The 72,089-nt window shown below is 47.9% G+C and overlaps 1 protein-coding gene across 2 annotated transcripts; it reads right to left on the bottom strand.

Annotated features, from left to right (window-relative positions):
- Positions 1-44,536: 44,536 nt before the first annotated feature.
- On the bottom strand, positions 44,537-46,475 carry LOC125556443. 2 transcript variants are annotated; one of them, XR_007305096.1, is made up of 2 exons: positions 45,598-46,090; positions 44,537-45,495 (listed from the first exon to the last, which is right to left on the bottom strand). XR_007305096.1 is itself a non-coding variant. In XM_048719175.1 (2 exons), exons 1-2 carry the CDS (start codon positions 46,435-46,437, stop codon positions 45,355-45,357), a joined length of 324 nt encoding a protein of 107 aa, XP_048575132.1. In that variant the 5' UTR covers positions 46,438-46,475; the 3' UTR covers positions 44,537-45,354. The 2 variants fall into 2 exon arrangements, 1 of the variants encoding a protein (XP_048575132.1); XM_048719175.1 differs by lacking the exon at positions 45,598-46,090 and adding an exon at positions 46,255-46,475.
- Between the last annotated feature and the right edge of the window lie 25,614 nt (positions 46,476-72,089).

Below are 72,089 nucleotides of genomic sequence, written 5' to 3'. Positions count from 1 at the left end.
AATTATCTTAGGATCAATAGAGAATTCATAATCCTTATCAGTAACAAAGATAGGTGAAATAGCATAAGCAGGATCATATTTCATTCTAGCATTTAGAGATTTTTGTTTCAGCTTAACTAATAATTTCTTAAGATCACTTCTATCATTGCAAGCAAGAAAGTATCTAGCAGTTTCTTCATCCATAACATAGCCCTCAGGCACAACAGGCAATTCACATTTATTAGGGGGAGAGCCTTCATCATCACTATCTTCAAAATTATCAGTTTCAATAATTTCATTCTCTCTAGCCCTAGCAAGTTGTTCATCAAGAAATTCACCAAGTGGCACAGTAGTATCAGGCATGAAGTAGTTTCATCATAAGTATCATGCATAGCAGAAGTGGCATCATCAATAACATGCGACATATCAGAATTAATAGCAGAAGCAGGTTTAGGTGTCGCAAGCTTACTCAAAACAGAAGGAGAATCAAGTGCAGAGCTAGATGGCAGTTCCTTACCTCCCCTCGTAATTGAGGGATAAATTTTTGTTTTCTCATCTTTCAAGTTCTTCATAGTGACCAGCAGATATAAATCCCAAGTGACTCAACGAATAGAGCTATGCTCCCCGGCAACGACGCCAGAAAATAGTCTTGATAACCCACAAGTATAGGGGATTGCAACAGTTTTTGAGGGTAGAGTATTCAACCCAAATTTATTGATTCGACACAAGGGGAGCCAAAGAATATTCTCAAGTATTAGCAGCTGAGTTTTCAATTCAACCACACCTGGAAACTTAATATCTGCAGCAAAGTGTTTAGTAGCAAAGTAATATGATAGTAGTGGTAACAGTAGCAAAAATAATATTTTTGGGTTTTGTAGTGATTGTAACAGTAGCAATGGAAAAGTAAATAAGCAGAGAACAATATGTGAAAAGCTCGTAGGCATTGGATCGGTGATGGAGAATTATGTCGGATGTGGTTCATCATGCAACAGTTATAACATAGGGTGACACAGAACTAGCTCCAATTCATCAATGTAATGTAGGCATGTATTCCGAATATAGTCATACGTGCTTATGGAAAAGAACTTGCATGACATCTTTTGTCCCACCCTCCCGTGGCAGCGGGGTCCTATCGGAAACTAAGGGATATTAAGGCCTCCTTTTAATAGAGTACCGGACCAAAGCATTAACACATAGTGAATACATGAAGTCCTCAAACTACGGTCATCACCGGGAGTGGTCCCGATTATTGTCACTTTGGGGTTGCCGGATCATAACACATAGTAGGTGACTATAGACTTGCAAGATAGGATCAAGAACTCACATATATTCATGAAAACATAATAGGTTCAGATCTGAAATCATGGCACTCGGGCCCTAGTGACAAGCATTAAGCATAGCAAAGTCATAGCAACATCAATCTCAGAACATAGTGGATACTAGGGATCAAACCCTAACAAAACTAACTCGATTACATGGTAAATCTCATCCAATCCATCACCGTCCAGCAAGCTTACGATGGAATGACTCACGCACGGCGGTGAGCATCATGAAATTGGTGATGGAGGATGGTTGATGATGACGACGGCGATGGATTCCCCTCTCCGGAGCCCTGAACGGACTCCAGATCAGCCCTCCCGAGAGAGTTTAGGGTTTGGCGGCGGCTCCATGTCGTAAAACGCGATGAATCCTTCTCTCTGATTTTTTTCTCCCCGAACACGAATATATGGAGTTGGAGTTGAGGTCGGTGGAGCACCAGGGGGCCCACGAGGCAGGGGGCACGCCCAGGGGGGCAGGCGCGCCTCCCACCCTTGTGGACAGGGTGTGGGCCCCCTGGCCTTGATTCTTTTGCCAGTATTTTTCATATTTTCCAAAAATAAGCTCCATGGAGTTTCAGGTCATTCCGAGAACGTTTGTTTCTGCACATATATAACACCATGGCAATTCTGCTGAAAACAACGTCAGTCCGGGTTAGTTCCATTCAAATCATGCAAGTTAGAGTCCAAAACAAGGGCAGAAGTGTTTGGAAAAGTAGATACGACGGAGACGTATCAAACCACAAGTGCATTTGTGTGCTAATTCCCAACAGAGTGGCATCAGAGCCTTGGTTGCTTAGAAGGTTGCAAATCCTAGTTGCTTGATTGTTGCTGGAAGTGCTGCTCACAGTGGCTTTGGAAGAAAGCGCTACTACAAGTGGCATGATAAAACTTGATTATTCCAATTACTCATTATGAAAGCCCATGATGGAAGACATCCTCTATTGCAAGGATTTGTATGAGCCAATTGTGAAAGACAAGATACCCACCGGTGTCACGGAAGAAGAATGGAGAGTGTTGCACAGAAAGGCAGTAGGTATGATTTGGTTGTACATCAACCACAATATTTTCCACCATGTTGCAAGTGACACAAATGCTTATGAGATGTGGCAGAAGTTGGAGTCTATGTATGAGAGGAAGACATCAATGAACAAGGCTCAGTGATCAAAAGACTTGCAAAGCTTGAGTACCGAGATGGAACAAGTATGATTGAGCACTTAAATGTCTTCCAATGCCATATAAATCAACTTTCAGCCATGAAGATCAACTTTTAGGATGAGGTGCAAGCATTGTTGCTGGTGAGTTCCATGCCTGATAGTTGGAACACGCTTGTTGTATCACTTAGCAATTCAGCTCCTGATGGGAAGCTGACCTTGGAGATGGTGAAGAATAGTATGTTGAATGAAGAAGCCAAAAAGAAGGTAAAGGGTGATGCCTCTTCTTCTGATGCGTATGTGGCTGAAACCCATGGGAAGAATGAGAACCGTGGACGCAGCAATACAAGATTTCAGCAAGGCAAAAGCAAATCCAGGGGGAGATCAAAGTCAAAACAGAGAAAAGATATTACTTGCTTTCATTATGGTAATCCGGGACACATAAAGAGCGAGTGTAGGAAGTACAAAAGAGAGCTTGCAGAGGGAAAACTCACAAAGAAAATCGAGCAAAAGGCTGAGAGCAGTTCAGCCATGACCGCAACAGATGAGGACTATCTAGTCATTGAAGATGAAGATTGCTATAGTGTTCGTGATGATGCCATGAGTTGGGTTGTGGATTCAGGTGCGTCCTTCCACATCACATCACACAAGGAGTATTTCACATCTTACACTAGTGGTGTTACAGGCCAAGTGAGGACGGGAAATAGTGGTTCGTCAGCAATTATTGGCAAGGGCTCTATATGCATTGAAACAAACACATGTTGCATATTGGTGCTCGATGATGTGAGGCATATTCCTGACATAAGGCTGAATTTGTTGTCAGTGGGTAAGCTTGATGATATCAAACATCCTAGTTATTTTGGTGAAGGAAAATGGAAGCTCACCAAAGGCTCTTCGATTGTGGCTCGAGGAAGGAAGCAAGGTAATCTCTATGTGACTAAAACCAAGTTGTGCAATGAGGTGTTGAACGTTGCTGAAAAAGACACTTCGGTTGAATTGTGGCACAAGGGGCTTGGGCATATGAGTGAGAAGGGCATGCATGCTCTTGCTCGCATGGAGTACCTCCCTGAGTTGAAAGATATATCCTTGAAACCCTGTGCACATTATTTTGCTGGCAAACAACATAGGGCTGCATTTCGTACACTCCCTCCACATCGTGCAGCAAATGTTCTTGATATTGTGCACACTGATGTTTGCTCCATGACTGAAAAATCTCATGGTGGAGCATTATACTTTGTGACTTTTATTGATGACCATTCCAGAAAGGTTTTTGTGTATGTGCTGAAACACAAATGCCAGATGCTTGAAGCCTTCAAGGAGTTCCATGCCAAGGTTGAAAGAGAAACTGACAGGAAAATGAAGTGCGTGAGATCAGACAATGGTGGTGAATACCAAGGTCCTTTTGAAAGGTATTGCGGAAAGTTTGGCATCAGGCTTGAGAAGAGTCCACCAAAGACACCTCAGCTCAATGGTCTTGCAGAGAGGATGAATAGGACACTCACAGAGAGGGTCACAGCTATGCTCTCTCATGCTCATTTACCTAATTCATTTGGGCTAAAGCATTGATGAATTCTATGTATGTTGTTAACCTATCTCCCTCAGTTCCTCTTGCAGGTGATATTCCTCAGAGAGTTTGGTCAGGGAAGGAGGTATCATACAAGCACTTGAAGGTCTTTGGTTGCACGGCATTTGTACATGTTCCAAGGGACGAGAGATCCAAGCTTGATAGCAAGACAAAGCAGTGCATCTACCTCAGCCAACCAAGTGAAGAGTTTGGCTACAGGTTGTGGGATCCAGCAAATAGGAAGATTGTGAGAAGCCGAGATGTGGTGTTCATTGAAGATGAAATAATAAAAGATATTGGGAAACCAGAGAATCCAATGACCAACACACCTCAGGTTGACATGGATCCAATCCGTCCTCCTCTTGTGCATGACAATCATGGGGAAGATGATGACACTGAAGACAGTGGAGATGCAACTGATCAAGGCAGTACAAGTCAAAGTGGCGAGAAACCATCAAGTGATGATGATGATGAAGTTGGTAATGATGATGCCAACAAAAATCCACCTGATTCACCAGCAGTGCAGCAGCAAAGAAGAAGTGAAAGAGTTCATATTCCTTCTTCTAAATATTGACCACATCAATATGTGTTGATGACAGATGCAGGTGAGCCCTCATGCTATGAGGAGGCAATGTCTGATGAGAACAAAGAAGAATGGTCAGAAGCCATGCAAGATGAGATGAATTCCCTGTATGAGAATGATACTTTTGAGTTGGTGAATCTGCCAAAAGGCAAGAAATCACTCAAGAACAAGTGGGTGTATAGAGTAAAGACTGAAGAAAACACCTCACATCCAAGGTACAAGGCCAGATTGGTTGTGAAAGGATTTAGTCAGAAAAAGGGCATTGATTATGATGAGATATTCTCTCCGGTGGTCAAGATGTCTTCGACCTGAGTTGTGCTTGTCATGGCTGCCACCATGGACTTGGAAATTGAACAAATTGATGTGAAGACTGCATTCTTACATGGTGACCTAGAGGAGGAGATATACATGGAGCAGCCAGAGGGATTCATGGTTGCAGGCAAGGAGCACTTAGTTTGCAAATTGAAGAAGAGCTCGTATGGCTTGAAGCAAGCTCCTCGGCGGTGGTACAAGAAGTTTGAGTCTTTTATGACTGGGCTTGGTTACCATAAAGCACAACCTGATCATTGTGTCTTTATGAAGAGGTATGCCGAGGGTGACTTCATTATCCTCTTGTCGTATGTTGATGATATGCTGATTGTTGGAAATGGCACAAAGATGATTGCTCTCCTCAAGAAGGCATTGAGTAAATCATTTGCCATGAAGGATTTAGGACCAGCTAAGAAAATACTTGGCATGAAGATCTCCCGTGATAGATCAAAGAAGCTGCTTTGGCTCTCACAGGAAAGATACATTGAGAAGGTACTTGAAAGGTTCAATATGAAAGATGCAAAATATGTTTCTCCGCTTGTAGGCCATCACAAACTGAATTCAAAACAATGAACTACAAGCAAGAAGGAGAAAGAAGAAATGAGGAAAGTACCTTACCAATCTGCTGTGGGCAGTTTGATGTATGCCATGGTATGCACTAGGCCTGACATTGCCTATGCAGTTGGAGTTGTTAGCCGGTTCATGACAAATCCAGGTAAAACTCACTGGGAAGCAGTGAAGTGGATTCTCAAGTATCTCAAGGGTACTTCTACATCTTGTCTATGCTTTGGAAGTGGTGATCCTGTATTGCAGGGCTATATAGATGCAGATTACGCAGGTGACAAGGATCGTAGGAAGTCCACATTTGGCACTACAAAAAAAGACACATTCATGACATTTTGGGCCGAACGAATTTTTTTTCTGTCATACTTATGACACTTCTATGACGATAATTGTGACAAAACCCGGTATCATCATAGATGTGGTGGGCTCCTAGTTCTATGACAAAAAATCATGAGAGAAAATGGGCTTTTCGTCCTGGGCGGGCCGGAGACGCAGCTGCATGACATTCTTTGGGCCGTCCACGATGGAAAAACCGTGGTAGAAGCGTGGGCGTGGAAAATATCGGGGAGTTCCCGGTTACGGTGGGTGGTCGGGGGCCGAGCGATGCGCGTTTCTCTCGTACACATACACGCGTGGGTGCGAGGCGTTGTGCTCTAACTGAACCCGAGCGAGGCGTTCGCCTACTGAACCCGAGCGATTGCACTGCAGGCTACACGTTACTGAACCCGAGCGATCGATTGATCCCTTGCTGTTAACTGAACATGAGTGATTCCTTCGCTACTGCTGCTAACTGAAGTCGATCGATGCTGCCTATGGATGAACAGTGAGCATTGTTGGGGGGTTAGGATGAACAGTTCCCGGTGGGGGGTTGGATGAACAAGACCCCGTGGTAGTAGAGGCCGTTGCCGCTGGGTGAACAGTACCCTGATCGATCAAGCCGGTGGAGGGGTGGATGAACAGGACCCCGTGGAGGGCTAGATGAACAGGATGGCCCCGTGGAGGGATGGTTGAACAGTAGCCGGTGGAGGGCTGGATGAACTGTAGCCCGTGGAGGGGTGGTTGAACAGGACCCCATGGAGAGGGATGGTTGAACAGTAGCCGGTGGAGGAGCGGTGGAGGCTGGATGAACATGAGCCCGTGGATGAACAGTCGCTGGTGGAGGCTAGAGGAGGTCGACGGTGGATGAACAGTAGCCCGTGGAGGCTGGAGGAGGTCGACGGTGGAGATGAACAGTATCCCGTGGAGTCCCGTTTTGCGGTACGCCACACCCCTCCCGATGAACAGGACCCCTGTTTCGACCGTAGTGCTCCAACACAAGTCTGTTTCCTCCGTTTTGCAGTACGCCACACTCCTCCCGATCAACAGGACCCCGTTTCGACCGTAGGAGGTCCGTTTCCTCCGTTTTGCGGTACGCCAGACCCCTCCCGATGAACATGATCCCGTTTTCACCATGGCCGATTGAACACAAGGCCGTTTCCTCCGTTATGCGGTACGCCAGGCCTCGTTTCCATTGCCTGTTCCATCCAAGCCGGTTGGCTCCCGATGAACAGCACGCGTTCCGTTGCCTCCCGATGAACACGACGCATTCTGTTGCCTCCCCATGAACATGATAAGGATGATGCAGTTTCTCTGTTCCGACCCAGCCACAACCATGTACACGAGCCCTGGCCGTACGTATGTGTGAGTGGGCGTTCGAGACCCCGCCCGTATGTACGTACGTGGCCGTATTTACTTTCTTGCACCCTGGCCGCTGTACGTACGTGTACATGCTACGTGCGCGCCTCTACTACAACTCGTGCGTGCCTCTACTACCACACGTGCGTGCCTCTACATCGACCAGTATGTACGTACACGTTCGCGACCAGAATGACAACGCTACGTACGCTTCAAATGGGTGGGTCCCGACTGTCAGGCACTTTCTTGCGTGCGAAGATGTAGCTGGTGGGTCCCAACAGTCACGGGGGCAAATCATTTTTTTGCCCGTAATATAGACGCACTTCCTTGCGTGCGAATATGTAGCTGGTGGGTCCCAGCAGTCAGGGGGAAATGTTTTTTTTCGAGAAATACGGTGGCCCGTCCGGTGGGTCCCTGCTGTCAGGTGAAGGAATCATTATTTTCCGCAAAATAAGGAGGCACTTCCTTACTACGGCCGTGGACCCAGCTGCCAGCCTCTCCACGTACAGTACTCTTCCGATGGAAGTCGTTCCTTGACCACATTGACCATGCCGCGGCGAGAGCACAAGGGCGGTGGACGACGACGAGGCCTAGGAAGGGGACGACATAGAGCCGGGGAAGACGCGGCAGTGGATGCCCACGCGGAGAGGAGTACGAGGGTTCACTGGTTCAGCTGCGGTGTGAGGCTGCCGTCGCCGCAGGGCCTGGCCAGCGGTGGGAGTAGTAGGGGGCGGTGAGGCCTCCGCGGCATCACAGCCGGCCACGGGAAGCAGGAGCACGCGGCACGACCAGCGCTGGTTTGGGCGGCCGGAGCAACAAGACCAAAGGTTGAAGAAGCACTACCACCGTTGGATGGACATCGTACGATCACTGGAGCTAGAATCGTTCATATTGACTAAGTTGACAAAGCCCTCCGTCCCAGTCAACTTAGCAGGCCCACAAGTCAGCCTCCCACTATGGTGGGTCCCTACTAGCAGGGGGTATTATTTTTTGTGTGTAATAAGGAGGCACTTCCTTGCGTGCGAAGATATAGCTAGTGGGTCCGACCTGTCTGCAGGGGGAACGTTTTTTTTCGCGAAATGAGGCCCTTCCGGTGGGTCCCAGCTGTCAGGTGGAGGAACCATTATTTTGCGCGTAATAAGGAGGCATTTCCTTGCATGCGGCCGTGGACCCATCTGTCAGCCTCTCCACGCACAGTCTACTTCCGATGGATGTCGTTTGTTGACCATGTTGACTACTCCGCACTGAGCGTATCCAAGGTGGTGGATGACGGCGAGGCCCCAGACAACAACGAGCCAGAGATGGGAAGACCCGGGAGTAGAGTCACAGACGGAGAGGTGTACGAGGGTTAACTGGTTCTGGTGCGGTGTGGTTCGGCAGTCGGTGGAGAAGAACAGGAGGTGTGGAGGGGTGGAGGGATGGCATGGCCAACGGTGGGGTAGCGCTTCACAGCAAAGCATGCTAAGCAGAGCTGCTAGCAGCAGGAGCAGGTGGTCCCGACGGCGCTGGAGGAAGAAGACGAGAGGTTGAAGATGGATGGTGGTCGTTGGATGTAAATCCAACGACTAACGATGTCAAAATCATTTGTTGACTAAGTTGACAACGACTTGCGTTGGCTTCGACCTATTAGCCCACATTTCAGCCTCCAAAAATGTTGCACGTATTTAACCCATTTTTTCGAATTCACAGTCAATTTGATCTTTTTTTAGAATTACAGTCCATTTACTGGGCTGGGTGAACAAATAATGTAGCATCCATGCGGCCCATTTATTTTTCTCCTAAAAAATTACAGGCCATTTGCACTTTCTCGAAATACACGATTTCGCTGGGCTGATTCTAATTATAATGTTGGGTTGGGCGCAGCAATGTTATCAAAAAAATAAACAGGGGCTGAGCATTTTGTTATAAATATATTTAAATAATAAGTGATTTATTATTACATGGGTCCTTAAATCTTACCAAGCTTTTGTACACAATCATCAGGATTTTCATTGCCAAAAAAATCCAGTATTTTATTGTTAAGAAATTATTTTTATAAGTTAATAAGATGTGGAATATTGTTTTCTTACATATGTAAGTATCTGTTAAATATATGATGACAATAACAATAATATGTAATAACATATAAAATAATTTAAATATATATAATATAGTTAGCAGGGAAACAAAAGTTGAACGAGGCATTCCTATTCTTATATAGAAAAATAGAACAGACCTTTGCGTTTCTTAAAGAAAATACATAAATTGGGCTGCCGATGTTTCAGGAAAAATAAAACCTCAGATGGGAGGTCCATAGGCCGGTCGATACATGACGGCCCTAAAAAAAATGCAAACCAGCATGTCGTGGGCTGCGCATGTTAAAAAAGAAAGCCTAGACGGGGCAGCCCAAAACCCAGCGGATACTTGCTGCCCCAGTGATAACAAATGATACTACCCGCCAGCTCCGCAGCTTCGTTGTGAATTTATCTCCTACGTTGAAGCACCTAAAAAATGTAACTATGCTGACAAACCCGTGGGCCCCAACGTCAGTATAGCATTAGGAGAAAGTTTTTTTTGATGAGGCACTTGCTTGCGTACGGCCATAGACCTGGTGGGTCTCGACTGTCCGCCTCTCCACATACAGTCCTCTCCAGAATCCTCTCTTTTGTTCAGCATGTTCACAACGGCAGACAGCGGTGCTGCGGCGAGCGCACAAAGGTGCAGGAGGTGATCGGACCACCCAAGGCAGTGCCTTATTTCTAATGAAAGTATTGAACTAGCCGAGTGGCCAAGTGACACTACCCGACAGCTGTTCCGCCCGGGTTCGATTCCACTTGATGCAGGGAAAATATGTCCAAATTTTTTGCCTCTGCCATTATTGACATGTGGGTCCCCATTGTCATCTACGCACACCACGTCCAACACTTGCCAAAACTTCGTCCATCGTTTTCTCTGTTTTTCACACACTCGACATTGTGTGGGCATTTTGAAAATAGCATATCTTTTTGACTGTTTTATCAGTGGCACTAGGGTCGAGCAGGTGGCAAACGAGGTGTACCATGCGTCGAAAGGATGGAGGCCGGGGGTGCTTAGACTGGGATGCTGAAGCTGGCTCTTCAGTCCCTATCTTCCCCTCTGATGTTTCTGTGGTAGCATTTGGGTTGTAATCCAAACTTGATCGAGCTGGTGCTGCGTCCCCCTACCTGCCTAGCTTATGTGGCGAACTTGTCTCCTGCTAGTACTCAGTCCGTTCTAGTAGTAGTTGCATAACTGCCCGTTTACACTGAGATGTTGTCGGATAATGGTTCTCTATGGTTGGATTTCTTTAATGAAATCGGAGGAAACCTCCTCTTTTGATATATAAAAAAATCAGTGCCACTAGCGGTGCCAAAACATTGCCTCAAATTAATAGTGCCACTAGATTAAGGTGCAAAATAATAACATTACTGCTTTATCATGGCAGTGCCAAAACAGTAGCACAAGAGCAGACTCAACATGCAGGATCTTTGGCAAACGGTCAGACCAAAAAGGAACATACCTCATGATGGGAACCATGTCTGCAGTCAACGCCATCGTAGAAGGGATGACACCAGTCACCAACATGGATGATTCAATTCATGGGACCTTTTGGTGCAGTTCACCTAAAATGAAGCAATGTCCCATGAGCTAGTAGCTTCTTCTTCATTTTTTTAAGAAAAGGGCTCCAGCCCCGATTCCATTTCCATCAGAAAACGAAACCCACAGAGCTTCTTCTTCATTAGTTGCAACAAAATTGAGCAACATCAAGGTTGGTTGTGAAGCTCCTAGAATGTTCAACTATAATTTGGATATCATTTGTCCAGTTCAACTAAGATCAAGCGTGAAATGTATGTCTCTGTTTAAACAAAAAAAGTGGAAAGGAGGGTGACAAACAAGTGATGAAACATACATCAAATGAAAAGAAGCATCTTCCTTATCTAAATGGCAATCCTACAAGGACAGTAGCAATTTCTAAAGCAGCAGCATTGCTAGATATTAGTGTGGGCATTAGGATTAACTATGAGAACCGTTAAATACGACATTACTTTAATGGTGCCATTGCTTCATTTTACCAGCAACATTGGTTTAACGTGTCCTTACATTTAGCAGTGCGACTGCTATATTTTACCAGTGGCATTACATAAGAGTGGCTCGGGGCAACAAACACCAGAACAGGATATCTGGGTTGGTCCCATTTTTGTTCGGTATAGCCACCTTATACTGTGTGAGGCTAGCAAATCTAGTGCTGGACTTACTCTGTTGACTTGTCCCCCAGTCCCCACTTTCTTTCCTTTTTCAACCAATAGATCGGGTTTATATTGAGTTTGTACTGCGTTCCCCTTTATTTCCCTATTAGACCTAGAGAGCAGTTGGATAGACAGTCTCTGCTACTTTTCGCCCCCATTATTTCCTCTTTCGACCAAGTCCTAGATTCAGGTAGCAAATCTTCCCCCACCCCCACCCCCACCCCCTTTCTTCCTTTTTTGAACCAAGTAGTACTAGATTCGAGTGCATGAACTAGTTTTACCTCTTAACAGTAAAAATTTAGGTGGCTTTCAAATAGCCGATCGATCCTATCTACGAGGGGCCTGAGAAATAGTAAAAGATACAAATGCTACGACGTCAGGAGCTCGAGAAGTAGAGTAAGGACGGTTTCGAAGGAAGTTATACCTAAGGGTTGCCGGGATGTCGCTAGGTGGGTGGCAGGAGGCCGGATCTACCCACACTACGGCAGCGAGGAAGAAGGGGTCGGAGGCCCTCCCTAGCCAGCGGTGCTTGGGAGAGAATGACAAGGCACGCTGATCGGGATGCGCCGGCAGTGGGTAAGAGCCGTCACCGAGGACGACCGTGTAAACGTTGCACCTTCTCACCTTCCCCGGCGGAGAGGATCCGGCTGGATCTATGACCAGCGGTGAGTAGAGAGAGAGTGTGTGTGTGGCCACCGCTGTCGTGTTTAGATCTGGAGAGGACGAGACAGTGTGAAGAGAGCAACACTAGCAAGAAAGCACGGAGGCTCCTGCCTATATAGTGGAGTACTACTAGTTTTCTTTTGTCTACCAGAGCCAGCTTGACCTCGTCAATGACTGTCTTCATGCACGTGCCCCGGAGGCGCAGTTGTCCTCATTTTGATCTAAAGCACCAGATTATAACATATAACACGAAAAAAATGCCACATGACAGGAAACCATAACCTCACTACCCCAAGGACACAACATGAATCCCGACGGACAAACTAGACGAGGATCAAAGCTCAAATTAAAGATAAACTTGTAGAAAAGGGGTCCATCGATAGATGCCCTAATTAACATAGCCGGCTTGACATAGATGGCAGCCGAGTAGTCTTCGTGCATGTGGCCCCCATGACTAGCGCCTTGGAGGAACTCAGTTGTCGCTGTTTAACCCTCGCAGTGACCCGAAGCACATGACACCTAATTTTGCGAGATGACAAGAAACCTTTTTTTAGATTTCTCACCACAACTACAGCCCTGTACAACACAACCTGCACGATATGTAGACAATAGCCAATCCAGGCGTGTCTGTGGGAGTCTGGTCACATGCATGGACGAACTGATCTTCCGTGTCATGCAGGGATCGTCCAGGCACCAACATCTGTACAACACTTCTCTAGTACCATCGCTCGTCTCTCTCTTCTATCAACTCACCTGACTTGCGGGGCTGGGGAGTGTGCCTATGGGCGGTCCCACATGTGTGTGCAAATGCAATATGACGCGCGTTCCATTCGGAGAGCGGCGTGCTAGACCGACCGTATGGGGTGCGACGTGAACGCAACAGGCGTGCTATATACTGTACCCCGTAAATGTGTACCGCCGTTTTCTTGAGGCTTTGCTCCATGGCGCAATCCATGGATACAAAATTAGTATACTATACTATTTAAAAATTGAGGGCGGGGCTTTTCCCGCGCGGTAGTCGGGGCAGTTCCGCCTAGTTGGTTCGACAGAGATGCGAGAAGATGAGGGAGTATGCTGCTGCAAATGTAGGGCTGTGTGATTTCACAGTGAGTTACCGCTGGACAAGTGGGGCCTGGTGATTTGACTTGCCATTATCATTTTAACTGCGGCGCTACGACCGGCGTGAGTCTCCCGATTCCTGACCACCTCCATACGGGTGCCTCTCCCGATGCTCCACCATGTAGAGGCTGGCTCTTGTTTGAGAGCCCACTCCTCCACTTTTTCCTTGCGTCTTTCCCCCACATATGCAAAAATGCCATGTAAAGCGGGCTTATAGCCCACTATTGTACTTGATCCTACAGGTGCTAAGCCTGCCACATAGGCATAAAGTATGATGTGGCAAGTTAATTAAGAAGAGAGAGACTAGTTTGGTGACCCCAGGAAGAAGCGGTGCTAAGCGCGTGTACCTAGATGAAGCAAACTTAGCAATAAAAAACTAAGCACGTATGCATTGGGGACTTGAGTTGCTAAGCCATTTAATGCCCATAGCACCTCATCTAAGCACCATTTCATTGGAAGAGGTCACTCCTTGGCAAATGCAATAAATACTGCGAAGAAAGAGATAGAGAGAAGTAAACAAAAAATACTCTTATAGCCAACCTTATAGCTAACCTTGTTGTAGTATGAGTGACTAAGTGATGGCTATGTATGACATGCCAACATCAGATAGCCTAACGCACCGTGTTAAATCTCCAAGGGCGCGATCGCACGAGCGAGGCGACGGTCGTGGTAGGCGCGACCATGATACGGGCTGCTGGCAGCCCTTGGATCTGAGATCGAACGGTCGCATGCTAAGTTGCTGAAAATTTGCAGAATAACCTTCAGGATAGGATATTCACCCATAGGTCTAGAATCACGCCATGCAACCATTCGATCTTAGATCCAAGGGCTCTCGGAAGCTTCATATCACCTGTAATTTTCTCGACGCTTGACATGACATCGAAAGCCATTTAATTGGGTGTCGAGTAGACATGACATCTAATTGGGCCCCCATAGTAACGTGCATGAATCCGTTTAGCCACCAGGCAAGCCACTACCCCGCCGTTCGCACGCGCCCCCCCACTCGGCATTTTTACAATTGATAAACCGCTCCTAGTCGTCCCGTCCTTTCACATTACCGCAGTTCCACTAATCCTAACCCTCCTCCCAAATCCATGGCGTCCCAAATCTTCATGGTCGGCAGTGAGTACAAGGTTAGAACCATCACCGGGGATGAGTTCGACGTCATCTACACCCGTTCTTCCACGATGGTGAAAGGATGCCTTGATCGCTTCAGACGCATCTTCGAAAACTCAAATAATGAGTGGGTCGCTGGGCTAGATGTTTAATACACCACAGTCCTGGGAAAAGAGAAGAATCTAAAGGAGGAAGAGAGGAAGAAGCCCGCCGTGATCCAGGTTTGCGTGCATGACTTATGCTTGGTCTACCACATATGCCATGCCAACGTTGAGTACGAGGAATTTAAGAAGTTCCTCAAGGGCAGCCGAGTCAAATTCTTTACTGTAGACTTTATGAATGACATAAGAGTCCTGGAACGGATAGGCCTCATTGTAGGAAAACCCTTTGACCTCCAGAATAATGGGCTGGTGTCCCCCCGTGATAAGCCTTCAATGCTGACCTTGGCAGGAGCCATGGTTCATCCTTCGTGCGGTAAACTGAAGAAACCTCCGCACACGTTTCATCGTGCATGGGAGTGGAATGTACTAGATATAGACCACATCCACTACGTTGCAATGGATGGCTACCTTTGTTTCAATATCTATAAGGGTTGGATGAAGAGAAAGAGCCAAGTGTGCGGTTCAAGCAAAGAAGTATCGGCCAAGAGGAAGAAGGACAAGGTCAAAGTCGAGGACGTGGACGAGGACTCCGAGTAAGGTGGCAGTGTCGTTGCTCATGGTTGTAACGCCCTCGATGCGGCTATATCTCCTACGTGTCGAGGCACGACATAGAGGCATAACCGCATTGAAAGCAATGTCGCAACTTAGGCAATCTTCACAACATCCCATGTAATATCGATAATAAAAGGGGAGATACATAGTTGGCTTACACTCGCCACGTCAATCAAAGTACATAAATAGCAATACATCATTCAAACACTCATGGCCCGACTACGGCGCCAAAATAAAAGATAAACCCAACATGCGACACGGTCCCGATCGTCCCAACTGGGCACCACTACTGATCATCAGGGAAAGACACATACTAACGGCGTGAGTCCTCGTCGAACTCCCACTTGAGCTCAAGCGCGTCATCTGGAACAGAGTCATCAGGCCCTGCATCTGGTTTGGAAGTAATCTGTGAGCCACAGGGACTCAGCAATCTCGCACCCTCGCGATCAAGACTATTTAAGCTTATAGGTAAGGCAAGGTAAAGTATGTGGAGCTGCAGCAAGCGACTAGCATATATGGTGGCTAACCTGTTCGCAAAAGAGAGCGAGAAGAGGAGGCAAAGCGCGAACGAGTAACTAGAGAGCAACCTGCGGCAAGCATTACTCCAACACCGTGTTCACTTCCCGGACTCCGCCGAAAAGAGACGATCACGGTAACTCACACGGTTGATTCATTTTAATTAAGTTAAGGTTCAAGTTATCAACAACCAAACATTAACAAATTCCCATCTGCCCATAACCGCGGGCACGGCTTTCGAAAGTTCAAATCCCTGCAGGGGAGTCCCAACTTAGCCCATGACAAGCTCTCATGGTCAACGAAGAAATAGACCTTCTCCCAAGACATTCCGATCAGACTCGGTATCCCGGTTCTACAAGACACTTCGACAAGTTAAAACAAATCCAGCAACACCGCCCGAATGTGCCGACAAATCCTGATAGGAGCTGCACATATCTCGTTCTCAGGGCACACTCAGATGAACACTACGTACAACTAAAACCAACCCTCGAGCTACCCCGAGGTGGCGCTGCAAGTGGCTCTGTTTGGACCAACACTCAGAGGAGCACTGTCCCGGGGGTTTTTTAAAATAAGATGACCCTCGGGCTCCGGAAACCCAAGGGAAAAAGAGGCTAGGTGGAAAATGGTAAAACCAAGGTTGGGCATTGCTGGAAAAGCTTTATTCAAGTCGAACTATCAAGGGGTTCCCATTATAACCCAACCGCGTAAGGAACGCAAAATCCGGGAACATAACACCAATATGATGGAAACTAGGGCGGCAAGAGTGGAACAAAACACTAGGCGAGAGGCCGAGCCTTCCACCCTTTACCAAGTATATAGATGCATTAAGATAACAAGGCAATATAATGATATCCCAACAAGTAAATAATGTTCCAACAAGGAACGGTCTCCAATCTTCACCTGCAACTAGCAACGCTATAAGAGGGGCTGAGCAAAGCGGTAACATAGCCAATCAACGGTTTGCTAGGACATGGTGGGTTAGAGGTTTGACATGGCAATTTGGGAGGCATGATAAGCAAGTGGTAGGCATCGTAGCATAGGCATAGCAAAAGAGCGAGCATCTAGCAAAGCAAAGATAGTAGTGATTTCGAGGGTATGATCATCTTGCCTGCAAAGTTGTCAGAGTTGACTGGATCCTCGAAAGCAAACTCAACGGGCTCCTCGTTAGCGAACTCGTCTCCCGGCTCTACCCAAACAAGACAAACAAGCAACAAGGACACAATCAACCACGTGCAAAGCTCAAAACAATATGATGCAAACATGGTATGCTATGCGGGATGCGATGTGCGATGCATATGCAAGATTTGACAAGGAATGAATGAACCTGGCCTCAACTTGGAAATCCAAGTGTTCCACTAGAAAGGTGAGATGAAATCGCTTGAAAACGATATAAAGATCACCGGAATCGGAGTTACGGTTTGGAAATGGCAAGCAATTCAAATATGGCACCGGTCTGCGATATATAGCAAGTAGCCATCTAAATGCAACAAGATGAACATGCTACATCACTCAAACATGACAACAAAATACATGGCAGGGATCCATTCATGATTCTTAACAAAAGAGGAATACTGAGCTACGGCCAATTCATCAATTAACAGGTTCAAACAAGCATGGAAAAAATGCATTTGGCAAACAGATTTCAGACTTGGTGAAATTAACACTTGTCTGGAATTTCAGATCAGGTAGCACACTTTGGAGCATGAAAACTATATGCTACAGGACCTGAATATGGCAAAGTAAAGCATGGCATGGAGCTACTCAAAGACCTTAACAAAAGTCCCTTAGTAACCTTGAGCCAAAAGGGATCAAAAAATACATTTGCAAGCATGTGAACATGGCAAAAACATAATCAGTTCTCAGACTTAGTGAAAAACTGGAGCATGCAAATCAGATATCAAGTAGGCATGTTTACGAGCTCGATGCACTCACTACAGAGCATGTCATGACAATCTAATCATACACCCATCAAGAATACACATTATACAAGCTAGACATGGCAAGAACAATAACATAGCATGCACGGATCAACTACAACATCCTCGACAAAATCGCTAACAAGTAGACAATCTGCCAAGATTCACGAAATAGCAAAAGTAGAGCTCGATTGACTCGAGATAGGGTGCTCCATTATTGCAAACAAAGACATGGATGGATAGAGCACTACAAGATTAACAAAACATTCTTACTGATCATCCTCAAAAGAGGCACGGATCACTAGGAAACAACATGAACATATGGCATATTGAGATAAACAGGTCAAGGACTTACTGGAAATGCTAAGTCCCTGAAATCAACATTAATGAATGCACTACTTTGCAAGCTTGTGCTAGTCACCACACACATCACAAAAATACATGGGTTGCACCTCTGGATAGATGGCAAAGCATATAACAAAACACATGTAGAGCTCAGGGGCATATCATGCACATAATAATCATGGCAAAAATGACAAATATCTAATTGGAGCAGCAGGTCTGACAATTATCTCAAATAGCACTCTTCCAACAGCATTTCGGGCATCAAGATGAACTCAAATGAAAATGATGCAATGAGATGAAATGATGTGCTCTCTGAGACGAACATTTTGATATGCTATATGCCCAAAACGGATCTACGGATGCGGAGTTATCACAGGTCAAAGTATGCAAAATAATCTGGGAACTTAGTAAAAAAAGGTCAACCCCTAGGGTTTTTCAGATCTGGATCGGATCTCGCTGGAGCACGCAAAACGAGGTTCGCTGGAGGGGATTTGGAGGACACCGGAGCTCGTCGGGGAAGCGGGGGCCGGCCTTGCCGGTCTTGGGAGGCGGCACGGACGACGAGGGGCGGCGGGTGACGCGGCGCCGGTCGGGAGGCAGCGGGGCCGGTCGGGCGACCTTGCGGCCGACCGGCGTTGATGGCGGGCGGCGGCTCTGGTCGTCTCGGGCGGCCGGACACGAAGAGGACGGCGGCGGCTTGCGGGCGAGAGGAGGCGGGAGGAAGCGGGCCGCGGGGGCCCCTCTTGGGCCCGGGCGGGCCGACCGGCAGCGATGTGGGCGCGAGGGCGCGGGCGAATGGCGGAGCGCCATGTGGCGGCGGCGGGGGTGGATCCGGACGTGTCCGTCGGTGGGGGTTCTGTCCGGCGGCGCGCGATGATGAGTGGATCTAGGTTTTCGGGGGAAAGGAGAAGGAGAAATTCGGAGGGGTCTTTATATAGAGGTAGAGGGAGCTAGGAGTGTCCAAATGAGGTGCGGTTTTCGGCCACGCGATCGTGATCGAACGCTCTAGATGATGGAGAGGGTTTTGGTGGGGTTTGGGCCAAATTGGAGGGGTGTTGGGCTGCAACACACACGAGGCCTTTTCGGTCCCTCGGTTAACCGTTGGAGCATCAAACGAAGTCCAAATGGTACGAAACTTGACAGGCGGTCTACCGGTAGTAAACCAAGGCCGCTTGGCAAGTCTCGGTCCAATCCGGAAATGTTTAATCCCCACACGTGAAAGAAAGGTAGAAATGACCACCGGAGGAGAACGGAGCGCCGGAATGCAAAACGGATAACGGGGAAAATGCTCGAATGCATGAGACGAACACGTATGCAAATGCAATGCACATGATGACATGATATGAGATGCATGACAACGACAACAACACACGGAGACAAAACCCGAACCCGAGAAAATAAAACAACTCAACACCGGAAACGGCAAGAGTTGGATTACATATTGGGTAAATCATATCCGGGGTGTTACAACACTCCACCACTACGGAAGGATCTCATCCGAGATCTAGGACTGAAAGAACGCCGGGTATTCAGAACGGAGGTGATTATCGCGTTCCCAAGTAGCTTCACGGTCGGAATGGTGTGACCACTTGACTTTGAGGAATTTGATTGACTTGTTGCGAGTCTTGCGTTCAGTCTCTTCAAGAATAGCAACGGGGTGCTCACGATAAGAGAGATCTTCTTGGAGCTCAATGTCCTCGAAGTTGACGATGCGGTCAGGGGTCTTGAAGCACTTTCGAAGCTGAGAGACATGGAACATGTCATGCACATTTGCAAAGTTTGAAGGAAGCTCGAGTTGGTAACGAGATCGCCTCTCTTGCTGACGATCTTGAAAGGTCCCACGTATCTGGGGCAAGCTTCCCTTTGATACCGAAGCGGCGAGTACCTTTCATTGGAGAGACGCGAAGGTAAACATGATCTCCGATCTTGAAAGCCAAATCACGGTGCTTACTATCATAGTAGCTCTTCTGGCGGGATTGGGCTGCTTTGAGGTTATCTCGAATGACTTTACACATCTCCTCTGCCTCTGTGATTAAGTCATTACCGAGAAGTTGACGTTCACCGGTTTTAGACCAGTTGAGAGGGGTACGGCACTTCCTGCCATACAGAATTTCAAATGGGGCCTTGCCCGAACTTGCTTGAAAATTGTTGTTGTAGGAGAATTCAGCATATGGAAGACAATCCTCCCACTTCATGCCGAAGGAGATCACACAAGCCCTGAGCATATCTTCAAGAATCTGGTTGACACGCTTGACTTGACCGCTAGTTTGAGGATGGAAAGCTGTACTGAAGCGGATGTTGGTGCCCATGGCCTTCTGAAAAGAATCCCAAAACTTGGAGGTAAAGATGCTGCCACGGTCTGAAGAGATCACCTGCGGAATACCGTGCAGAGAGACAATCTGAGAGGTATAGAGTTCCACCAATTGAGCTGCAGTGATTGACTCTTTGATAGGCAGAAAGTGAGCCACTTTAGTGAGTTTGTCGATGACAACGAATATAGCATCATTGCCACGTTCGGACTTTGGAAACTGTCGGTGTACTAAAGTAGGGGTACCCTTAGTACCCCGAACTTGTGCACGGGCAGTCGCAGCGTCCTGCGGCAAGGCCTGCCAGGTCACCGCCAAGACCCTCCGTGGTCCCTTTGAAGACCATTCAAGAACAAAGTACTCAAGACAAGACCCCGGCAAGAGGAGCTTGCCGGGAAGAAGGGAAGACCTCGGCGAGAGGAGCTCGCCGGGAAGGCCATCAGAAGCGTCCCAAGGCCCCGGAAAGAGGCGCTTGCCGGGAAGGCCGCCCAAGGCATTCCAAGGAACTTGCCGCGGCGCGCTACGCGCCCCGACAAGGCCCGGTGAGCGACAAGCTCCCGGAAGCGACAAGTCGACGGCCGCGGCGAGGCGCTTGCCGCGGCAAGCCCCCACACCACGCCCGTGCTCCAGCACCTCCACCCACGTGTCGCTCCGGGGCCCCTCCCAAGCGCACGTGGCATGAGGCTGTGTAGCTAGGGGCGTGCGGTGGCACGCAGGCGCTGACAAGACAACCATCATGGCAAGACGGTGGCGTCCCTAGCGGTCCCTTTCGGTGCTGTCTAGGCGACATAGACGGGCATTTAATGCCCTTGTCCCCTGCCGTCAGGGTTAGGTATGATAACACTGTAGCCGCTAGCTGTGCCTACTACAGCACCTAGCTGTGCCTACCCACGGCACCCTTTCCACTTTTGCCCTCCGTTGCCCTATGTCGGTAACCCCTTGAGCATATAAAAGGAGGCCTGGGGCAACGGAGTGGGGGGTTCAGCAATTCCACACACTCACGCTCGGTCTCGCTCCCGAGCTAGAAATCAATACCAAACCACAAAGCAGGAGTAGGGTTTTACGCATCCGTGCGGCCCGAACCTGGGTAAATCGCTCGCGTGCTTCGCCTCGATTTACTCCTCGCACGACCAACCGCTCGCGTGCTTCGCCTCGATCTGCTCTTTGCGCAACCTCCGCCCCCCGCCGAACCAAAAGGGACCCGGTCCGCCGGTCCCATAGGTGCCCGTGGATCAGAAACCTCGGCATCTCTGGCGCGCCAGGTAGGGGGCGTCGAAGTTGTGTGAATCAGATCCGGCGTTCTTGCGAGCTAGATCTTTTTCATCTTCATCAACATCAGATCCGGCGTTCTCGCGGGCTAGATCTTCATCTTCTTCATCGATCTTCATCTTCTTCATCAACATGCGCCGAAGAAGAAAGTTTCGGAGGCAGCTGCTCTGTCCGCGCCGAGCCACCCACCGCCGGAGCAAACGGATGGTGGGGCAGGCGCCGGCGGAAGGGCACGCATCGACGAGGGAACTCATGGTGCTGCCAGGTCCCAGGGCAAGGCGGCGCTGCCCATCGGTGGCGTGGCCGGCTCCCACAACGACCGGGCGCACTCCAAGACCTCGGCGTCCGTGCATGCACCGCGCCCATCTCAGGAGGCGCGGGACCGGCAGCGTCATGGTACTCACGGTACCATGCGCTCGCTGGATCCGGATCGCGCTGTTGGATCTCGGAGCGCTCCGGACCACCATGCACGTCAACTTGCTGGCGTGAGCGAGACACGGTCGCCTGGACGGGATACTGCTCCTTCTAACGTGGTTAGGAGTCCGAGCATATCCCGCTCCTCGCACCGTTCGCTACCGCCGCCCGCCACCGCAGCAGAAGCTCTGGCGCGAGCTTAGCTGCTCCTAGACTACCCTCCAGCGGCAGACAAGATCGACGACTGGAGGGCCACTATCCAGAGTCTCATCGGCTTCGCCAACGGCAACACTCCTCGGCAGCCGAGCACGTTGTAGCCGCAGCGAGTCAGCCAGGCGCGAACCGGTGGAGACAAGACTGGTGGGGGTGCAACTACTGTGCACTCCCCACCCCGAAGGCCAAGATCACCGACTCGCCAGATCCACCTCGACAGCGACTCCACCGCGTCGTCTGATCCCCGAGCTCGTCGCGATCAGCGCCAAGTTCTTCAAGAACGACAGCGGGAAGACGCTCGTACTCGCATCGAGCGCCGGAGAGAAGCGCGACGTCAATCAGACCAGCGCGCTGGGCCCTCTATTGACATGCATGCGACAGGGGAACCAGGCGACTTGCCGTACCCGGTAGGTTGCCCTGCGTTCACTCGTGAGCTGCGGCAAGTCCAGTGGCCCAGTACGAAGAACTTCAAGCCAGATGTACCGGAGAAGTACGACAGCAAGTTGCATCCGTCGGAGTTCCTCAGCATCTACACCATCACGGTGCAGGCTGCTGGGGGACGAGACGACAAGATCCTTGCCAACTACTTCCCGTTGGTACTCAGGCCCAGCGTCAGGTCCTGGCTCATGCACTTGCCGGACAACTCCATATCCTCCTGGGCTGAGCTGTGCCGTCAGTTTGTTGGCGCCTTCACAGGCGGCCACAAACCTCATGGCCAAGAGAGCGATCTTCATCTGCTCGTCCAGAAGGAAGGAGAGCCCCTGCGCCAGTACATCCAGAGGTTCAGCCATGTACACCACAACATCCCAAATATCCACCCCGCCGCGGTAATCAGCGCGTTCCATCAGAACGTGCGTAACCGCAGGATGCGGGAGGAGTTGGCGATGTGCAAGATTCGGGACGTCGGCGAGCTTTATGCCCTGGCCGACAGGTGTGCACGCGCTGAGGAGGGGAGGAAATTCCCCGGAGAAAGCACTGGAGCAGGAGGATCGGACAGTGAGGATGCCGCCCCGGCAAAGAGAAGCCGGCGGCGCAACAACAGGAAGAAGCAGAACAACGAGGTGCTGGTCGTTGAGCAGTCCGGCAATGAAGGTGACGCCACGAAGGCTACAGTTGGTAGCTCTGGCAAGGAAGTTGCCGCGTGCACCAACTGTCAGGCTGTGGCGGTCGCCGACAAGCGGGACGGCTCCGGCAAGCAATACTGCAAGATTCACCGCACCAAGGGCCATGACCTCCAGAGCTGCAAGAAGGTCGAGCAGCTCGTCCAGCAACAGAGGGCTGAGTACGAGCGGCGCGACAGGGAGAGAGCCCAAGGAGGTGCCGTGAAACCTGGCCAGAAGCGCGTCGGCCAGGAAGGACGCCACGGCAAGGCCAAGCAGCGGCAAGGAGACAGACCTCCCCGCGGTCGCGACGACGACGAAGAAGACGATGAGGACGAAGACATAGATGACGTTGAGACCAGTGAGCAGGAGTTTCAGAAAGCCACAGAGGTCTTGTGCGTTGACGGGGGTGCTTCCCTGCATACCTCGCACCGCCAACTCAAACAGTGGGTGCGGGAAGTCAATGCAGCGGAACCACCCATCGAATCGCGCAAGCTTCTGAAGTGGTCCAGCACGCCTATCATCTTTGACATTGAGGACCACCCTGATCGCACAACCGCGGTCGGGTGTCTGCCGATGTTGGTTTCACCAACTATCCGCAACCTCAAGGTCACCAAGATGCTAGTTGACGGCGGGGCCGGCTTAAACCTGATCTCCCCCGTTGTGCTCCGAAAACTCCAGATCCCTGACAGCGAGCTCGAAGAGACCGGCACATTCCAAGGAATCAGTCCGGGAAGGAGCAAGCCGAAAGGGAAGGTCACGCTGCCGGTAACATTCGGCAGCGAGCTGAACTTCAGGACTGAGAGGGTCACGTTCGACGTTGCCGATATCCCGTTGCCTTACAACGGGATATTTGGCCGTCCAGCACTCGCCAAGTTCATGGCGGCCTCTCATCATGCATACAACATACTGAAGATACCAGGCCCGATAAGCGTCATCTCTGTCCCTGGTGACAGGAAGTATGCGCTTATCTTTGCCAACAAGATCTACCGGGAAGCAGCAGCCACGGCAGATCGCCATCCACTTGCCGCTAAAGCTCCCGGGGGCAAGAAGACCAAGTCCGGCAAGAGGTCTGATGCCCACTCCGGCAAGCGCGCCTCTTCGGAGTGCTGCGCTACCGTCGAGGACGCACCATCAAGCTCCACCGGCGAGAAGACCAAGTCCGGCAAGAGCTCTGATGCCCACTCCGGCAAGCGCGCCTCTTCGGAGTGCTGCGCTGCCGTCGAGGACGCACCATCGAGCCCCACCGGCAAGAAGACCAAGTCCGGTGAAAGCTCTGATGCCCACTCCGGCAAGCGCGCCTCTTCAGAGTGCTGCGCTGCCGTCGAGGACGCACCATCGAGCTCCACCGGCAAGCACAAGAAGACGATGGCAGCTCCGCCAGAGACGAAGAGGGTATCCGCCAAGGTGGGCGGCGCTGGTGGTACCTTCACCATCAGTGCCACGCTTGACCCTAAATAGGAAAGCGCGCTCGTTGCTTTCCTGCGGGCGAATGTCGACGTGTTTGCATGGCAACCGTCTGACATCCCCGGTGTTCCCAGGAAAGTGATTGAGCACCACCTTGCCGTTTGTCCTCATGCGCGGCCCGTCAAGCAGAAAGTCCGGAAGCAGGCGGTGGAGCGCCAAGAATTCATTGCGGAGGAAATCAAGAAACTGGAAGCAGTAGGCCTTGTCAGAGGAGTGCTCCATCCCACGTGGTTGGCCAATCCTGTAGTCGTGCGCAAGGCAAACGGGAAATGGAGGCTTTGCATCGATTTCACCGATGTTAACAAAGCTTGTCCAAAAGACCCATTTCCTTTGCTGCGCATTGACCAGATTGTTGACTCCACAGCTGGATGTGATTTGCTTCCATTTCTTGATGCCTACTCCAGGTATCATCAGATTTTCATGGCAGAGGAGGATGAAGAGAAGACCGCATTTATTACTCCATGTGGCACGTACTGCTTTGTACGGATGCCTTTCGGATTAAAAAATGCTGGTTCAACATTTGCAAGAGTAGTCCATATTGCTCTTGAGCCACAAATACACAGAAATGTGGAAGCCTACATGGATGATATAGTGGTCAAGAGCAAGGACAGAGCAACCCTGATCCAAGACTTGGACGAGACCTTCGCAAATCTGCGCAAGATCAGCATCAAGCTCAACCCAGAGAAGTGCGTGTTCGGAGTTCCCTCCGGCAAGCTTCTCGGGTTCTTCGTGTCTCAGCGGGGAATTGAAGCCAACCCCGACAAGATCAAGGCCATTGAGCAAATTGAAGCACCAAAGCGCGTCAAGGATGTACAGAGACTTGCTGGTTGCGTGGCTGCTCTCAGCAGGTTTATTTCTCGGTCTGCTGAGCGCGCCCTGCCGTTTTTCAAACTATTGAAAAGGGCAGGTCCAATGAAATGGACTCCGGAAGCGGAGGCTGCGCTGCAAGACCTGAAGAAATACCTGTCCTCCCCTCCAATACTTGTCGCGCCTAAGCCGCAAGAGAAGTTGCTGCTGTACATAGCGGCAACCAATCAAGTGGTTAGTGCTGCGTTGGTAGCAGAGAGGGAGGCAGATGACGAGCCAGCAACCGCGGCAAACGCATCCGGCGACAAGCAGGGGGCTTCCCCGACAAGCTCTGGCCCCGACAAAGATGGATCTGCGCAGATGCATGAGGAGACGCGGAGGAAAATGGTGCAGCGCCCAGTTTACTTTGTCAGTTCCCTCCTGCAGGGTGCTAGGTCAAGGTACTCTGGTGTGCAGAAATTGCTTTTTGGCCTTCTCATGGCCTCGAGAAAGCTGCGCTATTACTTCCAAGCACATGAGATCACAGTTGTCACTCGCTTTCCGCTGAAGAGGATACTGCAGAATCCAGAAGCGACAGGCAGGATTGTTGAGTGGGCACTGGAACTGTCAAGCTTTGGTCTCAAGTTTGAAAGCACTTCAACTATCCAGAGCAGAGCATTGGCAGAATTCATAGCGGAATGGACGCCAACTCCGGACGAAGAAATTCCGGAGACGAGCATCCCCGACAAAGAAGCGAGCAAAGAGTGGCTGATGTACTTTGACGGTGCCTTCTCGCTGCAAGGCGCCGGCGCTGGTGTGCTGCTTATCGTGCCCACCGGAGAGCACCTCAAGTACATAGTCCAGATGCACTTTCCCAAGGAGCAAGCAACAAACAATACTGCAGAGTATGAGGGATTGCTTGCCGGTCTCAGGATCGCGGCAGACCTTGGGATCAAGAAGCTCATTGTCAGGGGTGACTCACAGCTTGTCGTCCGCCAAGTAAACAAGAATTATCAGAGTCCGTTGATGGAAGCTTACGTCGACGAAGTGAGAAAGCTAGAAGAGCGCTTTGACGGCCTACAAATGGAGCACGTTCCGAGATCTCAGAACGCCATTGCAGATGGCCTGTCGAAATGCGCCGCACTTAAGTTACCTGTGGAACCAGGGACCTTTGTGCTCAAGCTGACTCAACCGTCCGTGACACCATCAACTGGACAAAGCAAGAAGAGGAAGTTGATTCCTGGTGACTACCTGCCGGCAGAGCTTCCCGAAGCCGCCGCCAAGAAGGTCTCCAAGATCAACACCGAAGGCACTGAGGAGCAGTCTGCTCCGGCAAGCCCTAGGGCTTGTTTCGTTGAAGCAAAAGCTCCCGGCAAGCTTGCCGCGGAATGTCACGCTCCGACAGAGACACAGCTTCTCGCCGTAGAAGCGGATATTCCCGCAGCAATCTCCAAGATCAACGCCAAGAGCGCCGGGGAGCCAGATGCTCCGGCAAACCCTAGGGTTTGTTCCGTTGAAGCTGAAGCTCCCGGCAAGCTTGTCGCGGAACGTCAAGCTCCGGCAGAGACACAGCTTCTCGCCGTAGAAGCGGATGTTCCCACGGCAGCAGAGTTGCCTTTAGTCCTTGTTGTCGAGCCACAGGCTCCAACGTGGGCGCAGCAGATTGTCCATTTCCTTCAGACAGGAGAACTTCCTGAAGAGCAAGAAGAAGCCGAAAGAGTAGCCCGGCAGTCAAGTATGTACCAGTTCGTCGACAAGACACTGTACAGAAGAAGACTCAACGGTGTGAAATTGAGGTGCATTCCCCGGGAAGACGGACAGAAGCTGTTGGCAGAGATACACGGAGGCATATGTGGCCACCACATTGGCGCAAGAGCACTTGTCGGCAAAGCATTCCGGCAAGGATTCTTCTGGCCAACAGCCCTCCAGGATGCAACTGCACAAGTAACCAAGTGTGAAGCGTGCCAGTTCCATTCCAAGCAGATACACCAGCCAGCTCAAGCTCTCCAGACGATCCCTTTATCCTGGCCATTTTCGGTCTGGGGGCTCGACATCCTCGGCCCCTTCCCCCGAGCTGTCGGGGGCTTTGAGTACTTGTACGTCGCAATCGACAAGTTCACAAAGTGGCCGGAGGTGGAACCAGTGAGGAAGGTGACCGCACAGTCAGCCGTCAAGTTCTTCAGGGCGATTGTCTGCCGCTTCGGGATCCCTAACCGGATAATCACCGACAACGGCACACAATTTACGAGCCACGCCTTCATGCAGTACATCCAAGATCTCGGCACCAAGGTCTGCTTCGCTTCTGTTGCTCACCCAAGAAGCAACGGTCAAGCGGAAAGGGCAAACGCCGAGGTGCTGCGCGGGCTCAAGACCAGAACTTTCGACAGGCTGCACAAGTGCGGAAGAAACTGGATCGAGGAGCTACCGGTGGTTCTTTGGTCGATCAGAACGACGCCAAATCGAGCCACTGGACAGACACCCTTTGCTCTAGTCTATGGAGCAGAGGCAGTTACCCCCACGGAACTCGTATACGGGTCACCTCGAGTGCTCGCTTACGATGAGCTTGAGCAAGAGCGGCTGCGACAAGATGACGCGCTGCTCCTTGAGGAAGATCGTGTCCAGGCTGCTGTGCGAGCTGCTCGCTACCAGCAAGCTCTGCGCCGCTACCACAGCCGCAGAGTCAATGCCAGGAGTCTCGAGGAAGGCGACCTTGTTCTTCGGCGCGTTCAGTCAGCCAAGAATTCCAACAAGTTGACGCCGAAGTGGGAAGGCCCTTACCGGGTGAAACGAGTCACAAGGCCTGGTGCTGTCCGCCTTGAGACCGAAGATGGCATTCCAGTGAGCAACTCCTGGAACATCGAGCATCTTCGTAAGTTTTACCCGTAAGGCGCGGTTGTCGGGCCCCGCCCGGCAACCACCTTTCTGTACAAGTCTTGCCGCTGTTGCATGTAATCCTTTGTACAGAGCCAGGCGCAGACCCTGAGCACCAGAAAATGAAGCGCTGCATACCCCGGGGTTATAGCATGCATGCTAGGTTGAGTCTCGTCCTAGGTTAGGGTCGATAGTCCCTAACAGTGGCTAACCCCTAGCTTAGAGTTCGAGTGTCCGTCCCTTTGCTTTTCCTTCGTTCGCAGGGCTCGCACGTCCTGGCCAGACCACCTGGAGACGAAAAGGAGAAGAAGGGCGCGCCGGCACCCGAGCCCCGGCAAGAACGCCGGGGGCTGCGAATGCCAAGATGTCACCCCCGGCAAGCCAGAGTTGCCGGGGGCTGCAAATCAGATAAGTCTTTCATCCCTCTTCATGCATCCTCTTATGGACTGGGGAATGTGAAACCGCATTTCTTCCCGGAAACTGCCGTGCTCCCCCGACTCTAGGCCCTGGAGCGCGTTCCCGGGGCCAAGTTTGGTCATAGCCGCGACAGCAAGGGGATGAAACCAGGAGGCCGCACCCACCTCGTTCCCGCCTCCGTCAAAGGCGTGAGGAAGGTCGAGCGACGAGGGAAGGCGGCGGGGCTTATTGTCGGGGAATGGAATGCCTGTCCGAGAGATACCAAGGATTTGTTCCTTGGCGTGGGTTCAACCCGCGAGGCAAATAACCCGGCAAACATCCCCTTTTCATTAAAAAACATCCCATACAGGTACAGTCCATAGAGGATGAAAAACATGAAGAGAGGATTACAAGTTCTAGATACAACTAAGGCCCGAAGGCTTACAATTAAAAAGATAAGGTGCCCGTAATCCCTTTCCTGTCCCTCTCTTCAGGAAGTAGGTCAAGGAGGCGAAAAGGGGAAAGGGGCGCCAAGGCGAGCTACAGGTGCCAGAAGACACCAAGAGAACATCCTGGGGGCCGGACGGTGATGGCAACGCCGGGAGAAGGGTGCGAAGGAGGGGCGGGAGGACGTCAGCGCGCTGTCGAGGGCACCACGCCCTCGTACTCCGACCTGACGGCCTTGTCGCCAGCCCTCTTCCCCTTCCGCGGCCTCCCTACGCCAGCCGCCCAAGGAGACGCCCCCGGGGAGTTCAAGAAGCCAGCGGCGCGGGTGATGGGGTCGCCGATGCCGCGCGAGACAGCGCCCGACACCTAGTCGGAGCCGCCGTCCTGCCACCCGCCACCCTCACCATCACTGCCGCTCTCCTCCTCGTCACTCTCGCTGAGGAGGAGCCTTCGCTATCGGAGGAGCTGTCCACGCAGCACTTCGCCCGGGTGCCGAAGCACCCGAAGGCCTTGACGGAGAGGAGATCGCCCTCCACCAGCTTAAAATGGAGGGTGAACCCCTCCATCAGGCTGTGGATACGGGCGAACGTCTTCCACCCTCGCTTGAGATACATCACACTAGGGGCTGGGAACACCGCGCGGACTCGCGTGCCGCTGATCCCACAGCCCCTCATGTGTAATCTCAGAGTTTCGGGCGGGTCCGACTCCATCGCGCTCGCGAACGGAGCTGGAAGCCGGAGGCGACGACGAGGCGCCCGGTGCAGCTTGACGAAGAACTCGCAAGGGTTGTCCCCTATATGGACCGCCGCGGGGGGAGGAGCCGCCGGCGGGGGCGAAGCTGGCGCGTCGCCCCATCCGCCTCTTCCCCGAGCGCCTCGACCTCATCCTCGACCTCGTCCACGACCTCGCCCCCTCCCTCTTCCCCTTATGGCTGGCCCTGCCACCACGAGCGAGGAAGAGGGGAGGGTGCGCTGTCTGGCGGCGACCCTCGCCGCCCCCGATGAAGGCCCAGGATTCCCTTTCTCCATGGCGAATGAGAGAAAGGGGAGTAGAAGCTGAAGAAAGGAGGAGACGAGAGGGTGCCGGCTTCGGTGCTCCCTTCCCGCTCCTTATAAAGGAGCGAAGTGGGAGCCCAGCCGCCCCGCTCGGCGAATCAAGGTACGGGAAGAGCAGGGAGGCGGGCCGACCTGCCACCTCTGCTCACAACGGCCCAGGTTCCCGCTGCCACCGTCCGCGATCCCAAGTGCATGGGAGCCACGTGGCGGGGATGCAGAACTGAGGCAACGGATGGGGCGACCTCGCCCTACCCCGTAATCTCGGGGAGTGGGCGCTTCGAGAACCGCGCACCGGCCCCGTCCAGTAAATGTGCCGTGCCCCCACGCCTACCTCCGTTTGAAGAAGAGGACGTGGGCCGTTCCCCTTCATCATGGCTTGACGCATGCTCGGGGGGCTTAGCCGCGCGCGCGCCGCCCACGCCACCCACGACGCCGCGTTTGACGTGTGCCGTTCCGGGCGTGCGCGATGGAAGCGGAGAGATATACGGCTTGACCCAGGCCGCGCGTGCCCGTGCACTGTTTTGGGCCTGGCCCAACAGCGCTCGGCACCGTGTTTGGCCCAGGCCCGGGGGCTCCTGTCGGTGTACTAAAGTAGGGGTACCCTTAGTACCCCGAACTTGTGCACGGGCAGTCGCAGCGTCCCGCGGCAAGGCCTGCCAGGTCACCGCCAAGACCCTCCGTGGTCCCTTTGAAGACCATTCAAGAACAAAGTACTCAAGACAAGACCCCGGCAAGAGGAGCTTGCCGGGAAGAAGGCAAGACCCCGGCGAGAGGAGCTCGCCGAGAAGGCCATCAGAAGCATCCCAAGGCCCCGGCAAGAGGCGCTTGCCGGGAAGGCCGCCCAAGGCATTCCAAGGAACTTGCCGGGCGCGCTACGCACCCCGACAAGGCCCGGTGAGCGACAAGCTCCCGGAAGCGACAAGTCAACGGCCGCGGCGAGGCGCTTGCCGCGGCAAGCCCCCACACCACGCCCGCGCTCCAGCACCTCCACCCACGTGTCGCTCCGGGGCCCCTCCAAGCGCACGTGGCAGGAGGCTGTGTAGCTAGGGGCGTGCGGTGGCACGCAGGCACTGACAAGACAACCATCATGGCAAGACGGTGGCGTCCCTAGCGGTCCCTTTCGGTGCTGTCTAGGCGACACAGACGGGCATTTAATGCCCTTATCCCCTGCCGTCAGGGTTAGGTATGATAACACTGTAGCCGCTAGCTGTGCCTACTACAACACCTAGCTGTGCCTACCCACGGAACCCTTTCCACTTTTGCCCTCCGTTGCCCTATGTCGGTAACCCCTTGAGCATATAAAAGGAGGCCCGGGGCAACGTAGTGGGGGGTTCAGCAATTCCACACACTCACGCTCGGTCTCGCTCCCGAGCTAGAAATCAATACCAAACCACAAAGCAGGAGTAGGGTTTTACGCATCCGTGCGGCCCGAACCTGGGTAAATCGCTCGCGTGCTTCGCCTCGATTTACTCCTCGCACGACCAACCGCTCGCGTGCTTCGCCTCGATCTGCTCTTTGCGCAACCTCCGGCCCCCGCCGAACCAAAAGGGACCCGGTCCGCCGGTCCCATAGGTGCCCGTGGATCAGAAACCCCGGCAGAAACCCAGTCACGAAGTCCATCTCAATGTGGTCGAACTTCCATTCTGGAATGGCAAGAGGTTGGAGGAGACCAGCTGGCCTTTGGTGTTCTGCCTTTACTCTTCTGCAAACATCACATTCATTCACGATCTGAGCAATCTCGCGCTTCATTCGAGTCCACCAATAAGCCTGCTTGAGGTCCTGATACATCTTCGTGCTCCCAGGGTGGATGGAGAGGAGAGAATTGTGAGCCTCATTCATGATCACTTTACGAAGGTCACCTTTGGGCACAACAATACGATCCTGGAAGAAGTGAGTATCCTTGTCATCAAGGCGGTAGCACTTGTACTTGGGTTGACTCTTGGCAATCCCAATCTTCACCTTTTTCACCATAGCATCCATAAGTTGAGCTTGGCGAATCTGGTCTTCCAAGGTAGGAGAGACTTGAAGGTTGGCGAGGAAACCTTGAGGAACAACTTGCAGATTAAGTTTGCGGAAATCTTCACAAAGCTTGGGTTGATAAGGCTTGAGAATCAGGCTATTGCAATAAGCCTTTCTGCTCAAAGCATCAGCAATCACATTGGCCTTGCCTGGAGTATACTCGATACTCGGATTATACTCTTGAATCATTTCGACCCATCGAGTCTGCCTGAGGTTGAGATTAGGCTGAGTGAAGATGTACTTGAGACTCTTGTGGTCAGTGAAGATGTCCACTTTTCTTCCCAATAAGAGATGTCTACAAGTCAAAAGAGCATGCACAACTGCCGCCAACTCGAGGTCATGAGTGGGGTAGTTCTTCTTGTTGGGCTTCAACTGGAGAGAGGTATAAGCCACAACTTTCTTCTCGTGCATCAACACTGCGCCAAGACCTTGGAGAGAGGCATCGCAAAAGACCTCGTACGGTTTGGATTCATCAGGAGGAGTCAGAACTGGAGCGGCGACCAATTTCTCTTTCAAGGTGTTGAAAGAAATGTCCCACTCCGGAGACCAAACGTACTTGATGTGCTTCTGGAGAAGATTTGAGAGAGGCTTCGTGATCTTAGAAAAGTTTTCAACGAATCTTCGACAGTAGCTTGCGAGACCGAGGAAGCTACGGAGTTGCTTCACGTTCTGAGGTGGTTCCCAATTCACAATTGCAGACACCTTCTCAGGATTCACCGCAATGCCCTTGGTAGAGATGATATGACCAAGATAAAGAACCTCATCGAGCCAAAATTCGCACTTGGAGAACTTGGCGTAGAACTTGTGTTCCCTGAGCTTATCGAGTACCAAACGCAAGTGCTTGGCATGATCTTCCTTGTTCTTCGAAAAGACCAGAATGTCGTCGAGATAGACCAAAATGAAGTCATTGGTGTAGGCGTTGAAGATGAAGTTCATCATGCGAGAGAAAGTCGGAGGAGCGTTGACGAGGCCAAAAGACATGACAGTGTATTCATATGAACCAAAGCTTGTCCTAAAAGCCGTCTTGGGAATATCTTGCTCACGGATTCGAATCTGATGATAACCCATACGGAGATCTAGCTTGGAGAATACTTGGGCACCTTTGAGTTGTTCGAACAGCTCGTTGATGTTGGGAAGTGGGTATTTGTTCTTGATGGTCTTCTTGTTCAATGGACGGTAGTCAACACAAAGTCGGTCCGTTCCATCCTTCTTCTTCACAAAAAGAACACCACAACCCCACGGAGAATAACTAGGTCGGATGAGGCCCATTCTCTCTTGAACATCGAGTTGTTTCTTCAGCTCCTTCAACTCTTCAGGTCCGAGCATGTAAGGACGCTTGCAAACCGGTTCCGTGCCAAGCTCAAGATCGATGACGGATTCAACTGGCCGGTGCGGAGGCATTCCTGGAAGCTCTTCTGGAAAGATGTCTTGATATTCGCAAATGACTGGAATTTGCGAGATGGCATCCAGTTCCCCCTTCTCATTGAGAGAAAACAGACGGATGGTATCATCACAAGCGGCAAAGACAATTACATCCTCAGACGAATGAGTCAATTGAATCTGCCTGGCTGCACAATCAAGATGCTCCTTGTGCTTAGTAAGCCAAACCATTCCGAGAATAAGATCGATATCTGAGTTACCAAGAACCACCGGAGAAGAAAGAAACTTGTAGTCGCCCAACGTGATAGAGACATCCGGGACGCAATTGTTAGAAGTCATTTGCTTGCCCGGAGACACAATCTTCAACGGGAAAGTAATCCTCTCGGTCACAAAATCATGCTTGGCAACAAATGGTGTTGAAATAAAAGAAAGCGATGCACCAGTGTCAAAAAGAACTTTAGCTGGAATATCGTTAACAGGAAGGTGACCCATGATGACATCTGGCGAATCCTCTGCCTAAGCTGCATTCAGCAAGTTGACCTTGGCGTGCTTGGGGTTATGCTTGACCACAGCTGTACTTGCCGATCTCACAGGAGGAGGAGGAGGAAGACGCCTCTGATTGAAGCATTTGTTGGCATAGTGACCCTTCTGTTGGCACTTGTTGCACGTGACCTCTGAAAGCGGACGGTGATATGGAGCACTCGATCTTGGAGCTTGAGACGAAGTCTTGTTCTGAAAACCAGGGTTGGGTGGGTGGGAAGATCCACTGCCACCTTTGCTCTTCTGATACGGCTGACGGAACGGAGGAGGAGGTAGCCAATACTTCTGCTGCTTGGCCACTTGAGTAGAGGAAGAAGGAGTAGCATCTCTGACTCGCTTCTTGGAAGCATCACATCTCAGTTGAGCGGCCTCTTGCTTCAATGCCATGTTGTAGAACTCATCGTACCTCAAGGGCTCAAAGAGAACAAGAGCTAGCTGAATCTCTTCTCTGAGACCACCCCTGAACTGGTATATCATGCTCTTCTCGTCAGGGACGTCCTGCTTAGCAAAGCGGGCGAGCTTCTGAAACAACTTGTTGTAGTCATAGACAGACAAAGAGCCTTGCTTCAGGTTGCGGAATTCCTCACGCTTGCTTTCAACCATGCTCTGAGGAATATGATGAGCTTTGAAGTCTTGACGGAATTCATCCCTGGTAATCACACGGCCTCCTCTGGAATCCTTGTACTGCTGGAACCATTCTGCAGCTTGGTCTTTGAGTTGGAAGGAAGCGAACTTGACGAAGTCCTCAGGCCTGACATTACTGCACTCGAAATGCTTGCACAGATCCACGAGCCAATCATCAGCATCAGTTGCCTCAACACAATTGCTGAAAGTCTTTGGCCCGTTAGCAAGGAACTGGTTGAGTATAGCAAAGTGATTCTGGTTGTTGCCTTGGTTGCCTTGGTTCGCTTGATTGCGCTCTTGAAGAATTTGCATGATCAACTGCGTGTTTGCATTGGTTGCGGCCATCACAGCTTGCCATGCCTCCGGAGGAGGTGGAGGTGGTGGCGGATCCTGATTCTGAGTCTGATTGGTGCTCTTAGCGGGAGCCATCCTGAAGAGGGTGACAACCGTTAGCACATTGGCAGATAAAATGAAGCTGAATCAAACGGGTTGAAATTGCAACATCTAGTCTTCACATCCGAACAAAATGAACGAATGCATTCCACTTGAAATGGTCACATATCCATAAATTGAGAAGCCACTTAGAATTTAGGTAGAGGAATAAATCAACAAGGTACGGATCAAGAACGAATACTCGGTAAGAAATCCCAATCTCAAAGAAAATATCCGTGGAAGAAGAACTAGAGCTACAAGAATTCCCACCTATGAAACTCCCGAACCTTTCCGGTTATGCAATCACGTGTTGGGGATACAGGGAAAGCATAATATCTCACCCAAATCTAGCAATTCCTACATCCAGCTGTATCCATCCTTCAACACATAACCGAGAAAAACTTCGGAAACCATCTACCTCAGCCTTCGAAAAGCATCCGTCATACAAGTTATGGCAATACTCCCGAACTCCCGCCCCAATACTGGGTGGCGTCGAGGTTATCTCACCAACGAACTGCATAAAAGAGATTTTCGATGTCGGCGTACTAAACTCAGGTATTCCAGAACTACAACGATAAAATTGTGACGACAACACCTCAGAGCTCAACTCCCCGGGACACTGCCACAACCCCTAAAGACAGGAGGCACCAAGAACAATGTTCTCGTCACAAAACCATCGGAACGATTCCAAGATACCCGCGTGATTCTAAATTTTTTTTAGTGAAATTTGAGAAGAGAAGAGTCAAAACTCTACGTCAGGATGCCTTACCAGAGCGATGAGGAGACTGGGAGTAAAAAGAATTCCTAAACTCTCCGATATATAATTCCTAAATGACTCAAAACAATTTTTCTAGACTCAACAACGGCTGCTAAAAACGATCAAGCAATGGGGGCTCCTAAGGTCGGGGAAGGCTCTGATACCAACTTGTAACGCCCTCGATGCGGCTATATCTCCTACGTGTCGAGGCACGACTTAGAGGCATAACCGCATTGAAAGCAATGTCGCAAGTTAGGCAATCTTCACAGCATCCCATGTAATATAGATAATAAAAGAGGATATAAATAGTTGGCTTACACTCGCCACGTCAATCAAAGTACATAAATAGCAATACATCATTCAAACACTCATGGCCCGACTACGGCGCCAAAATAAAAGATAAACCCAACATGTGACACGGTCCCGATCGTCCCAACTGGGCACCACTACTGATCATTAGGGAAAGACACATAGTAACAGCGTGAGTCCTCGTCGAACTCCCACTTGAGCTCAAGCGCGTCATCTAGAACGGAGTCATCAGGCCCTGCATCTGGTTTGGAAGTAATCTGTGAGCCACAGGGACTCAGCAATCTCGCACCCTCGCGATCAAGACTATTTAAGCTTATAGGTAAGGCAAGGTAAAGTATGTGGAGCTGCAGCAAGCGACTAGCATATATGGTGGCTAACCTGTTCGCAAAAGAGAGCGAGAAGAGGAGGCAAAGCGCGAACGAGTAACTAGAGAGAAACCTGCGGCAAGCATTACTCCAACATCGTGTTCACTTCCCGGACACCGCCGAGAAGAGACCATCACGATAACTCACACGGTTGATTCATTTTAATTAAGTTAAGGTTCAAGTTATCTACAACCGGACATTAACAAATTCCCATCTGCCCATAACCGCGGGCACGGCTTTCGAAAGTTCAAATCTTTGCAGGGGAGTCCCAACTTAGCCCATGACAAGCTCTCACGGTCAATGAAGGAATAGACCTTCTCTCGAGACATTCCGATCAGACTCGGTATCCCGGTTCTACAAGACACTTCGACAAGTTAAAACAAATCCAGCAACACCGCCCGAATGTGCCGACAAATCCTGATAGGAGCTGCACATATCTCGTTCTCAGGGCACACTCAGATGAACACTACGTACAACTAAAACCAACCCTCGAGTTGCCCCGAGGTGGCGCTGCAAGTGGCTCTGTTTGGACCAACACTCAGAGGAGCACTGGCCCAGGGGGGTTTTAAAATAAGATGACCCTCGGGCTCCGGAAACCCAAGGGAAAAAGAGGCTAGGTGGCAAATGGTAAAACCAAGGTTGGGCATTGCTGGAAAAGCTTTATTCAAGTCGAACTATCAAGGGGTTCCCATTATAACCCAACCGCATAAGGAACACAAAATCCGGGAACATAACACCGATATGACGGAAACTAGGGCGGCAAGAGTGGAACAAAACACTAGGCGAGAGGCCGAGCCTTCCACCCTTTACCAAGTATATAGATGCATTAATATAACAAGGCAATATAATGATATCACAACAAGTAAATAATGTTCCAACAAGGAACGGTCTCCAATCTTCACCTGCAACTAGCAACGCTATAAGAGGGGCTGAGCAAAGCGGTAACATAGCCAATCAACGGTTTGCTAGGACATGGTGGGTTAGAGGTTTTGACATGGCATTTTGGGAGGCATGATAAGCAAGTGGTAGGCATCGTAGCATAGGCATAGCAAAAGAGCGAGCATCTAGCAAAGCAAAGATAGTAGCGATTTCGAGGGTATGATCATCTTGCCTGCAAAGTTGTCAGAGTTGACTGGATCCTCGAAAGCAAACTCAATGGGCTCCTCGTTAGCGAACTCATCTCCTGGCTCTACCCAAACAAGACAAACAAGCAACAAGAACACAATCAACCACGTGCAAAGCTCAAACAATATGATGCAAACATGGTATGCTATGCGGGATGCGATGTGCGATGCATATGCAAGATTTGACAAGGAATGAATGAACCTGGCCTCAACTTAGAAATCCAAGTATGCCACTAGAAAGGTGAGATGAAATCGCTTGAAAACGATATAAAGATCACCGGAATCGGAGTTACGGTTTGGAAATGGCAAGCAATTCAAATATGGCACCGGTCTGCGATATACAGCAAGTAGTCATCTAAATGCAACAACATGAACATGCTACAGCACTCAAACATGACAACAAAATACATGGCAGGGATCCATTCATGATGCTTAACAAAAGAGGAGCACTGAGCTACGGCCAATTCATCCATTAACAGGTTCAAACAAGCATGGCAAAAATGCATTTGGCAAACAGATTTCAGACTTTAGTGAAATTAACACTTGTCTGGAATTTCAGATCAGGTAGCACACTTTGGAGCATGAAAACTATATGCTATAGGACCTGAATATGGCAAAGTAAAGCATGGCATGGAGCTACTCAAAGAGCTTAACAAAAGTCCATTCGTGACCTTGAACCAAAAGGGATCAGAAAATACATTTGCAAGCATGTGAACATGGCAAAAACATAATCAGTTCTCAGACTTAGTGAAAAACTGGAGCATGCAAATCAGATATCAAGTAGGCATGTTTATGAGCTCGATGCACTCACTACAGAGCATGTCATGACAATCTAAGCATACACCCATCAAGAATACACATTATACAAGCTAGACATGGCAAGAACAATAGCATAGCATGCACGGATCAACTACAACATCCTCGGCAAAATCGCTAACAAGTAGACAATCTGCCCAGATTCACGAAATAGCAAAAGTAGAGCTTGATTGACTCGAGATAGGGTGCTCCATTATTGCAAACAAAGACATGGATGGATAAAGCACTACAAGATTAACAAAACATCCTTACTGATCATCCTCAAAAGAGGCACGGATCACTAGGAAACAACATGAACATATGGCATATTGAGATAAACAGGTCAAGGACTTAGTGGAAATGCTAAGTCCCTGAAAAATACATGGGTTGCACCTCTGGATAGATGGCAAAGCATATAACAAAACACATGTAGAGCTCAGGGGCATATCATGCACACAATAATCATGGCAAAAATGACAAATATCTAATTGGAGCAGCAGGTCTGACAATTATCTCAAATAGCACTCTTCCAACAACATTTCGGGCATCAAGATGAACTCAAATGAAAATGATGCAATGAGATGAAATGATGTGCTCTCTGAGACGAACATTTTGATATGCTATATGCCCAAAACGGATCTACGGATGCGGAGTTATCACAGGTCAAAGTATGCAAAATATTCTGGGAACTTAGTAAAAAAGGTCAACCCCTAGGGTTTTTCAGATCTGGATCGGATCTCGCCGGAGCACGCAAAACGAGGTTCGCCGGAGGGGATTTGGAGGACGCCAGAGCTTGTCGGGGAAGCGGGGGCCGGCCTTGCCGGTCTTGGGAGGCGGCACGGACGACGAGGGGCGGTGGACGTCGGTGGGTGACGCGGCGCCGGTCGGGAGGCGGCAGGGCCGGTCGGGCAACCTTGCGGCCGGCCGACGTTGATGGCGGACGGCGGCTCCGGTCGCCTCGGGCGGCCGGACACGAAGAGGACGGCGGCGGCTTGCGGGCGAGAGGAGGCGGGAGGAAGCGGGCCGCGGGGGCCCCTCCTGGGCCCGGGCGGGCCGACCGGTGGCGATGTGGACGCGAGGGCGCGGGCGAATGGCAGAGCGCTATGTGGCGGTGACGGGGGTGGATCCGGACGTGTCCGTCGGTGGGGGTTCTGTCTGGCGGCGCGCGATGATGGGTGGATCTAGGTTTTCGGGGGAAAGGAGAAGGAGAAATTCGGAGGGGTCTTTATATGGAGGTAGAGGGAGCTAGGAGTGTCCAAATGAGGTGCGGTTTTCGTCCACGCGATCGTGATCGAACGCTCTAGATGATGGATAGGGTTTTGGTGGGTTTTGGGCCAAATTGGAGGGGTGTTGGGCTGCAACACACACGAGGCCTTCTCGGTCCCTCGGTTAACCGTTGGAGCATGAAACGAAGTCCAAATGGTACGAAACTTGACAGGCGGTCTACCGGTAGTAAACCAAGGCCGCTTGGCAAGTCTCGGTCCAATCCGGAAATGTTTAATCCCCACACGCGAAAGAAAGGTAGAAATGACCACCGGAGGAGAACGGAGCGCCGGAATGCAAAACGGATAACGGGGAAAATGCTCGAATGCATGAGAGGAACACGTATGCAAATGCAATGCACATGATGACATGATATGAGATGCATGACAACAACAACAACAACACACGGAGACAAAACCCAAACCCGAGAAAATAAAATAACTTAACGCCGGAAACGGCAAGAGTTGGATTACATATTGGGTAAATCATATCCGGGGTGTTACAATGGTGGTGTCTACCGGATTAGTTGCTTAGTTTACTTTCTGGTGTGCCTAGTTTTATTTGAGGGGTGTGTTGTGCTGAGCCCACAGCAGAACTATGTTATGTTTCTTCTTGTTACTTTAACTCCTCAGTACGTACATACTAGTATTTCTTACAGTTCATCTTTTAGTTGGTATAGTACTACGACTACCACTCGTTTCTTCACATTATATACCTACAATATATATGGTCAACATCATATAGCCAACAGTTTAGTTGTCAAAGAATTTTAGGGGGCTTAGTTTTGTCAAAGAATTTCAGGGTGCTTAGTTTTATTTAAGGGGTGTGTTGTGCTGGACACCATTATTGTGACTCAAATCTCTTTTGCCATGTTATAATGACATATACCGATGGACCAACATGCCAGCTCTCCCTCTATCTCACTACAGTAAAATAAAGTGTGGGGCCTACTTGATCCCAACAACGTTCTTATTTTCGTGTAAAATTGTTCGCTTGGTTACTCCTGAGAAGCGGGGTCACACTTATCATTGTGAGAATCGTCTTATTTTTGTCATGTAACATGGTCAACGGTTTTGACGTGAAAATCACAATGTCTAATGGCATTTTTGAGCAAACATCTAACTTAATGATGACACTTTTGAGATATCTAATTGCATTTTTGAGCAGGCATCTCACGGATCGATGGCATTTTTGAGTAGTTGTAACTTCTAATGGAAAAACTAAGTAGTGATACACAAACTAGTGGCATAAATAATAAGAACCCAAGAATTAAACAGGTATGCTAATTTCTTTAATAGAATTTAGCACCCCATTTAAGCACGTACTAGCTTTTTAAATAGTACTATATGCATAATTTGGTGATGAGCGCTCTCTATATGTACCACCTTTTTTCTTTAATTTCATCTTGTTAGTTTTGCTCCATGGCGCAATCCATCGATTCTACTACTGTACAAAAGTATACATTTTTTTAAAAGGCTAGAGAGCGGGGCAGTCTAGCTTGGTCGGTTTCAAGAGAGGCGAGGGCCTTTGTGATTTGATGGCTCATTACTGCTGGAAGGCGGGGCATTGTGATTTGACTGCTCGTATAAATGTGCCAACGACCTGAGGAGGAGCAAAGAACTATGCGGTATACTCAAGTTTTCCACTGGAGTACGACGGAGGAGCACAAAACACAGCAGCCCAGTGCCATACACTACTAGGAAAAAGGCTACTAGCAGCGCGGGTAAAATGACTACTAGCAGCGCGGGTACCCGTGCTACTAGTATCGCGCTACAGCTAATAGTTAGTAGTAGCATGGGTTAAACCCACACTGCTACTAACTTTGTTAGTAGTAGCATGTGCCACCCACGCTACTGCTATTACATACACGCGCTACTACTAATGAAATAGTAGTAGCGTGGGTAAACAACCAACGCTACTAGTATCCTATATACTAGTAGCGCTCAGTTTCCTCCCCCACGCTACTACTAACAATTTAGGAATTAAAAAAATATTAGATGTAGTATTCATGAATAGTAATACGTCCAATGCAAAACAAACGAATGTCACTGAACCATCTCAATATTCCATTTAACATGTCACAGAACCATCTCAAGATTCCATTTAACATCAGACACACACAACCATCATCGTAAGGTGGGTACCATCCCTAGTGGTCTACCACCAACCTAAACAGACCACTTCTCTAGATGTATCTACCTAGGCTCGGAGTTCAGACGTCGATGGACTCGAATCCTCCCTCCCCCGGACGGTGGCATCAAGGTCCCCACCTCAGTGACCTCCCTTCGCCGAAATCACCTCGACGATCATCTATGCGACGTGGCAACCAGGCTTCACGGCGAAGTCCGTCTCCGAGTGGTGTTGGGTTTCGTAGTAATTTCAAAAAAATTTCCTACGCTCACGCAAGATCATGTGATGCATAGAAACGAGGGGGAGAGTGTTGTCTACGTACCCAACGCAGACCAACTGCGGAAGCGATGACACGACGTAGAGGAAGTAGTCGTACGTCTTCACGATCCAACCGATCAAGCACCGAAACTACGGCACCTCCGAGTTCGAGCACACGTTCAGCTCGATGACGATCCCCGGACTCCGATCCAGCAAAGTGTCAGGGAAGAGTTCCGTCAGCACGACAGCGTGGTGACGATCTTGATGAACTACAGCAGCAGGGCTTCGCCTAAACTCTGCTACAATATTATCGAGGTATATGGTGGCAGGGGGCACCGCACACGGCTAAGGAATAGATCACGTGGATCAACTTGTGTGTCTAGAGGTGTCCCCTGCCTCCGTATATAAAGGAGGAGAGGAGGGGAGGCTGTCCGGCCAAGGAGGGAGGCGCAGGAGAGTCCTACTCCCTCTGGGAGTAGGATTCCCCCTCCAATCCTAGTCCAACTAGGATTCCTCGGAGGGGAAAAGAGGAGGAGGGGGCCGGCCACCTCTCCTAGTCCTAATAGGACTAGGGGAGGGGGGGAGGCGCGCAGCCCATCTAGGGCAGCCCCTTCTCTTTTCCACTAAGGCCCACTATGGCCCATTTAGCTCCCGGGGGGTTCCGGTAACCCTCCCGGTACTCCGGTAAAATCCCGATTTCACCCGGAACACTTCCGATGTCCAAACATAGGCTTCCAATATATCAATCTTTACGTCTCGACCATTTCGAGACTCCTCGTCATGTCCGTGATCACATCCGGGACTCCGAACAACCTTTGGTTCATCAAAATGCATAAACTCATAATATAACTGTCATCGTAACCTTAAGCGTGCGGACCCTACGGGTTCGAGAACAATGTAGACATGACCGAGACATGTCTCCGGTCAATAACCAATAGCGGGACCTGGATGCCCATATTGGCTCCTACATATTCTACGAAGATCTTTATCGGTCAGACCGCATAACAACATACGTTGTTCCCTTTGTCAACGGTATGTTACTTGCCCGAGATTTGATCGTCGGTATCCAATACCTAGTTCAATCTCGTTACCGGCAAGTCTCTTTACTCGTTCCGTAATACGTCATCTCACAACTAACATATTAGTTGTAATGCTTGCAAGGCTTATGTGATGTGTATTACCGAGAGGGCCCAGAGATACCTCTCCGACAATCGGAGTGACAAATCCTAGTCTCGAAATACGCCAACCCAACATCTACCATTGGAGACACCTGTAGTACTCCTTTATAATCACCCATTTACGTTGTGACGTTTGGTAGTACCCAAAGTGTTCCTCCGGTAAACGGAAGTTGCATAATCTCATAGTCATAGGAACATGTATAAGTCATGAAGAAAGCAATAGGAACATACTAAACGATCGGGTGCTAAGCTAATGGAATGGGTCATGTCAATCAGATCATTCAATTAATGATGTGACCTCGTTAATCAAATAACAACTCATTGTTCATGGTTAGGAAACATAACCATCTTTGATTAACGAGCTAGTCAAGTAGAGGCATACTAGTGACACTCTATTTGTCTATGTATTCACACATGTATTATGTTTCCGGTTAATACAATTCTAGCATGAATAATAAACATTTATCATGATTATAAGGAAATAAATAATAACTTTATTATTGCCTCTAGGGCATATTTCCTTCAAGTGGTTGAAGAGCACAGCGCCACCGGGCCGTGCTAGTCAGCGTCGATCACCTCTGCGCCCATGTCGGGAAAGTGAAAACTTGTTAGTACGCGAATTGCATCAGTTCAACCAAATAGTACTAGCAAACATGCACGAATAGGGAAAAGAAATTTTCTCATTCACCTAGTTAGGTATCAACTATTTAAATAAAGAACTCAACAACTTTTCCTTAAATAAAAGCGTTGCTTGGTAACTGCACTTGAAAAGCTTGATAGCATATGAGATTAAGATATATAAATTTGTGTGGTCACGTCCTTGCATGTTGGAAACAACCATTGGTTAAGATTACACTCTTTTGTAGACGAAAGAACTTTGGGACAATCAAGAACCTTTCACTTGATCTCCGCTAGCTACTTTGGATTCAATAAGAAAAGGAACATTTATTTGAACTCAAAAGAACAAGCAGGCAAGCATGCTATCAATCTCTTGGCTAGAATTTCACAAAATGCACCTGTCAAGTGTACTGTAACAATCGACGTGTCCCATCTCCTCATGATTAAGGACTTTAGTTGAGCCGACAACATGGAGCAAGATGTAGTCGTTTTCGAGCATGAACCCTTGGCTGTCATCAATGAACCTACAACATCCATCATGCCCATTGTAAAATATGTTAGTTTCATATAAGAAAAGAACTGAACTCTGAACATATGATGTTATCTAAATCCTTACTTTATGGAGATGTCATCGTCAGCAAAGAAAGGAAATATATTTCACTAATTTTGGTGTTGCAACAACGTATATACTTTATCACATTATAAGTCCTCACACCATCAACTATGAGAAAATCTGAGAGTATAAGTCTGGTTACATTCACCCAAGTCCAAACATAAAATTTTGTCCAACATAGTACAGCCCACTTTGATAATTTCATAGGATTTAATATACCGAACGAAACCTGACAAGTGATATGCGTTTAAGTATCTACAGAACAGCCTCTAAAATTTTCATGTTGTAACTTTATTTTAATACCACCTCTAACAGGGCCTAATCTCCCATATCAAAATACTGTACCCAGGAACATATATTTCAGGACAGCAAACTAAACTGATGGCTGCTCTCAAACCGTACATCCAAACGACACAAATAAATACTCTAAAGAAACCTTGGAACTTTATCTAAAACTTATGTAAAGAGGCCAACTCAAAATTCCGAGCCTAGCTAACTCATTTTTCATATATAAGCTTGTTGTCCAGATTTGACAGTGCAGTTTTTAACTGAACCAAGTTCAGTTTACAGCCATGATGCAGAACTAGATGCTAAAACTGACACCTTGTAGGGAGAGGCGATGCACCATTTTACCTCGAATCAAAGGCTTCGCATATGCTCTTTGGCCGGATAAATAGATGCTATCTCCCTTAAAAGTATCCATGCCATGATGCAGAACTAGTATTTCCAAATTTCGCCAAATCACCACTCGAGCATTTCTAGAGGAAATTAATTGATTCTCTACATAGCATCTGCCCTACAATAGCTAATCCTTAAACAGAAAATTCGGCAAAGCGAGCACCACACATGTTCAATTGGGGTACATGTACATCCAACAGGGACACAAAACTAAGTAAAACCGAATGAAGCAACTGAAGAGTACCTCTTCCACGCTAGCCTTAGCCGCCGTCTCACTCTCACGCACAGACACTCCGTCCGCCAGCTTAAATATCTGCAGAACCAGAAACATTACTCCTCCAAACCCATAGCAGAGAATTCGAGCCCGACTGCACCCGGGCCACTACCCCCAAATCACAGAGACCACGACGCGTACCTACGCGCCGGAGAGGTCGATCAGCTTAGCCCCATCAGCATCCTCGTTCAAGCTCCGCCACTACTCCACACATAAACATAACTAGGCTAAGTTGTTGATACACCCGTTCAACGTGGCAAGGTTTCTATGTGCAGTCACCCGTTTAGTTTAGCGTAGTGATCCGGATGTGCAAATTAAAGGGATGGTGGCATATTTGACACAATAGTTTAGTGTGCTGAATGACCTAGATCGTAATCCACAATTTAATTCAAGCCGAGGGGCCAACTCCTCTGGTGCCGCGATCCCTGCCCCTCCCCGTGCAATTCTTCCCACGGTGGCTCCCCAAATCTACAATCATCTTATAACTAGTATAGTAGTACTACAAAATGCCTATCGTTAGTACCGGCAAAACAGAGGAGAAGCGCATTGCCCTCTACTCCTGACCCGTTCCATTTCCCACCCATCCCATCCCATCCCCTACGGGCATAGCGATAGATCAGGGCGAAACAGGACACAGACGACCCCGGTTCCCGCCGCGGCGCTCCATCGAGCGGGCGAGGTCCGCCCTCGAACGCGTCCCGGCGAGGACAGCCGCTGCGCGCGGAGATCCTGAAGCAGCGCGGGCTCGCTGGGAGGGATGCGGGGATGGCCGGAGGGTGGCGGAACCAAGGAACGCACCTGGCGCGACGGCGGCAGGGCGGATGGGGCCGTGGCCTGTTGGGTCTCGCCGCGTGCGGTGGTGGGCGCGGCGGAGGCGGAGTCCAAGCCGAACACGGCCTTGCCAGCGGCCTCCTGCGACTGCGAGGCAGCGGCGTTGACGTCGGAGGAGGAGACGTTGGGGAACATGTCGGCCGATGCCATCGGGCCGGAGAGTCTCGCTCGGGATCGCGGCGTGGCCTGAGGCTCCGAGTGCCACGGCGGGAAGGGGCAGGCAGCGATCGGAGGGGGTTAGAGGAGGGAGGGGGAGGCCGGCCGGCTGCAGTGGATTGGGAGAGGAGAGGAGGTGGAAGGAGGCCGGGGTGGAGGGGACCTGGATCGGGGCTTGGGTGGAATTTTTTTTTAGATAAACGGGGCGGGTGGACTGTGAGGTGGGACGGTTGGTGGGGTGGGTGTATACTAGTAGCGCGGCTGCCTCACCTGCGCTACAGCTATCCACATAGTAGTAGCGCAGGTTGTAGAACCCGCGCTACTACTATGGTCTGTTCGCGGGGCATGGTTGGAGATATTTACTAGTAGCGTGTTTTTTGGGTCACGCGCTACCAGTAAATATTACTAGTAGCGCGGGTCAATATAGCACGCTACTACTAAGTAGCAGTAGCGCGCGGCAATATAGAGCGCTACTAGTAAGCGTCTGTCTATAAGCTTTTCCCTAGTAGTGATATCCTCTACTCTCTACTCTTATTATATATTACTAGCAAGAGGCATTGTTCTATTGGCAATAAAGAATGATCTAATTTGCTAGTCATCTCATTTTTAGCATTGTTCTATTCATGCCTCGCAGAGAAGGTGACACGTGCGGCGAAACACCCGAAGCAAAAGAAGAAACACAGGAGCAAAAGAAAAGAAGTTTATCAGCCCCAAAAAAGAAGGAAGACACACACACAAGTCTGGGGCGCTGCTCTCACTACATGAAGGGTTGTTGGCCGCGGAGTCGTAACTGCTTCTTCATCGCCTCCACGACCTCCATCTCCTTGCGCGTCTAAGGCGGATGGTAATAGGAGGCGGGGGACACGATGTTGACCCAGGTTCGGGCCCTCTCGATGGAGGTAATACCCTACTTCCTGCTTGATTGATCTTGATGATATGAATATTACAAGAGTTGATCTACCACGAGATCGTAGGGGCTAAACCCTAGAAGCCAGCCTATGGTATGATTGTTGTTATATATCCTCTATCGACTAGCCTGGCCTCGGTTTATATAATGCACCAGAGGCCTAGGATAACAAGAGTCCTAGCCGAATACGCCGGTGGGGAGGAGTCCTTGGATTGATCGCCAAGTCTTGTGGAATCTTACTTGTATGCGGCAGCTGTCCGAACTGGCCCATGAGTATACGACCATGGGGGTCCTCGGCCCAATCTAACAGACCGGGAGATGACATGGTGAGTACCCCCTAGTCCAGGACACCGTCAATAGCCCCCTGAACTGGTCTTCAAGTTAGGGACGTTCCTCGATTCTTCCGAACTGTTCTTCATCTTTGGTCGTCGGTCTTGAAAACTGGTTCAACAAATCTTCTAATCTTCGATCTTGAGGATCGCCGAAGTGAATCCGAAGAGTTTACACGTCGGGTATTCGAGGAGCCCCCTTAAGTTTCCGGCCTTTATCAATGCCTTGTTATTTTTATGCCACACCTCGTGTTTGAAGTTGTTCCCGGGAGGCAGTGTCCTCTTGCATCCGAGCTCTAACGCCGGACTGCATTCGAGGTATCTTTTGCAGCCGAGCACCAATGTCGGACTGCTTCCGAGCTCCAATGCCGAAATGTATCCGAGCTCCAACGTCGGACTGTATCCAAGCTCCAACGCCGGACTATATACAAGATGTCATAGATCATCTTGGTCCAAAAAAGTTGAAGGAGTTTAGCTGAGCTTAATGCCGGAAATGCCCTCTATGGAGCTAGCCGCTAGCGCCCGAGCTTTATGCTGGACTGCTTCCAAGGTGGTGCACCACCCCGACCGCGGGCTGATTTTTTGTGAATATTTTTAACTGGTGCAGTTTATTCTCTGCCGATGTATATCCAGTAGCCCTCAAGGTGTGTGCCAGTCTAAAACCCGAGATGCACCTGAAGGCAAGCATAAAACTGATGTTCCCAGTAGCCCCTGAGACTCGGGTCGATGCGCGAAATCGGCCTGAGGATCAACTCCTAGCTCGGCAGCATATATAGGAATAAAAATGTAGTGTAATATATTAGAGATAATAGTGATCGACGAATGGGCCCTTGATAGAGGGTCATGAGAAGTCATCGTGTTATATTAGCTTGATGCCAAATAGGTGCAGATGGTACTTATTGTTGTCCGAAGACACACTTTCCCATAGTTCGATCAAGCCGAACACTGAGCCCTTTGAATTTTCTGCATTGAATAGGCAATGCAGTAGCCCCCGAGACACTGGTCGGGTGACAACACCAGATCAGGGGATCGATGTGCCCCTTTAATATTTGTAAATAATGAGCGCAAAGCCCAGTAGCCCCCGAGCCTTAATGTGGGCACGGGTGGCCGAATTAAGGATCGATATCCAGAGTAAAATCACAGATTATGTGTAATGATTTTATGTATCCAAGTACTTTACATCATTATTTTGACTCCATTGCGACCGTTTATCAGTTGAAAGTGGCCCATCGTCGACCTCTATCCCTTGGTAGATACTACGCAGGGTGTTTCTGCAATAACAAAACAACCCTTAGCCGACGTCTCGGTGCCCTAAGGCGGTTGTGTTAGCGGAAACGGGGCAATCAGATATGCGGGGTTTATAACTTTCGCTTAGTCATAGGAGATTCAAACTGGGGAAGCTAGTTATGAGCCCCCGGTTAGTGTTCGGCGACATCCGAGGTCAAGCCGTGAACACTTCGGCCAATGTTATGAACGGCCCGTCATTTAACATAGTCATCGGATCGCTGACCAGTTTACGCCTATTGTGACAGTCAGTTTTCGGCTTTCTCCACTGAGGTGCTTAACCATGCGAGCTGGAAGCACAATCGCAGTGGTTCTCCCTTTGCACACGTAGCCGAACAAAGCGGAACGTAGGAGGCAAGCACAGGGGCCGGGCAACCCAACTATTGACCGAAGACACAATTCAAAACCGATGCATATATGGCAATATCCGAAAGTGTTTTTGCCGAATCTCTAAAGGTGTCCGGCGTTGCACTATGAGACTAATGCTGGAAACACACAAATAGTTTAAAAGTGCCACAGGCTTGGAAAACCAAAAAACGTTAGTGAAAACCTGACGTCCGAATAAGATCAAGTGTTTGGTGCCAATCTGAAAATTGGACTTTAGAAGAAAAAAAGTGCTTCTGTCGTGCTTTAACATGACACATCCTATCTCAAGACTTCATGCGGGCCAGCCTACAGCTTCAACCTCCTATCCCGAAGGTGGAGTACTTCTCATTAGGCCAGTTTAGCAAACTAAAGTCTAGCGGCTTTGAGAGAGAAATTAGGCTCCCCGACTAGTGACCACACACTCGTGTCGAAAAAAGGAGTGATAAATAATAATAATAATAATAATAATAATAAAACTTTGCAACGACTAAGAAGAAGAACACTTATTATAAAACGGCTCATATAAATTTAAGAGCCCCCAAGTGACTTGGGTAAAAGAATTTTATGTATAATGATTCTATGTACCGAAGTACTTATATCATATCTGTGTTCACCCGAACTTTAAATGCGTCTTAACCGACCGTAGGCTTCTCCCTCTTCGGTCAAGGGCCAAAAAGTGTTATGTACTCCAGTTGTCGAGAATATCGACGGTGTTTCCGATAACCAGGCAATCAGGCCATAAGACTGTAACAGACAAAGCGTGCTCAGGGAACTTATGCTATATTACCGACGAAGTGTAAGAAGCATCTTCGAAGAAAATAGTACCCCCACCGATACCTTTCTTCGGTTGCTCATTGCTACTATGAGACTTGTGCAATAGATTTTTTGTACTCATGAGTTCCGTTGTGTGCCGACCATAATTGAAAACAATAAGAGCGCTAGCTTTCGGCTTCACCCAGTCTAAGGTCCGACTCGGATGACCCGATCGTGACAATCACAGAGGTTCTCCCTTTACTCCCTAGCCGAACAATCGGGAACGTAGGGGTAAACACAGGAGCGAGGCAACCCAGCTTGCAAATCGATTAAGTCAACATGGTGCATATTGTGGCGTAATACACGAACAAGGAACGAAGCCGTACAAGTGTAATCATTTGTAAGAGGAAAGGCTTCATAAAGGAAGCCCCCAAGTAAACGGGGTATTTGAATTTGTGTGTCATAAACAAAGTTTTGACAAGGGAAATTTTTTACAAGCAACTTTTTTCCAAAAAAGTATAATGCTTGGTCGAACCGAACACAAGTTAAAAATTTAAAACTTTGAGCATGAAGGCAACTTAGCTGGTTAATGTGTTTGGTATTGATGACGTGGTCCGAACTTGATGCGGGACAAGGTTCCATCCCCCAAGCCGGTCCCGAGGTGGCGGAGCAAAGAGCTCGGCACTCCGAAGTGGTGACATAGTACGGTCAATGCAGGCCAGCAGAGTGATGCCGAAGTCCCCGGCATGGGGTGATGAAGTGTTGACGAAGCCCCCCGTCCAGCCGAGGTGACGTGGTATGTCAGTACGCCGAGTTGACGATACTGCCCAACCCGGATCATTTTCCTGTGCACAAAAAATAGTGCAAACCGGAGATAATAGTAATAATAGTAATTTTTAAAAAATCGTTGCATAATAAATAGTTTATGCAAAGTGAGTAATAAAAGAAATATGGCCCGGCACCGAAGTCAATGTCGATGCAGGGCGTCGGCATGATGCGGTAAAGGCGTGGTAAAGCCTGAATTCACAGGTCGGTCTGAGTTCCGGATGCGGCGTTTGCCGGACTATGTATGGAAACTGGCCAAACCACCATGCGACCGTCGTTAATGCGGCCACCATTTTATAGACCTGTGTACATATGATGGACAAACCAGAGTAATAATTCCTTGGGAAAAATGAACCCAAACAAGCAAAAAAATACTAGGATTAATAGCACCTGGTTTATTTGTTGTAGCAATCCGAAGAAACGTGATTCCCAAAATTGGGACTCGATCTGCACACCCATTGCCTGATGGGCGATAGAGCAACGGCATGGCGATGCTGGCAAAGGTTGGCTCGCCGAGGCAAAGCCCTCGGTCCAGCTAACGTGACGGAGCTGGTCGGCTAGTGACGCCGAAGTCTCCGGAGTAGGTTGATGAAGAGATGGTGAAGCCCCCGGTCCAGCCGAGATGTCGAAGCCTCGATGTCAGCCGATGAGTCGAAGTAGATCGGCGTGATGGACACCGACTTGAAGAAGCAACAGTGCGGCCCTGCCGATGCAGGTCGTGACGTGGTCAATGCCGGCTTGATGAAGTGACCGTGCGGCGATGCGGTGTGCCCGCTCCGTGTAATCCGTGGGGCGGCGATGTTGGTGATGATTTATCCTTCGCGATGCCGAACTCTTGTTCGGCTTGCCGAGATGATGATCCTAAGAAGTTGAGCTTGGCTCAACAAAGCGACGACGTGTCTAGCGCAGGTCGGCAGTCTTGGAGCAACATTGCCGGACTGGTTTGACACCAGCATGATGATGAAGATGACCTCAGGGGAGGCTTAAAATTTTACGAGCACGTGTTTAAAAATGACGCACAATACCCTAGAAGAGAATTTCTCTAAAAAGGTTGCCCAATATCACGTTCATAAAGAAATATGAATTTGGGTCGGATCTGTATTCGCGCAGAAAACATATCCGAAAACTGGTCCACTCATCGGAAGGTTCCCGAAGTTTTAACCGTCAGATCAAGCTGAAATTTGGAGGGGTGGTAGATATGGGAATTCCGCAGTAGATGAACGGTTGGATCTTCCAAAGGACCTCCGAGCTGGGATCTGGAGACCACGCCCTAAACTCGTCCAGATTCCCGTCCAGATTTGACAGGGCTCCGGTATATCATAGATTGTTAGAGATTCCTCCTTCGGAACTCGACAAAATTTTGCATGGCTGTTGTAGACGTAATTCTGCACTATTCCACCGAAGCAATCGTCAAACCGACGTTCGAGGAGGCGGTGACGGCGGATACAAGTTCGCTGTCTAGAAAAACAGCACGGCCGCCCGAGGGCAATGTTGACGTTGAGCCCTCGAGCTCCATGGACGATTCCTCTATGATCATGATAGAGATCGGAGTTGATGTTGATGAAGGCACCCGTCCGAACATGACGATCGAAGATGGAGCACGGTCCTCGGTCGAGCCAAGGTGACCAGTCGAGCCGGCGACGAAGATGTCGGCGTCGCAGTTGACCTGCGGGCGAGCTATTGATCAGTTTGCCGATCACACAGCGGAACTCTCAATGAAAGCACCAATGTCGATGTTAAAACCGGCGGATCTCGGGTAGGGGGTCCCGAACTGTGCGTCTAAGGCGGATGGTTACAGGAGGCGGGGGACACGATGTTTACCCAGGTTCGGGCCCTCTCGATGGAGGTAATACCCTACTTCCTGCTTGATTGATCTTGATGATATGAATATTACAAGAGTTGATCTACCACGAGATCGTAGAGAATAAACCCTAGAAGCTAGCCTATGGTATGATTGTTGTTATATATCCTCTATCGACTAGCCTGGCCTCGGTTTATATAATGCACCAGAGGCCTAGGATAACAAGAGTCCTAGCCGAATACGCCGGTGGGGAGGAGTCCTTGTCTTGATCGCCAAGTCTTGTGGAATCTTCCTTGTATGCGGCAGCTGTCCGAACTGGCCCATGAGTATATGGCCATGGGGGTCCTCGGCCCAATCTAACAGATCAGGAGATGACGTGATGAGTACCCCCTAGTTCAGGACACCGTCAGCGACCGACCGTAAAGTACTTACGCGATGGAGACTTCTGGTTGTGGCTTCGGTTGATTGTCACGACCAAGCATTATAAAACTAGTGATGAATCAATTACCATATTTTTCCAAACGACCAAGTATTTTTTTACAGGAAAACAATACATATAGATGGAGTGATTGTCTACTTCTCCTTTTTTACTGACTTTTGGTTGGAGGCATGGAGGCGAGCGTAGGTGCTGGGAGAGCCCTATGAGGATAAGATAAATATAGTACTACTCCACTCCGTCCATATTTAAATAGAAAGGCCACCAACAATAGCCCCAGCCAAAATTGATCATGCTGCCTGCGTCCTGGTTTATCGGCCCTCTTTTTTGTGCCACTTTTTATGTCATGCATAAATATTATGTTACTTACAAATATGGTAAAAAGTTGGGACAAAATACGAAGGGGACCAATGGAAGTACTGGCACCCAATGATTTAACTACTCGCATGCGCGCAGTGGAGTAGTAATGTCTTTCTTCCGCCCTCACGTCCACTCAATTTGCTGTATTAATTGACCATCAATGAAATGAAGGACTTTACACGTGTCAAATTATCACATGGGGTGGATCTTCATACAAAAATGCAGCGCCCCATGTACCCGCATGTGCGTGCGAGGGAATGAGTGTGTGCGTGGCGTGCATGTACATCTTCGCTTCGTGCATGTACCGTCAGTGTGGCTCAGAGAGGACGAGTACATTCTTCTGGAAGCAGCAACATGTCACTGTGATCAATGCACACATGGAGGTCGCGACAACGCCTCCACATGTGCCACGTAGCTTCATGAACTGTAAGAGAGACACTGTGTAGCGTGCCATTGGAATTCTAATTTACGTGTTTGCACATACTCGAAGTACTAGTAAGGTACATGTGCATCAGATTTGGCAACCAAATTATGAATAAATACCACACTATAGCATGTAAGCTGTGAGTCATATATGCATGATGTAGACCTTCGTTTAATTCTTATAGTTCATCTCATTCAAAATAAATTAGTTTTTATAAAAAAGCTAGGGCCTCTTTGATTCGTAGGATTTCCAAAACGCGTGAATAGGAAAAACATGGGATTAGAGTGGAATGTCGTCTTGAATCCTACAGGATTGTACGAGTGTTTGATTATGCATAGAAAAAATGCAGGATTCTTTCAAAGTGGTTTGAGTGGATGGGATGTTTCCTATGAAATCTATTGCAAATGAATCCTATGGAAAAATTTCTATGGTTTACAATCCTACGAATCAAACAACCAAGATAGGAAAAAATCCTAAGGATTAGAATCCTCCAAAATTTCTTTGAGAATCCTTTGAATCAAAGAAGCCCTTAATCTATTTTATGATTCATGGAATTGTGCGTTGTAAAGCATAAAGTAAAAACAAATAATGGCAATTCAATTAGAAAAAAAGTTTGGGCAGTTATGATACGGAAGATTCTAGAACAAAGGAGAAGCACTTGTGTTTTGAGGTTTGTGCATTATGCTTAAGTTCAACCATGGAGTCTGCTAGATTGTACATGTGGCAAAATCCGATGGGGGCCTAGAAGATGGTGCGAGGGGCCAAGTGGAGGGAGACTATGAAGGAGTGCACAAGTGCGAGATCGATATTTAAAGAGAGGGGGCGAGAACATACGCTGTTGCGCGCTGTGGTGGAGCCATGAAAAATAAATGAGCTAGGGGGCCAAGCATTGCTAATCCTTTACGAGGAGGGCCAATTCATCAACTTAAACCATTTTACCAACAATTGTCTAATGATCACATTCATATTAGCCTCGATATATAGTGATGTTAGGGGGGCAGGATCCTTGCTGCCCCCTGTCTTTGCCACTGTGCACGCGTCTGAGAGATGAAGCGGAGGCATGGATGATGAGAGGGGGACGTTGGATATATAATTAATGTGGGTGTATTAGCTATGTAATCCTATATAGAAAGGTATAGATTGATCGATGTGGACGTGGGAAAGAGGGTGAGACCTCACTAAATATACAGATTGATCGGTTTGTGTGGAAAACTGTGAAAGACCTAGCTATATATACACACACATAGAGGAACATCGATCGTTGCACATGCACGTGAGATATAAAGAATGCCCGATATGATGGGGAGGGGGAGGTGTGTGTGTGTGTGCATGCATGGGAGACCGACCTGAAGAAAAAGATTGCATGTGTGCGATGGATAATGCCGAGTGGTATTGTGTGTGCATGCATGCACGAGAGAAAGTTAATGGTACAGTTATAAAGAGAAGATGAGTGTGTGGGTGTAAAAGACTAGGTGACATCATAATCAATGTAAAGTAGAATTCAAATATTTGAATAAGAGATCATGATGTTTGAAACCCATGCATGCATGAATATAACTGAGATATGCGTGGTGTGGTTTGGAAACGAGCATGTTGTACTGTATACACATCGAACAAGGTCAGACTGATTTGTATTTGAGATATCGATGGCAGACATCGTTTGGCCAAATTGAATCCGTGCATGGACACACTATTCTAATTGGAGATGATGGGTGGCTTTCGCATCACATATCTATATCTATACCCCTATATATATTATATTTTATATTATTTATATAGTGTGCGGATAACTTTAACTTTGAAAAATGTTCGTTGGATGAGGCCAATCCGATGGTGCAGAGATGGCAAATTTGAGCATAACTGGCCGTTGGATATCATCTAGATTCCACCCGATTTTGCCACATGTACAATCTAGAAGACTCCATGGTTGAACTTAAGCATAATGCACAAACCTCAAAACACAAGCACTTCTTCTTTGTTCTAGAATCTTCCGTATTAGAATTGCCCAAATGTTTTTCGACATGATTTGCCATTATTTGTTTTTACTTTATGCCTTACAACGCACAATTCCATGAATCTTAAAATAGATTAGCTTTCTTATAAAAACTAGATGATTTTGAATGATTATGAATAAATACCACATTATAGCATGTAAGCTTTGAGTCATATATGCATGAACTATAAGAATTAAACGAACATCTACATCATGCATATATGACTCAAAGCTTACATGCTATAATGTGGTATTTATTCATAATTTGGTTGCCAAATCTCATGCGTGCAATGCACGTGTACCTTACTAGTCTAAATGGTGTTTGTGTGTATGTTGTGCTTGTTAAACACATCGTACACAGTATATCACATATGGTTTAGATTCCGAACATCTAGCTAGAGCATACATGTACTATGATTTGAATTCAACATAAAATCTATACATATATTTGAATTTGAGATCGTATGTACATGTAGTTCGTATTTATGTAGGAATTTACTTCTCCTATATTCATGTCATGTGTTGTGAAGATAATATTTAGATGGTTGTATAACTAACTTGAGTACAATCCCATTCAAATAGGGAAAATGTACTCAAATTTAGTCCATATGCTAGACAACACACATTGTTTTTTTATTGTTGAGGGAAGTGCAACTTGTTTTGGTACTATATACGTTATGTTTGTTGTCCTGATTTTTTTAGTTTTTTTGTTGTATTTGAATGCATTTCTAGTAATATAGTAAAACGGGACATAGCTCTCTCTAGTGATGAGGTGTGAATTGTCTTTTTTTGGTACACGTTAAGCTTGTTCTCCCGAAATTTCAAGCCGCACCTTGTTATGCCGAAATTACAAGCTAGCGTCTCTGTCTATCGTGCTGCAAAACTCCCGCCCCTTCAACCCGCGCCTTGTTACCCTGAAATATTTAAGATATATCTTTGTCTCATTGTGCTCTGACAACTCCCTCCATCTCAACCCGCGCCTTGCTATTCCAAAATTACAACGCGCGCGAAAACTCCCACCTCTTGTGAAATCCTGACACACGAAATGCCCGTGATACCCCTGAACCGAAAGAACTGCCTAGGTCAAATCGGTGGGGGTACTTTCCTAACTTACCCCACATTTCAGACAAGCGCGTCCCTAAGCCATGGTTCCCCGCTCCCATCCCATCCTCCCACCCATTCGTACACCGAGGCCGCGAAAACCCACGAAGCCCCACACCCTCCTCCGTCCGCCACCCAGCCGGAGCCTCTTCCCCGACGACGTCATCCACAACAACACCTCGACGTCCCTCATCCATAGTACCGGATGATGATCCGTCGTCAATCTCGTCGTCCCGCCGGTTCAGCCACCCCGTCCTTCACCTCCAAGGAGCTGCCCGACATTTCCCTCGTCTTTCGCGCCACCTCCATTCCCACACCGCCGTCTTCACCTGCACCACCGGAAGAGCATCATCATCACTGTTTCCTCGGATGAAGCTCAGGCCTAATGGGCGCCACCAAAGAGGTTGTACACTAATCACCACATTTTCTTCTTGATTCGATCTCACGGTGCTGCCGGCGCTCGGTCCTGAGCCGACACGGCGCGGCTCCATCCACGGCGGCGTCGCCGGCCACTTCCACCACGACGTCACTCCCTCGGCGGCAACATCCACATCAGTAGGAGCTGCTGCTGCTTTAGCTCTCGCTCGCGCTGCTGCTCTGCTGTTGCTCTCGGTCCCCTGCTTGGTCTGCTCTTGCTATTGCTCTTGCTCGTGCTGTTGCTCTCGCTCTTGCTCTTGCTTGCGATGCTGCTCCGATTTAGCTACACTTCAGTCGACTGAATCGACTTTTGGGCCAGTCGATTTTCAGGGGGTGGGGAAGGGGGGGGGCTCGCCGGAGTTAAGGAAGAACCAGCCGCAGCGGGGAGGGGGCCTCGCCGGAGAGGTACCCCACTATCTATCTTAGGGTTCAGGGTGGGGCGGTGATCGCCGGCGGTGGTGGGATGGTGGCGTGGGGATCGTCGGAGAAAAAGCTCGGCACGGGGGGGGGGCCTAGAGGGATGGCCGTGGCGGCGGCGGACCGGTGGTGGGGAGTGGTTCGGGGCGGGCGGGGCAGCGCACCGCCGGCCGTGGGCGGCGGGGGGCGGCTGTTTGGCCGGTGGTGGCTGGCGGCTCAGGGTAGCCTTACCTGATGCTGCTACACGACCAGCTGCTCCGGCTCCCGCACGCGCTGCTGCTGCTACTGGTGCATTCAGTTTCGACAGTTAAGTTCAGTTTCGACAGTTAAATTCAGTTTCGACAGTTAAGTTCAGAGATGAGCGGCTGATGTATTTTACATCTAGCACTATCTGGTTATGTATTTTACGTCATCTATTGGAGATGCTATTAGAATTCCACTTAGGTTAACGTTGTCTCTCTTGTCCTACTTCAGCCTCGGCGTCATACAACTCACCGGAGGTCCTCCAACGACGAAACCCTCCATCTCCAGACGCCTAAGATCTTCTTCCCCTCCTCCGATAGCCAAGTCAGCCGGATCATCCTCACCGACCAACCCAATAACGCTGAGATCGACATGGCTTTGTTAAAGAGGTTGTACACTTGTTGCATCTCTTTTTTACTCTACATGTTATATATATTGTCCACTGAGCACACACAGTAACATGAAATATGATTAGTTTCTCCTACTATATGACAAGCAGTGAGGTACCAGGCAACTTAGCTATCCATGATGGACTCTCTTGAATGCCATCATTATTAATCTCTGCGTGTTTGAGCTATGCATTTGTCAATGGGCCTGGGAGTTGAGTTAGTAGGGCAGTGTCCTGGGTCCAAAGTAATAGAAGTAGCAGAAAAACATTTTTGAGTGTAGGCTTTTCCTTGCTCAAGCCTGCCTACTAGAATTGCCAGTGCTTGAAAGGAAAAGTGAAGGAAAAACATAGGAATTGGAAAGTTTCCTATGGTACTACTATTCATGAATTTGGTTCAAAGGAATGGAGCAACGGAAAACTGTAGGATTTGTTCCTTTAGTATCTCCTTGAAAGAAAAACCGTAGGAATTTTAATTTCCACTTGTCCTCCTTTTCAAATTCCTATTCATGAAGCACAAGACTAAGAGATAGTAGTATAATAGCATTATAACCGTACATTTTCTTGTGGTTTGACTTAATCTCACCTTGCTTCTTTGCATCCTATGATCTTCCAATTCTTGTGAATCAAACACCCAGATTGGCATGAATCCTGTGTTTTTAAATTCTCTGTTTTGCAGGTGCATTCCTATCCTATTCCTGTCTATTTCCTATCCCTGCATTGTTAGAGTCCTCAAATTCAAACAAGCCCTTACACAATTACTTCTGTTACAGATATGTGTCAAAGAAAACCTTGTGTGGTTTGTCCTGCTCCTGCTGCGCTATGTTCCACCCCAGCTCAGCTGCTCCAACGACGGAAGGGTTCACCACAGCAGGGATCCGCTCTCCAGACTGTCTTTCGCCGCCTCAGATCTTCTTCCCCACCGCCGGCAGCCATGACAACTGCATTACCATCATCAACTGAGCAGATGACCTTGAGGATTACATGGGTCCGCAAGAGAGGTCGCACTCTTCGGTGTATGCTTACGTTATGCATTGCTTAATATGATGACATGCTACTTTATCGTCGTGTTCACCTATTAGACTCCGAGTCGGGTCCAAACTAATGCTGAAACTTGAGTTTTTAAATGGTTGTGGGGTACATATTGGGGCAGCAATCAGTACTATCTGTCTACTATCTAGTTAATCTCGGGTGTCTACTATGAGTTTCATGTTGGGTGCAAACAAACATTAAAGGAGTCATTATCTGTATTTTTTAACTAAAGCTATTATCTGCTTGCTATCATTGGTTTTGGGTCTATCCACAGTTTGCTACCATCACTCTGGATTTGTGCATGCACTCCTTACATAATCTCACTATGTTTTATTCCTATGCATGTCAGTTATTGTACACAATCTAACTGAACATGTAGAGCAAAAGAGACGAGCCTTGTGTGGCAATAAAATTTCATGCAGACCTCGCTCCATGGTGGGCGCAAAGGCAGCCCCCCTCCACCCATTTCAGATTGTAATCAAGAGGAAGATAACTGTTCTGAGGGGGATTCAGAAGGAGAAGACCACTCTTATTTACCCCCTGAGGTCTTCACTCTAACTTGGCATGCTGATGTTGGTAATATCATGCATATGGTGCCTTGCATTGCTTACTGGATACATCAAATATGTCATCTGCTTAGTTTAGACATGCTTTGTGTCAATGCCATATGTTTAGTTTCTTTATCGTATATGTGAATCATGCAATGCCATCTTGTTTAGCCATGCATCATATATGTGAATTTTGCAATGCCACCCTGGTTAGCCAGTCATCTTATATGTGAATTATATCACGTCATCATTTTTTTATTACGTGTTAAATTTGTCAACAATTTTAGTACATTCAATTACTCTTTCTGTGCATCAACCATTCGGCACGGTCATGGAAAAAAATCTAAAGTGGAAACAAGGACTTCAGAGAAGACAATGCTATCTGAAGAAGAGCATGTCTTGCTGGTTACGGATAGCTCCTCAAAGAAGGATTCAGAGACAGATGACCATTTCTATTCCCCACCCCCCGAGGTGCATGCTCTAACTTGGCAGGGTTATGTTGCTCATATCGTGCGTATGGTATCTTGCATTTCTATGTCATTTGCTTAGTTTAGACATGCTTTGTGTGAATGCCACCTGTTTAGTGTCTAATTACCATATATGTGAATTATGCGATGCCATCTTGTTGCAAGACATTATATATGTGAATTATGCAATGCTATCTTATTGCAAGGCATTATATATGTGAATTATGCAATGCCATGCTGTTTAGCTAAGCGTCATATATGTGAATTATATCATGTCGTCCTTTTTTTGTATTTCTCGTTGCATTTGCTGACAATGTTTGTATATTCAACTGCTCTTCCTGTGCATCAGCCATTTGAATTGGTGATGGAGAAATCTGGAGTGAAAACAAGGTCTTCAGAGCAGACAATGTTACCTGCTGAAGCAGATATCTTGCTGGTTATAGATAGCTCTTCAGAGGAGGATTCAGAGGCAGATGACCAGTCCTATTATCCTCCTGAGGTGTATGCTCAAACTTGGTAGGGTTATATTACTCATATCATGCATATGTTGTATTGCAATGCTTAGATTTTACATCATATGCACAATATTAAATGCCATCTCCTTAGTTGACACATCATATATGCGATTGCCCTCTGCTCACTTGCTTAGTATATAAATCATATACTTGAATTATACCATGCCAACATGTTTACATAGACATCATGTATCTGCATTATGGCATGCCAACCCATTTTCTAAAGACATAATATAGTTATATCATCTCATCCTGTTTATATATTTTGAATTATGTCATTCTATCCTGTTTAGTTAACCATCATACATTTGAAATTGTGTCATGCTATCCTGTTTAATTAGCCATCATATATGTAAAATTATGTCCTGCTATTCTGTTTGGTTAGACAACATAAATGTGAATTATTTCATGCCATGTTTTCTTCCCTACTATCCATTGCACCTGTCTATCTTACAATGTATGTACATTCAATTACTTTTCTTGTTTATCAGCCATTTCAATTGGAGGGGGTGATGGCAGTATTTGTGGGAGTAAAAACATGGTCTTCAGAAAAGATTGTGCTACCTGTCGATGCAGATAGAAACACGGTTGTACTTGCCCAAGAACCAGCCCCACCACACATAACTCAGACTCACGCTGATTGTACCCCTACCCAGTTGGACAGAGAACCAGCTACACCCCTTCTAACCCCAACCCCAGCAGATAGTAACCCAGTTCCAGTTGACACAGCACCGTCTCCACCACAGAGCACCCAAACACAAGCAGTTAGTAAGGCAACTATAGTGCCCAAATTAAGCACGAGGACCACCACTCCGAACCCCAAGTCAACGCTTAAAGCAGAAGAAGAATTGTTCTCAGGTCAGGTTCCATAGCTATGGTTCATACTACTTTGCTCTTGCATCACTATATTTACTCATACCAACTAATTTCAAATTGAAGGATGCAATTGAAACACCAATGGCGCAACAAGTATGTTTTAAACCTGTTTCACATGTTTGCTGTTGTAACTTGCTCTATGTTGATTTCAGTTTCAATTGAATAAATAGTTATGCTCTCATGCCATGCACATTCCAAGTGTTGTTATCGTTGTGTAGTTTCCCACACTTATATTCTGTCTATGCTGCTTTGTCTTAAATAGATATGATTCAAATTGTATCTATCTTGATTTGGCAACATAAACCAGAATGATATAGACCATACAGTGACCATACTACATAGATATATGTTTGTTTCATGCTGTTATCCTGTCCACCTTACTACTGAACTGGTTTACCAAAATGAGTTTCATATGCTACATTGTAAACATGTGATGTGTTTGTTTGTTTCTCTTTTAGAACACGGATAAAATATTCGAGAAATGTACCCTGTTATGCAATGGTAAAGGAAGTAATGCAGATAAGGTTCAAGATAGTGAGACATCCCTGTTGGTCTCCAAGAAAGCTGATAAAAACTATATTGAAGACATTGAGACAACCCCAAAGTCCTATCTTGATGTAGTGTTCGAGTTACTGGCTACTACTGCTGGCACCAACTCTTCGAACTCGCTGCCTGAATCAGTTCGGCTTCTTGAGTCTCAACTTCAAGTTGAAAGACATCGATCAGATGTTATGTGACAGGAAGCCGAAGGACTAAGGAAGTCCCTGCAGAATTTAGATGCATACTTTCTGGTGCAACAGCAAGTGCTGGAGGATTTAAGCGCTAAACAAGAGAAAGTTAATAAGCTTCCTAAGCATCTTGCCAGCATTATGGGTACCTAGGATATTGTTTCTTGAGCTCTTCTGAAGTGGTTTTAGTTCTTCTGGACGTGTTTTGCTGCTACGTTTATTTGCACTGGTCGTCAACTTTGACAACCAGTCTATATGATATGCTGCTTTGTTCCCTATATTTGCACTGGTGGCAAACTTTGATGCCCAGTGGATGTAATATGTGTAATAGCCGTGATAGCCTAGCGTAAGTTGCTTGCTTATTTATTTCCTTGTTTTCTTGTTTATTTGTTTCCTTGTAGTCAGTGCAGTTCTTTTTCCGCGGTTTGCTAGTGGCCGCAATAACCTATTGTTTAAAACTAGGCCACAATAACCATGGGCTACATATTTACTGTAGTTACCATGGGCCTCCTACGGGCCGTAGAAATAATGGGCCTTCTATGGGACGTAGCATCAATGGGCCTTCTACGGGCTGTAGCATCAATGGGCCTTCTACATGTCGTATGATCGAAGCCAAACATGGGCCAATAACATACCGCATTATGGGCCGTAAACAGGCTAGATTTGGAATCGTTCGTTCATGGGCCGACAATAACAGGTTGTCGTTAATCGGTCGTATTTGATGACGTTATGAAAACGGCCCAATAGAGTAACGAGCTACAAACGGGTCGATTGTGACCGTGGGCTGAATTTGGCCCACGGGCAGAAAAGGCCAATGACGGGTCGTAAGTAACCGTATGCTGGAAATGAGCCCAAGAATAAATGGGCCCCGAGAAGGCCGAAAGATAACACGGGTTGGAAACGGCCTAATGGAATAATGGGCCGTTAATGGGTATAAAGGGGTACACTATTCATTGCGGGCTAGATTCACCACGGGCCGTTAATGGGCCAAGAGTTACAAATGGTCTCGTTTGGGCCGAAAGACATCATGGCCATACATGGGCCGGAAGTTACAACGGGCTGGAATCATATTGGAAGCCCCAGATGAAGCTACTGGGCTTAATTCAGATAGGCCGTAACGGGCCGTGAGTTAGCGGGCCATAAATGGGGCTATATACGAACATGCCGTTAACAGGCTTTCCGTGGGCCGGCCCGTTACCTTTTGACCAAGTCAAACGGGCCGGTCTTTTCACCGGAATGGCCTCTGTTGGGTCGTGCCACATGTCGACGTATCATAGGCGCATCATGTCCAATGAATGGATGACATTTGTCCCAACGATGAGCCAGCACGTGTTTCCTTCGGCCAATGAGAATTTTACATGTGGAAAATCCTCATTGGTTCGGGCTGTTAGTAGGTTATCGGATCCAAAACCGGACCCGATAGCTTAACGACGCCCCGTTATGGTGGATGCCACGTGTCGGTCACCCTTGACGAAAGCACTTCTATGACGTGCGATTTATCGTCATGGAAGTGGACACTTCCGTGATGATAATTTTGGTAATGTCATGGAACACTTCTACGACAGCACAGGTATGACTATCTTGATTCTGTCATAAAATCGTCATGGATGTACATGCATGATAGAAAATGTGACCTACTATGACAAACACGTATCATCACGGAAGTGTATTTTTTTGTAGTGTAGTGTGGATACCTGATGACTTATGCAGGGGGAGCAGTGTCATGGCAATCAAGATTGCAGAAATATATTTCTACATCAACTACAGAAGTTGAGTACATTGCAGCAGTTGATGCTGGCAAGGAAGTTTTGTGGATTAAGAACTTCTTGAAAGAGCTTGGCATGAAGCAAGAGAAGTATGTTCTGTTTTGTGACAGTCAAAGTGCTATTCATCTTGCCAAGAATTCAAGCTATCACTCTCGAACCAAGCACATTGATGTGAGGTATCATTGGATTCGAGATGTTATGAGTTCCAAGTTGTTGAAACTTGAGAAGATCCATACCGACGACAATGGTTTGAATATGATGACCAAGATATTGCCAAATGAGAAGCTACAAGCATGTTGCAAGGTAGCGGGCATGGCGGTGCCCCCCTCATGAGTTGGAGGGGGAGATTTGTTGGGATATCCTCCTCATGTGGGCTATGAGGAGATGACCATTTGAGGCCTTTTAGGCAGCCCAAAGAGGTGCAGAAGCCCACTACCCATTAGGGTTATGACCTAGAGTCATTTTGGACTTTGCACATGAGAGGATGGGGATGCTTTACCCTCCATCCAGCAGCCACCACCAAGAGTGATGAAAATCAGTTCATCCTCCAAGAGAGAAGAAGAGAGAAAACCAAGAGAGCAAGGGAAGAAGAGAAAGATTGAAGGAAGAAGAAAAGGGAGCTCCTCCCCAAGGTTGTGATGGTCCAGATCCACTACCTTGTCTCCTTCAAGCTTCGGTTCCACCATCTTTGATGAGATTGTTCCAATCCCTAGTTCTTGAGCCCCAAATCTTGTTGTGTTCATCCAAGATTTAGAAATCTTAATGTATGAGATTCTCTAGTGTTGTCTAGAGAAGAACTTGTTGTATCCCACATTTGATAATAGTGGAAGAGGATTTGGGTGGCTTCAGCCCGTGGTTTTTCCTCTCAAGTTGAGGGGTTTTCCATGTAAAAATATGGTGTCTCTTTATTGATGCTTGCTGCTATCTAGAAACTTACTCCTACCACAAGACACTTGGCTGAGGAGTGTCTTTCCTGCTGAGTAACATTTTCCGCCTCCATATATGCTGTTGCATATGTTTCCTTCCGTGCTAAGCAACGATCCTTGAGTTAGTACATGATGTGGTGTTGTGATTACTTGTTTCCGCTGCAGTTATCAGTTAACCACAAGTGCATTTGTGTGCTAATTCCCAACAGTTAAGTGGTGCATCAGGGTAACATTAGCTCCAGCTTGGCCCCTGGCCACGGACCAACAGTAGTCTTTCGTGCACACTTTGTGCTCACTCGTGCACACCCGAGATCAACTTCTCATTTAGACACACCGGCTAGTTTCTAAAAAGGTAAAAGGGCTGGAGAAGCAAAAGTGAAAAGAGGAAAACCGTAAAGAAACTAGTAGGTGTATATCATGACCCTCTATGAGAGATCATTCAGCCATTTACTAGGCTCGCGCTATGGGCGGCTGGTGTTCCAGACAAAGTGAAGATCAATATGCATGGACAGGTTTGAAAAATGGCCTAGCTGTTGGGGCGGAACTCGAGCAAATTAAACCCATTAAGCGTCGATAGAATGGCGGGCAACCAGCTATGCCACATGGCGCAAACTGGTTGGCCGTGGTGAGAAAGCTTTTGAAATATTATTTTTTTAGATGAAGGTGAGGACCCCACATATTTTTTTAAATGGAGGGCTGTGCAAAGTGGCGCTCGCTGGTAGGTTGTGGTGGTAATTTTTTTTCTTTTTTTCTACTTCTTTTTTTAGATGGAGGTGAGGGGTGGTCCGCGGCGCCACACGACATCGTCGCCACCACTAGTGAACATTAAGAAAGGGATGGTCTGCATGGCGTGTGGCGGGAGGAATCATTTCACATATAGGTTTCGGTGATGCCCACATGCACCTAGGTTTTGAAAGCTGATTCAGGATATGTGCACTTGTGTAACTGGCTGGTAGAGTGGCTAGGTAAGGCCGGAGACGTGGAGAAATCATGATGCTTCAAGCTATCTATAAATGTGGCTCGCTAGAAATGATCTGATGTACGACGGCCGATAAGCGACCCGACAGCTATAACTATGGATGTACGATTCTTCATCAAGGAGTGGCAATCAGCAAAGGAACCAAGTGAGGCACGTTGTCCCCAGGTGGCGGAGCGCTGGCTCCCACCAGAGAGGGATGGATTAAAACTAACGCGGACGGTGCGATGTCGAAGACCCCATATAAAGGAGGAGGGGTTGGTCTGTAGAGACCACCATGGCAGGGTCCTTGGCGGGACTTGCTAGTTTCTCCCTTCTCCTTCGGACCCTGGGTTGGTGGACTTGTTGGTATGTCGGAGGGTGGTAGGCTTGCAATAGAGATGGAGTGCAACAGTTGGTGCTAGAATCTGACTCTCAAGTGGTGGTGAACAAACTCAAGCGGATCTCTCCCTATATGAACCACTTGTGAAGGAGGTGAAAGGCTTGCTCCTTACAAGTGACAGAGCTAGACTTGCATAGTATATTTTCTTCACTGTTTTGCCTAAGGCTAGGGGCACACTCAGACTTGTACTTGAGTATAGGGTTTCATGGGTAAGACGCTCAATTAACGGCGTTTGCTCACTTATTAGCTGAGGAAGGTTGTTGGAATGAACTATGTTGCTCACTTTTTAGCTAAGGAAGGTTGCGGTAATGAACTATGCAAAACATGGCTTCATATCCCTCCAGTTTCTATTATGAATGCTTTGAACTCGGAGTTTGCCGAGGATTCTGAATAAATGCAACATTTCCAACTAAAAAACTAGATAATGATAAATATCCCTAAAAAACTACTCCCTCCATTCCTAAATATTTGTCTTTTTAGAGATTTCAAATGGACTACCACATACAGATGTATATAGACATATTTTAGAGTGTAGATTCACTCATTTTGCTCCGTATGTAGTCACTTGTTGAAATCTCTAGAAAGACAAATATTTAGGAACGGAGGGAGTAGATAATGATAACTAGATAAATCGCCCTTGATGAAAGTAGAACAAGTTAAATACTCCTATATCTATATGGCAATGGAATGCTAATTTTAGCACCGAAGCACCCGTAAAAGAAAAGGCGCCGTAAAGAAGGGACATGGCAGAAGGAACATATATCACCAAAACAGACAACACTCGCACCAAAGGGGTAAACAGAGAGAAATACATCGCCTTTAAACAAACGCGTATACCATGAGTTCATGACAGATTCCATTTTTGCAAACACCCATGATGGACACATTATCTGAGAGAGTCTTACACGTGAAATACTGTCAGAACATGAATACAGTGCCTGACAACAACAGTCTTACAAACAACAGCACACCAAATTAACTGATGCAGCAGGACCGAATGAATGATAAAGTAGTTCCTGACAGCCTTACAAATAAGGATTACAACAAACAAATGGACAATTTTGAAAGCAACATACAAGCATGGCATGAAAGTAAAATACCAGCACGACCAAATGAACACATTACGTGATACATAGTTTTTTGGAAGTACCATAAGACAGGCATGGCATGACCAATCGAATGCACTGGACAGTCATGAACGACCTGACAGTGACACCATCTTCACGGACGGATAGATTGCGGGAGCGGCAGGAGTGATAGCACCATTGTAGAACAAACACCCATTTCCAAGTTGTGGCCCGCCGTCGATCCTCACCTACGGATACCAGTGAGAATGCGCCGAGGCAGTGCTCTGCAGCAAGTATGAAATGTGTGAGAAAACTGGCATAGTAAAACTAAAAGTAGTAATGTGATTAGTGAGCATGCTTATGGACTTTACCTGGTCATGGTCATACAGTTGGGCGGCGTCAACAATTTCAATCTCGCTTGTACTTGCGGTCGCTCCCTCTTCAGCCTCCGGAGCATCCTCGGCTTGATCTTGAATGTCATCGATGATGGCTACACCGTCTCTAGCCTCCTGGACAGCCTCCTCTGGCTGGTCTTGCATGCCGTCGATGAAGAAGTCGCAGTGCCCGGCAACTTGTTTCCGCACCGCCTCTTCTGTCATCTTCACGTTGGGGCTGTTGGTGTACCGTACGTTGTAACGAATGGCCACCTCTGATAGGGACAACAGGTTAATGATACCTGAAGGAACGCTTTTTTAGAGGAAAAGGGCTCTCAGCCCTGGCTCCACTTGTATTACCAAATGAAACCCCAGATATCCATCATCCTGTTACAAGCACGCAGGGAGATATTCAGCACACACACTGCCCCAGCAAATAGAGTTGTCCAAGCCACAAAAGGCAGGAACGCCAATTACTTAACTGCTAAAGGAGATAAAAGCTAGTCTTAAAGATACCTCCAACCGCCAAAGAAAGAGAAACGGGAGCCGCGACTAAAAGAAAGTGAGACTCAATGGACCACCTAGCTCTCAGTCAGTGTCACGGTTTGTGCAGCACCTCCGAGCACTGCAGAAGTCCTAGCCAGGGTCTGGCCACATCAGGAGCGGGGGCTCGCGCTTCCTGCTCCAGCTTTCTCACCAAGTGCATTACCCTTTCTTTGACAGGGCCAGAGCATCGAACCATCCAACTGCCTAGTGTAGTAGCAGTTTTCCTCCACAGCACTTGCATCCCAAGCCAGGGGACATGATTGAAACAAATGTCGTTACGATATTTCCATAGAGTCCAAAGGACAGCAAAATGTAGCAGACAGTCTGCCGAGTGATTTTTGTTATTAAACCACCAGGCCAGCATGTCATCAATGGACATTCCAGTGTGCTTATTAGATATATCAAAAATCACTCTCCATAGTTCTATCGCAACAACACAACCAAAAAACAGATGTTCAATAGATTCAGATTCACCACAGAAAAGACAAGTAGTATATTCTACATGTTGTCTTTTTTGCACATTGTCTCTTGTTAATAATTTGTTTTTGGCCATGAGCCAGAAAAGATCTGAATCCTCAGGGGGACATTGATATTCCAAATAACTGGTAGGTTACCCGGCCTAATCCCCCTAAAATTAACAATGTTGTAAAAAGATTTTACAGTGTAGACACCCTTCGCTTCATAATTCCAGCGAATGGCATCTTCCTTGTCCTCCAGATTAACATTACTAATGCGGCTGAACAGATCATTCCAATGAGCTAACATTTTTTGGGTGAAACACCTCCTAAAAGTAATTTTAAGGTTAGTGCCATCCCAAACTTCAGTGATAGAAATATTATGGTCATTAGCAACAGTGTATAAGTCCCAGTATTGGGTATCTAGGGTTGTATGCCCAATCCACTGGTCTTCCCAGAATCTAACACTATTGCCATTTCCAACTGTCCAGGAATATCCCATACTAGTGGCTTTAGCAGCCCAAAGGATCCATTTCCAAAAGGGGGAAGCACCATTGCTAGGGCAAGTAAAAATGTTAGGGCTATGAGTTTTATATTTGGCATCAATGATTTGCTTCCAAATCTTGCCTTCATCCAGGAAATATCTCTTAATCTAGGAAGCTGGCATAGATTCATGTCAGCAATATTGGGGATACCTAGGCCCCCATGTTGCTTTTGTAGGGTCACATTCCCCCAGGCAGCAAGGTGATATTTATGATGCCCCTCATAATCATCCCAAAAATAGTTAGATAGTTGAGAATTAATTAGATTTATGGCCCATTTTGGAATTTAATAATCCCCATAAGGTATCCAGGAATAGTGGCCAGACAGGTCTTCACTACTGTGAGTCTCTTGCCAGAAGACAGTAATCTACCTCTCCACCCGGCTCCTCTTTTGATAATGTTATCAACAGTAGGCTGGAGCTCACTTTTTTTTGTTTTCTATGATGGAAAGGAGCACCTAAATACTTAATAGGGAACTCGCTAAGCTTGCAACCAAGGATTTGAGCAAATATATTGGCATCATCCTCATTTATATTAATGGGCACTAGGTCACATTTGTGAAAATTAATTCTCATACCAGATAATTGTTCAAAACAGGAAAGTAACAATTTAAGGTTTCTGGCATGCGATGTGTTATTACTAAGGAAAAGTAAAGTGTCATCAGCATATTGCATACTTATGATGCCAGCTGGATTGGAGCTAGGGAAAAGTCCTTCAAGGATATTGTTCCTGGAGGCTTTAACAAGGATTCTAGTAAAAACATCAGCTACTAAGTTAAAAATCAGAGGGGAATATGGGTCCCCTTGTCTTACTCCTTTACCAGCAACAAAGAAATCACTGTTGCTGTTATTAATATTGACTCCAACAGAGCCTTTGTATAAAAGGGATTCAACTTTTTTCATCCATTTAGTACTAAATCCTCTCTTATGCATCATGTCCATCAGAAACTCTCTGTTGATCATGTCATAAGCTTTTTCATAATCCAACTTAAACACAAAACCAGATTGCTTACTGAAGTGTACAGAATGAATAACTTCATGAGCTGCAATAATGCTCTCAGCAATAAATCTACCTTTTATAAAGGTTGTCTGGTTCAAAGAAATTAATTCTTTGCAAATAGGGCCAAACTTATTAGTGGCACATTTAGCAAAAATCTTAAAACTGCAATTAATCATAGCAAGAGGCCTAAACTTCTCCATTCTAGTGGCATCAGCCTCTTTAGGAACTAAAGTAAGTAGGGAGAAGTTGAGTCTAAATAAGTCTAGATCACCTTTCTCCAAATAGAAAAGGAAATCCATCTGGCCCAGGAGCTCCTTCAGCATATGAGCCAAACACAACATCCTTGATTTCCTTTTCAGAGAAGGGGGTGTCTAAGATGCAATTATGTGCATCAGTAACCTTCTCTCCATCTTCCCAAAAGTCATCTTTTAGGTTAATGTTAATTTTATCTTGGAAACCAAATAATTTTTTGTAGTAATTCATAGCAATATTCATGATACCTTCAGGGTCAGTTACGGTACCTTCATTACCTTCGAGCGCCATGATCTGCTTCTTTCTCCTCTTTTGATTAGCTACAACTTTAAAGTAGCCAGCATTTAAGCTCCTTCTAGTATGTCTCTCTCTCTGGATCTTTGTCTGGCCTTGATTTCTTCTTTCCTCCAGATTTCTTCCAAGTCCCCTGCATTTTTTTGATCCTTCTGTTAGTGTTAGGAGAAGGAGGATTGGATTCAGAAAAAATATCCAGACAGTTATACTCAGCCACCAAGGCTTATTTGTTCCTGTTCTGCTCTGCCTCATAGTTGGCCATCCACCCTTTAATGGCTTTTCTGGAATTTCTAATCTTGAACTGCCAGACATCTATTGCCTTTTTAAAAGGGCATTTAGCAGTCCAAGCTTTAATCACAACATCTCTAAACCCATCTACTTCCAAGCACCACTTTTCAAATCTGAAATGCTTGTCTTTGGGAATGGAGAAAGCACATGTATTAATCACCAAAGGAGCGTGATCACTCCCTAATCTAGGGAGGGCTTTAAGGTGCACACCAGGGGAAGTAGAGGCCCAATCAGTGGTCATGAAAACTCTATCTATGGTAGCCATCACTAATTTGTCTTGTTTATTGCCCCAAGTGTACTTCCTCCCATTAATCTTGAGCTATAATAGCCCATATCTATTAATCCAGTCATTAAAGAGGTCAGCCCAGTGTTGATTAATAACACCAATGTTTTTATCACTAGCCTCTCTAATAAGATTGAAATCACCACCCACCAGGGTGGGCCCTGTCCAGTCAGTCAGTAGGTTGTGGAGTTCATTAATGAAATCCATTTTAGACTGGTCATAGGCAGAACCATAGACAGAAACAAGCCTCCAAACAGAGAGATCCTGTTTGTTTTTGAGCAAGCAAGAA

The sequence above is a fragment of the Triticum urartu genome, chromosome 5, assembly GCF_003073215.2.
Source record: "Triticum urartu cultivar G1812 chromosome 5, Tu2.1, whole genome shotgun sequence".
Lineage (NCBI taxonomy): Eukaryota > Viridiplantae > Streptophyta > Magnoliopsida > Poales > Poaceae > Triticum > Triticum urartu.
This window is presented reverse-complemented; position numbering and strand designations above follow the sequence as displayed.

Bases quoted from the DNA above. Each gene is read 5' to 3' on its own strand.
- LOC125556443 (XM_048719175.1), bottom strand. From the start codon at position 46,437: ATGGCATCGGCCGACATGTTCCCCAACGTCTCCTCCTCCGACGTCAAC. The intron at 45,496-46,254 runs GTGCGTTCCTTG...CTGGTTCTGCAG, and splicing joins CCCTGCCGCCGTCGCGCCAG to ATATTTAAGCTGGCGGACGG.